Source organism: Photinus pyralis, unplaced genomic scaffold, assembly GCF_008802855.1.
Source record: "Photinus pyralis isolate 1611_PpyrPB1 unplaced genomic scaffold, Ppyr1.3 Ppyr1.4_LG4, whole genome shotgun sequence".
NCBI lineage: Eukaryota > Metazoa > Arthropoda > Insecta > Coleoptera > Lampyridae > Photinus > Photinus pyralis.
This window is the reverse complement of record NW_022170511.1, coordinates 25,407,438-25,476,355: the sequence shown is the minus strand read 5'-3', so window position 1 is coordinate 25,476,355 and position 68,918 is coordinate 25,407,438. Positions and strand designations below refer to the sequence as shown.

The window sequence follows — 68,918 nt, the reverse complement described above, 5'->3', positions numbered from 1 at the left end:
ATGAACACTACTCGTCACAGGAAAACCTAGATGAGTTTCACGGCGAAATCATTTAAGATTTTAAATTAATGTATTATATGGCATAATGGGAAGTCATGTAATTGGACCGGTCATCTTCGATGGAACTTTAACTGCTCATCATTATTTACAAATTCTCCAATAAACTTCCATAAAGGATTTTCTAGACAACGTATGTTTCGCAGAAAGGATTGGTTTATGGTACCTACCAACAATTGAGCTGGCTGCCCAGATCACATTTCACGAATTGTGTACATTGTACATTAAAGACTAAAGTATATGGACGTAACTACTATACTAATAAGTTATACTAATAAATAATAACACAACTGTGCGAAGCCGTTCTAAAGGCGTGTTAATAGTATCAATGGCAACACGTTGCCTAAAGTAAACTGTCTTGAAGTGTGTTTTACTAATAATGGCCAGTATTTTAAACATGTGATGTAATTGTTTTCATTGTTGTGTTGCCTCGAATAGATTTTGTTTTGTTTTTTTTAATTCATCATAGCCTACTTGATTAAAATATAAAAACCGTTGATATAACTGGTATCTTATTTTCAATCCTATGCTATGATAGCTCGTTGAAAAGAGAATCTATCAAATAATCCAAAAATTCAATATGGCGCCTATTTAACTTTAGGAAGTTGGTAAATGTTCCTCAAAGGTAGCCATCTTGAATTTTGTTTTGACATCAATTCTGAATTACGCGTATCAAAGACAGTAACTTTTATATAAAACTTTTTTTTATATCTCTTATACTTTTGATGATATAAGACATTAAAGGAAATGACCAATTTTAGTTTTTTTGAATTTACGTCGAACCTATTCGACATTTCGAATTTTCACAAGGAAATTTTGAACAAGCATCTAAAACTGCAAAACATTGTCCATTTAACCAATTGTCTATCTTTAATAATAAGAAAGTTGCATGCAATCCCACCCGATCTGGGACACACTGTATATCAAAGAGTTTTTGAATTTCCTCCTATATCAGAAAAGTTGAGACATTTTGAACATTTTGTTCGACGTGACTTCGCGCTAATGTGATATTAACGTTAGAACTTTAGAATAGAGAGCAGAAATTATATCAGACATCGTGGCATAACGCTCGAAATGTGTATAGAAAGAACGTAAATCAAGCCCGTTTGTTTGCTATAATTGAGCAATTAAAATGATTTGCTTGCTATTAACCCTATTGCCGTAAAGGCGGACATACGTACGAGTACATTTTCCACCACCAAGTGAAATAAGAAAGTAAATTCTTCAAAATTTATAAAGACATAGATGACTTACCTATTTTAAGTTTCCATGGTTTAGCATTTACGACATATTGTTGTTAAAACCGTAACCCTGTAAAACTAGTTTCGCTTGCTACTTTTTCAGCAACAATAAGGTCGTAAAACAGCATGGAAAGATTATGCAGGTCCCTTAAAATAAGTATTCATCTATCTAATTTTAACGTTTGGATCTTTTACATTTCGCTTTATGAAACAATTTGTATAGAAATCCACCTTTAGAGTGACGGGGTTGTTCCTAAATAAGTCAATTTCCATTTACCACAGACTATAATATAGCAGTGTCTGCCACAAATCTCATGGCGTTTATGTAGGCGATGCTGTGGGTATTTCAAACAGCAATGGATAAGGCCCTATACATTATACAAGACATAAATGATGATACGATTCATGTATTGCTTCATTGTAAGCTTTAAGTGTCAATAATATAAGAGAGATTGTTGATAAAACAGTCTTTATTTTTTCTTTAGGCGATCGATTTCGACTATTACGTTCTCTTTAGGTCTTAGCATCTATTGGATGAAAATATAAACCTATGAATATGTCTATTGTATATTAATGAGGATATAGGTACGTGTTGTGTATGTGAGGTCATGTATAGTCAGTCACTGGTCCAATGACGAGGGCTTCACTTTTAGAATTATCTAGAAAAGGCAATATTCACTAGAAAAAATAAAACAATTAAGATAGGAAAATATTAAACTTTTATGACTTCCACTGTGGAAATTAATAAGGCAGGCGAACCGAAAGGGTGGATGAAGATGATTCGCAAACGTCTTGGCAATCTTCTATTTCCCAAAACCTGCGTCAGTTTTTTGCAATGATTTCAGTGACACATTACAAATCGATGAAACCGGTTTAAAGGATATTTTCCCGGTCACTAACCATCCTAATCGTGAACCTTGTAGTGCAATATTTTTTGTAAGCAGTTATGTCAGTTGGATGGGTTACTGAGAGCGGTTGTCGTCCTAGAATCTTGAAATTTGTTAACTCCGGGTAAAATTTTGAAGATAATAAAGCGTTGGGGGTTGTTACCGTGTTGTGTATGACCAGGAAACTTTCTTTACTGAGTGTAACTTTTTCAATGGCACAGAATTTAATGAATGCAGTCGAAACTACAAGGTTAATTTTACTGATTTTTTCTACATAAAAGGGAAAGTTTCCACACCGTATACTTAAATTCTTAGTAATGTGAAAATGTTATTTCACAATGGCGATGCGTGTATTTTTAGTCTGTCACCCTTAAATTGATCACGTTACTTGATACGCGATAACGAAAGAATGTATATGATGTGTGTACGAGACGAGTATACATATCTCAATTAAAACGGACTGAATTTTACCCTATCGCTGCTATCTTGAAACCTCAAGCAAATAGGGAACAAAACGCATAAGTAGAAATGACACATATTTCGTCTACCCCAATCAACCAGATAAATTCTCTACATCATCACGACTAAAATTTGTCTGGGAAGTCACTCAAAAATCTTGACATTTTTACAGCTTTAAAAATTCTAATTTCTTCATTATTACAATGTTCCTATTTAAATGGACAAATCCTGCATGAACATCTTCCCAAATATGGACTTTGTTACATACTTAAATATTATTGCATTTAAATAGTTTTTTAATAATTAGTTGGTAAAGATTGGCGTTTCTCTAATGGACGTGAAAAATCATGTTTTTTCGAACGTATTTCGCTATCCTAATTCGCTAAATTCAACATAAATTATGAAACTATGTTTACTTACACATAAATAATAATGACAAAATTAGTTTGACAAAAATCGGCTCAATAGTTTTTTTTTTATAAACGTTTAAAGTGGTATGACTAAACTGTTTAACTTCGATAGTAGTAAAACATGTTCTTCTTTATAACATTTTTGGAACAGAATTGTTTTACTAAAGCTCGTTTTACATATCTACTGATAGTTATTTAATCGAAGTCGAAAGTGAAATAACTTTCCGGAAATTTTTAAAGTGACAGATGTGCTTGACATGCTGCAATTCTATTTCACTGTCACGTGAAATTTTGCCAATACCAACCTCAAAAAATATAGGTTAGATGGACGCCTTTCATAACTTATTTAATTTCAGCACCGACAATCGCTAGGATTTCACGAGACAATATTTCGTTCAATAATCCGCCTTTACTTCTGTTAACACAAAAGACCATCAAAATGACACAAAATAATACATTAATTTTAAATGTCCAATCTTAGAGTTGGCAGCCGTACAATTTCAGCTGAAAGTGAAATATTTCACGCCTGTTATTTTCAACAAAAGCACCTATTGCGCATGTCTTTCAGCATGTAAAACGCGCTTAATACCAAATGCAAAAATAATACCCATCTGCAAGGAGCATGGATGGCATCTTGTCGAGGATCGACTTCCGACAACACAGTGAAACTGTATTCGCTGTTACTACAATTCTTCCACCAATCTGAAACCTTTTGGAGATCATTAGCTTAACCTGCATAAACTATATTTCAGTCCAGGCGTAGATGATGTTACCATAGATATAGAGAGAGATTGCTCTATAATCCATGTGTTTATTATGTTATTTACCTTTGACTATTTTCATAAATTCAGAAAATTTGTCGAAATCAATAACTTTATTTTGATGGGCTACTGCTTTGCTTCGCATACTTCGGGTAAATAGTCATCCATTACAAAGAATCTTGTCAGTTTTAAGATTTTGTTGTTTTTGACGAATCTGACAGGTGTATGGATAATTTTATTATACCTATGGCTTTGGAATTTATTTGTGCTGTTGCTGATTAATTCATTGAATAAAAACGCAATTTTAGTGCAAAACGATATACACGTGACCATTCCTTCATTGTCGATTGAGGTGTTGAGCTCTGGAGGATGAATGATCGATTCGCAGGTAGAACATTGCACGTATGTTAAATCTCACAATTTTATGGATTTTCCAGGGGATTTTCTTATTAGTAAATGTAATAGATAGGTACCTACATAATATTGCTCGAACACGTTTTAATTGTGTTAAATCCAATTAGTTAAATTCAAAATGAATCTGTCTGAGCTGACCTTAAGACATTCGTTGAAACGATAACACATGTCCCCAAGAACATGTACGAAGCACATCAAATAATTAAAGCATTAAATTAAAATGTCGTTACGTTCAGCAGCACGGGGGGAGGAAAAAGAGCCGAGTTCAGAAGCGGTCAGATCCAGTCTCCACACGAGGAAGACATAACATTAACACAACATGACATGAGAGCGCCTCATTTGATGAGATCAAAGGAACCGCTGGATGTGTGGGGCGTATTACCTCTCCCGCACTAATCTTGATGCAAACCAACTGTCAGTACTGCTAAACATAACCACCATATGCAACTTGTCAATTTAGGTTAGCGCCTTCATTTTTAATGATAAGTAGTATTAATGTCAACATAATTTTACTCCTAAAATTGTTTATTTACCCACCAACAAAATAAATAATTTCATCTGCGCGATGAAATGGGAGCAGTATTTCAATTTACATACAACTTTACAATGCCAGCTGTTCCTTTTACTACTCCTACTTGAAACGACCATAAATTATAAATATGTGCCTGGAAATTCTCTCCTATCATAAACTGTGCAATCGATTGATCAACAACCACTTCAGGTACACGTTGCACTATCATCCTGTGATCTAAACTGCAGCTGCACATTATCGTTCTCTTGTGACACTTGACAACCAATAACAATAAACATGACCATTTTTACTTCACCGATATAAATTATTTATCAGTTAAAAGGATGTAATAACAAGGACATAATGGCAATAATTTATACTCGTGATGGAAATAAATTAAGTGTGTTACGGAATATATTTAGCAACACTAATATTAACGGCTGACATGGATTGTAATTGAGGGAGTAACTTAAATATGACAGCTGGTCATCAATGGCTGAGTTTATTTCGTCTACGAAAAGACATTGAGGTTATAATTACATATAATGGCCAAATTCCTGAGTACCTATCAGCATGTAACTTTACCATTTATGGCCGTATGAAATAGCAATTTGCATCGAATTTATGGAAAATTAGCTTCAGTGTTCAGTACCATCTGGAAACATTCATTTAATCTTAAATAACTGCATATTCGATTTTAAATCGACAAAATAGACAAAAATAGGTAACTAATATCATTATTAAACAGCAGTGCATTGTTTTGACCTATTTACAACTGCGTGCAGTATTTTTGTGCAATTAAATCCATTTGTAAGCGAATGTCAGATCGGTAGTTTTGGCTGTGAAACGAATGAAAGTAGATACTAGCTTCGTTACGGCCAACGGATCATGGAAGTTAGAAGATGAGGACCGTACCAAAAGGGGCGAATACCTATCTATGTCGACCACACCTGAAGAAAGGGACTCATGGTTATATTTTAACTTATATTTTGATGTGAAAAAACCTGCATTTTTATTTACGGATGCGTTCAACAATCACATTTTGAGTGTCATCTCCCTGTTTTTAAAGATGTTGTATAAACGAATAAACTGTTTCCAACCAATATAGACAACGAGCGACAAACACAGACCGACTGACAGAAAGTCCAAATTACTAAAGCTTAATCAGTTAGTTTCTTAACCATTGGCTACCTATTACTGAAAACAGAATTGGAAAATTCGAAACCGTTCGCGACTTACCATGTACATACACAGACGGACGGACGGGCGGAAGTCATGAGCGAGCTGGGTCACTAGTTAATAAGTTCCATGACTCCAATGCCGTAAAATGTTGGAATCCCCTGTTATGAGTGGCCCACCACATTTCGTAAGACGCCAATTTCACGAAACTTAATCATTTGTATTTCCACGTAAATATGTTATGAATTGTTCTCTTATAAATCATGCTTAGAAATAATCTCAAAAACTAAAGAAACTTAACAAAAGAAACACCTGCGCATTTCATACAAATTAAACGTCTAATTAGGTAAATACAATGTAAATATTGTATGTTTGATAGTAGATAGTATAGTTTGCCAGGATTTTCTTATAGTCTAAGAGCCCGCGACGCAAACCATTACCATTCAAATAGCAACATAAAACGTATACATGAACAAGTATTGGAGGTCTCCATACACGAAACGCTCGGTCTGTCGGACCGCATTTAGCCGGAAGGTAAACAAATTTAATTGTTTATTTGTATATTTCATAAGAAATCATTACTTTTAAGAAAAGCAGGTCATATGTGGTACCAAATTAAAGCTCTTGACGTCAGCTGCACAAATAACTCGGTCTGTCGGCAGGCAAATAGCCGGAAGTCCTTGACAGACCGACATTTAGTCTGCTGCTGGAAGCCGACATTTCAGTTAGTTATAAATTTCCACGGTCACTGTGATCCAAGCATTTTAGTTCTGTACCAAAGAGTATGTCCAGAAACCCTAAATTGTAATTTGAATTTCCCCTCTATCAAAAAATATGTAGATCGCAGGTATGCGCATAAGGTGATATGATACCGTCACGTTGTTTACTTCAATGTAAACAATTTAATAGTGCACATTGTTCATATAATAAAAATAATTGAAATGTAAATTTCTATCATTGACAGGTCAGTAATTGTAATTAGATTAGTTATAATAATGTTTTACGATAACTTACTTCAATGTAAACAATTTTATAGTGCATATTGTTACTAATAAAAATAATTGAAATGTAAATTTCTATCATTGACAGGTTATGGGCCGCAATGTTTTCACTGCTACTTAATTAAATACTGAAAACAACGTCTACGAATATGAGCAATCAATTATTAATAACCGAGAAGTTGGAGGGCTCCTCAAACTATAATAATTGGAGTTTTTCCATGAAATTACTTCTTATTCACAAAGGATTGTGGGAACACGTCACCAAAGAGGATGTCAAACCTGATGAGAAGGCAGCGAATGAACGTGCCATGGCAAAGATTGGGCTACTTGTTAAATCTTCTCTGTACCCATATATCCAACCTTGCAATAATACCAAGGAAGCTTGGGATGTCCTGGCTCAGTGTGATGCGTCAGTTATTTCGAATAACACTGGAGGGTCGCACTCTTGATGAGTATGTAGCACTAGTTCTATCGCTCACGCTACAGCTATCTGCAATGGGCAAACCACTTGACGATGAATTCGTAGCAGTCATTCTACTAAATGGTTTAACTGAAGAATTTGATCCAATGGTAATGGCTCTCGAAAGTTCTTCTGCAAAAATCACTACCGACATAGTGAAGAACAAGGTACTACAAGAAGCGTCTCGCCGCAGTGCATCGAAGTCATGAAAGCCCGGATGGTACGGCATTTTCCACGCGATATGACCAACGCCGCTGTGATATCTGCCACCGTACGAGCCACAGCACTCAGTAACACCGAGGCAAGCGAAAAGGGAAGAAGAATACAGCACAAGCCACGTCAGGGACGTCGTCTGTGCCAGCCAGTTCATCTCCCCGGTATAATCACCCCAACCAGACCAACCAGTCCAATCAGAAGAAGAAGTCAGCCAACAAAGTCGGCAATAGTAACACGCACGTGAGCTTCTTTACTGTTATGGCTGCTAATGTTACTACTACTGATTTTATCTTTGATACTGGCGCTAACATTCATGTTGTATCTAAAAAACATTTATTTACAAATTTTGAATCTCGTACTATGCTAAACATTACTTTGCCTAATAATGAAATAGTCAAATGTCCTGGTAAGGGTGATGTCACTATTCCCATGGGTCCTAATTCTAGTATCACGGTCCATGATGCATATTTTGCTCCTAGTTTCTCAGCTAATCTCATTTCGGTTAGCCAACTTGTAGCAAAAGGACACACTGCCACGTTCACAAGTGATGGCTGCCAGATTCATTCACCAGAAGGTATTGTAGTCGCCACCGCCACTCTTAGAGATGGAATCTACGTACTGGATCGTCCTTCTACTAAGCACATGATACGTCAGGCTACAAATGAGCAGCAATCACAACCTACTGAGACTATACATGCTATTTCAAAGCCTCAGCAGTCAAATGCTCGTGCCAATGCTGTCCAACATTCTCATGATATTTGGCATTCACGCCTAGCTCACCTCAATCATCGTAGTATGAGATTGCTACGCAACGGTCTCGCTACAGGAGTTAACTACCCTAATACTCCACACGACCCTTGTATTCCTTGTATTGAGGGAAAGCAAAAGAGAGTACCTATACATCGCGAGAAAGGTACTAGGGCAACAGAATTACTCGAACTTGTACACACTGATATTGCTATTGTGAATGTGAGTTCACTCAACGGCGCGACGAGCGCAATCCTGTTTGTCGATGATTATAGCCGAAAAACCTTCATTTATTTTATGAAGAAGAAGTCAGAAGCTTTTGCTAAATTCTGCGAATTTCAGGCATTCGTCGAGAACCAAACCGGAAAGCGGATCAAAACTCTTCGCTCCGACAATGGGGCTGAGTACTTCGCCCATGACTTCCAGGATTATCTGAAACAGCATGGAATCAAGCATCAATCCAGTGTGAAGTATCATCCAGAACAGAATGGAGTCGCCGAGGCATGTTGTCGTTTAATTTTTACAAAGGCACGCTGCATGTTGCTTCATGCAAATCTACCAAATGCCTATTGGGCGGAAGCCGCCAGCACGGCTGTGTATATTAAGAACCGCAGTCCGTCGGGAGCTGTTCCGAACAATACACCAGATGGCGTATGGTCTGATACTGTTGTAGATTTATCTCATCTCCGTGTATTCGGATGCCTTGCTTATGAGAGGAAGGATATTAATCGGAAGAAGCTAGAATCCCGATCACAGAAATTGATTTTCGTCGGATATTCTGAGACACAGAAGGGAGGTTATCGCTTAATTGACCCCATCGTCCTAAATCGTTAACTGTAGGCAGAAATGTCGTATTTCTGGAAGACCACTTCTTTCACGCCATTCCAGAGACCGCACCAGTCAACGAAGATCGCAAGAGTCTCGTGTGTGTTCCTCTGACGTCGCCGCCTACCGTTCAGACGCGAAAGGGGGGACATCAAGCTCAGCCCACGCAGACACAGCTGCAGTCACCTGAGCATCGCCCGAGCAACAGTCGAGCAGTTACGCTGCCTGTACGTTCAGAAGCGTCATCAGAATTCGAGGACAACACCGAGGACGAGCAAGAATCGCCCGTCACAATTGCCCTAAGGAAAGCACGTTCTTCAGATAGTCCACTAATCGACTCAAGTGAGTACCTGCCATCTGATGAAGATTCAGAAGACTCAGATGTAGCTGACAAAGATTCTCCTTACAAAACCAGAGGCAACGTCAACCTAGTGACTGAAAGCATCGTGATGGCCTCTATGCTGAATGAGAATGAACCAACCACAGTGAGGAACGCACTCAACCGCCGAGATAGACATCAATGGTATGAATCCATGAAAGCAGAAATCAACGCAATGAATGAAAATGAAGTGTGGAGTCTTGTGGAAAAGCCCAAGGATCAGCAAGTTCTTGGATGTAGATGGGTGTTTAAAATAAAAAGACACTCAGATGGTACCATTGAGAGGTACAAATCACGGCTAGTAGCGCAAGGCTATAATCAGGATACGACATCAATGGAAACCTACTCCCCCGTGATGCGATATAGTACACTCAAACTATTATTCGCTTTGGCCATTGAAAATAATCTGAGCCTGAGTCACTGGGATGTCACCTGTGCTTTCCTACACGGGGAACTGGAATCGCCTGTCTACATGCGGCAACCCGAAACTTTCGAATACGGAACCGATCGAGTGCTTAAATTGCACAAAGCTCTCTACGGTTTGAAGAACGCAGGGCGTCGGTGGTACCAGAAACTTACAGATTTTCTCCTATCAGTAGATTTTAAATCCTCTGATATTGACCCCTGTGTGTTTACTCTTAAGAAAGGAAATAGCTTAGTAGTAATTGGAATTTGGGTTGATGACCTTGTTGTATTAAGTAATGACCAACTTCTTGAAAAATTTGTTAGAATTGAAATAACTAATAAGTTCAAGACAAAGGATCTTGGAAGTGTCAGTCACATTTTAGGTCTAAACGTACAACGGGAAATCAATCAACTTAAAGTAGACCAAGCTCACTACATCCATTCCCTACTTGTAAAATTTCAAATGCAAGACTGCAAGAACATCGCTACACCAATGGAATGTGGCATCAAATTTGAAGAAACCACACCTGATAAGGTTGCTAATGTACCTTACAGACAACTCATTGGATCGCTCATCTGGCTCGCGACATGTACTCGACCAGATATTTCGTTCGCAGTCAACAAGCTTGCAGCCTATAGCAGCAAACCATCCGAAACCCACTGGAAACACGCCAAACGCATCCTGAGATACCTCAAATCTACTATTAACTTGGGACTTATCTTCAGCAAGTCTAAAGACGGCATAATTACAGGCTACGTTGATAGTGACTGGGGTGGTGACTGCTCAGACCGCAAGTCAACTACAGGATTCGTCTTGATGCTCGCCAACACTTCCATTGCTTGGGAATCAAGAAAACAGAAGACTGTGGCATTGTCATCATGTGAAGCCGAATATATGGCAATGGCAGAGATGTCAAAGGAGTGCAAATTTCTTGCCTCTCTCTATGCTTCAATCGTAGGCCAAGTCCCCGTAGTTAAAGTATTCACAGACAGTCAGTCTGCCCTAAAGCTGTCTACCAATCCTATTGTTACCAATCGTTCCAAGCACATTGACATAAAGCATCATTTTGTGAGAGATTGTATACTGAGTGACTTGTACAAATTGGATTATGTACCCTCAGACCAAAATATTGCTGATATTCTTACCAAATCTCTTTCCTCACCCGCACATCTTAAATTGTCATCTGGTTTAGGCTTACACAAATGTATTGTGGTGAATGATGATATGATCAGCTTGGATTCGATCTAGATCTGACCACTGTTGAACACGTTAAGATTTTGTGCATTTTTATTATTATTTTTTTTGCTTAACTGATCGGTGATTAAAATTAAGAGGGGGTGTCAGAACCCTAAATTGTAATTTGAATTTCCCCTCTATCAAATATATGTAGATCCAGGTATGCGCACAAGGTGATACCGTCACGTTGTTTACTTCAATGTGAACAATTTTATAGTGCACATTGTTCAGTAAATAAAAATAATTGAAATGTAAATTTCTATCATTGACACAATTTTGTTTGACAATTTTTCCTGTGGTTGTCGAAAATATTACACTAATTTTGTTTTATTATAAAATGTTAGTCGCTATCGATTTCGGACTTTATTTCTCGTCCATCATCAGGCGATACCTCGGAATGGCTAAACGAATCATGGAATGTAGTGAAAGTATGTATTTACTGAATATTATTTTGAATCTGTATAATTTACGTGACGAATGATAGGCGTGTATGGTAAAATGAGGTTGGAATATTTTTTCATGTATCTCTAAACATGAAGTGGTGGGGGGTATTGAAAGGTTTCCCTAAAGAACACCCTGTATCTTCGAAACGGCTGAGACGATTTAAACAAACTCGGATTAGTTCAAAAGAGCTATTCTTCAGCTACAAATATTATACTATTTGAAGTTTTGTTAGTTTCACATATCACCGCTTGAGGGCTTTTTTCGACAATCCGACAGAAATGGTTAATTTTCTCAAACAAATTAAATGCATTGGTTCGATTTTTTTTCATGAAAAAGTAGCTAAATGACAATCTCGCGAAAACGGCACCTCGAGCATTTACGGCGGCATTAAAAGCTTCCTTTTTTAAATCGATCCACCTTAGGGCCACAAATTATATAATAAAAATAATTCCGGAAAAATTATCTTAAAAAAATAAAATTTTGAGGGTATAAAATTTTCTTTGGCCTAACTAAATTTTAGGTTAGGAACAAGATATCGAGATGCGGTTTTCGCGAGCTTGTTTAGGCATCATTTAGCTACTTTTTCATGAAAAAAAAATGGAACCAGTGCATTTAATTTTTTTGAGAAAATTAACAATTTCTGTCGGAATGTCGAAAAAAGCCCTCAAGCGGCGATATGTGGAACTAACAAAACTTCCAATATTATAATATTTGTAGCCGAAGAATAATTCTTTTCAATTAACACGAGTTTGTTAAAATCGGCTCAGTCGTTTCGAAGATACAGGGTGTTCTTTACGGAAACCATTGAATACCCCCACCACTTCATTTTTAGAGATACAGGAAAAATTGTCAAACAAAAAAGGTTCAGATTGTCGTCGTCTTCAAAGACCGGACATTTTTTTGTTAGGTTAATATAGCGGCATTCACAGAAAAATAACTTTTTAGATTCCAGATTGCAGTTACGCCCCCTAGCGGCCATTTCAGAAACTTAAAAATATTTTCCAGGTTTTTCTCGTGGCCGTTTTAGTAATAAATTTTTTTACCGCAAGCCTACGATGGACAGGTTCCCAGATACAGTACCTCGCATTCTTATTTGGCCACCCTGTACATACTGGGTGGTCCAAAAGTTACTTTCTTACGTAAATCTTTAATAATTTTTGAAAAAAAAAGATAGAAACCAATGAAATAAATTGCAAATGACAGTATATTTCATAGAAGTCCGGAGTTGTCTCCAATTTGCCGTCCGTTCAAAGTCGATAAAAGGTGGCTTTTTATGAATTAAAACATAAATTAATAATTATAATTGAGATAAACTATGGGTGGGTAACTTTTGCATCATGGGATGCCCTATTTAAATTAGTAATAATAAAGGAGACCTATAATTAAAACTTTCATAAAAATACATGATACTTTTTTAAAGGCTACGAGAACTTACGGAGATTGTGGGTTCTCCACCTCACCATTACATTTCTATTTTATATTTATAAATAATTTCTTTTCTTTCATATCTATTTATATTATGCGTAATTTTTTGTTCTATGGACAATATTGCAAGGATTTTGTAGTCTTAAACTCACTGTGGAGCGATATAATTTTTTATTAACTTCTTCTTGGAGAAGCTCCTTTCGCAACTATCAACACTAATAGCAATTTTTAAAAAACTCTTAGAGGAATTACAATGTTGGGTACAGTATTTTCCAATTTATACAGTTTTACAGTAGTGCCGCAACACTCGTAGTGATGCTCAACCCCCCTGGACTCGCCCTTGAAAAAATGATTAGCGTTGCCATGAGCAGATTGCGAATTGCGCAGTGAATGCGGTCTGAGAATCATTCACATTTTTCCTCATGTCTCCAAATATTCAATTAAATTCACTTTGTTATAGTGATATACACTGTGTCCAGGATGAGGATGTCTATCATGGGGATCTCCGAAACCATAGAAGATACGACGATGGTTAAATTAGAGAAAAGATGCGCAAACAGTTATTATCATGCTTTACACAAAACCGGAAAATTCCAATAACTTCCGAAGATATGTCAGAAATTATTTTTTTCATATGTTATCTGAACAGATCCAAACAAATAAAAAACACTTTCTCATTGCCACTTTAGCTCTACAAGACAGCGTTAAGAGATTTTTAATACAACGTTTCGTTTCGGAGAAATCATCATCAACTTTATTTTTTATATGGGCCGTAAAACAGTACACACTGTATTGAGTAGCATTTTTTATTACGAATACAACGATGTACCGCACACAAAAAAAACAAAAGTTGGAAACTGTTGGTTTCAACGGGATGGTGCACTCGAGCACATCGCCTTATTGTGCGAGAATACCTATCGGACATATTTTCCATTTGGTCCATCCAGGTACTTTAAATTTGGCAAAGTTGCGTATTTTGATACTTAACCAAATGCCGAATTGAAACTGAAAAAATTCCGACTATTTTCGGAAATATCCTGAAAAAACCAACTTTTGCAAAATCGTTTTTATTTTTTACTAAAGTTATTTAAAAACATATTTCAAAATAAAATATTATGGCCACTTTTCTCGTTTTTCTTATGGTTTCCGTTTTACTTTTTGTGTTATTTGATAGAGCATTTTTTTATAACCACGGCAGTGATTTTATGCAAATGCATGTTTTAAATTAATAATATGCCATGTGTGTGCTTTTGGATCTGGGCTGATCAACTTGAATAGAGTTCAAATAACCCAATTAATATTTGCATACTTTGCATATTTCAGTGCCCTTGTGCATAAAATATTATCAAGAGCATATTCAAGCATTTTTGATCCCTGTGTAGTTATTTCTAAAGCATTTTTGTCTCTGGCCTATTATAAAATTGCAAAGCAAGAAACTTTTGCGCTTTCCTGTTCATAAGTCGACGCCACGGGTTTTGTGCATCTTAGTGAGTCATAAAGTTTTTCTTTGGAGTTTTACGAAGCAGTACCTACTTGGTAGCATTTTCCTTCTCGTTGGTATCAAAGGGTAGTGTAAGTTGAAATTAATTAGTTTTTAGTTATATTTTGTGCATTATTTTTTTTTGAAAATTATACTATGAAGTTGTTGCAACCTGTTGTTTTAAATACCAAAATTTGTGGAAAAATTGTGCATTTTAAAAGAACATGATGCATATTTGGTGCATAATTATCACTATTTTTGTGCATATATATGCGCATATTTCTACATGTTGAAGTGCATATTATTCCTTGCCTTGTTTATAACTAAAAAATGTAAACATCACTATTTTTTAAATATTGTTAAAATACCTTCTTTTTTTGCCTGGCAAACTTTGTCTTGGGTAGTGTATTTTCGTAGTGTCTTGCGTTTATACGAATTAATAGCGCGTTGAATAATGTCCATAATAATGCCACAACATGTTTGACAATGGGGGTGGGGTAAAAGCATGTTTACCCTTCATGGTATTGTAATGAGGTCTCATTAAAAGGAATTGGTTTATACAAACTATAACTTTCCTCCGCGACTCCTTTTCGAAATCAGTTGGTGAGAAAGGAGGAGGGGGGGGGGGGGGGTCTAAACTGGTTTTATCATTCATGGTACTCTAATAAAAGGTCGCAACGAAAAGCGATTGGAACTTTTGTAAAAAAACAGACTATGTGGCTCAATGGTAGAGAGATGAACTACATAGCAGCAGATCAGGCGTTCGAACCTGGACTGAGGTAAGAATTTTTCATCTGTGATAAATTTCCTCAGATTCTTCCTACATGAATCCCGTACATTTTGAATGTTTGCCAGGCGGCCTTCACATGTTTCTCTGTAAAACATCCCCCCCCCCCCCCAATCATCTAACATTAAGGTAACCATCGATAAATATAGCATGCCAACCCAATTATTTATTTATTATTTTTTGATTTGTGCACAATTTAAACTTGTTAAGTGTTTCGGGTATAGTTTTTGCAATCTCTTCTCGAATATTGTTTCTGCGCTCCTCTAGAGTCCGCCCTTTATTAATGTAGCCTTCTCAAATAGCCCCACAGGAAGATGACAGTTTTGGGGATCGCGATCATATTCACCTTTTGTTCAAATTATTCCGATTTTTAAAATTGTTCAGATCCCTTAATTTCTACAACATTTTTTGGACCTTTCGAATACTTCGGATTTTGGATTCCTCTGATCTTGCAGAATCTTTAGATTGCTCGAATCTTACGATTCTAAAATTTTGGCACATCCACCAAATTCTTCATATTTGTGACTTTTTGGCAAAATAAAAAAGACGTACACCAGGATAAAGTATAAAAATAAGAGATTCTTTTAGTCGCAAATGGGCTCATTCTCTGAGAACAAGTGTCATGTCAAAATTAATGAATGTCGTCTGCCAAATGGTATTACAAAAAATTCTAATCCGAGGAATTGGGCCAAAATCTACATATGAATCTAAATTTTTAACTCTAATACTCCTGGGATAAAGGTCGCTCGAAATAATAAACAATTAAGACGTTGCTTAGGCTTAGAGAAACGACCACCGATTTACAGTGACGTGTTGGTTTTTTCACAGCTTGATTATGACGTCTTCCGTCTGTTGCCAAATATGTGTTTAGAGCTATACAAAAAGGACTGCGACTTATGCAATACGTTAATATTATAATTACACATTTAACCTCTAATTATCGCTACTAAACCCAAACATTCTGGCAACTGGTAAAGATAACGGAAGTATAAAGATCGTGATTCACGTGATTGACACGTGAGACGTCATCTCGACAACACAGCAAGTCCATTCTGACGTAACGGTGTAAACAAGATAGAAAAAAAAACGTTGCGAATTCTTTGAATGATACTAAAACAACAGTTCGTTATTTTAAGATGACCTACACTTGAGATAAATATGTAGATTATTAAGCACTGTTTAGTTTATAATTCAAATTCCAAAGTACACCTTTACACCGAAATCTGGAACTTTTTTGTCTTATAGTTATCCTTGTTCCAAGTAATTAGGATAGTGTACATACGAAAATGTTAGATAGATAATTTCTATGCCACCTGTGAGCGTAAAGTGAACTCGTTCATATCATCCAGTGGCGTAACCTCAGGGCCCCGCCCCGTATTGAACCATTTGAATTTCTAATGACAACCATCTTACAGATAATATAAATTAAAGTTCACTAGAAATACACTCCAGAAGATTCAGATTTTTTTAACAAAGATAACACCCTTATATCCATCTTCTGACGTTACTCGACTCAGACCCAGACCCAGACACCATAAAAAATAAGAAAATTCCAATTACATGGCACTAGGGCTCTGAACAAACATTAGGGCTTAAGATCTAATTTGATTTATTATTACATTTAGTGGATCGTGGAAAATTGATACACGTATTCTTAAGGATATAAGAAAGGTCTCTATTGTTTTTCGGCTACGTAGACGAACGGGCCAAAAAGTTACAGCCCAAACCTCCAAAAAAGAGTTTCTTCTTTTGTAATTCTTGTCACAAAGAACATATGAATGCCATTCCTTAAACCCCAGGTAACTACGCACATGAATAAACAAAATTGCGCATGCGCAACCCAACTTTTGTATTTGTGCAATCCCAATTTTTTTATCTGTTAAGATATTTAAATAGAAAAAATGCTTGTTCACGTAGCCATTGAGATCAAACTGAGCTTCAGCGTAAACGTCAAGCGTTAAGCAATTTACGTATCATTTATCAATAGGTACACATCAAAATCGTCATATAAACGATCGCATTTTTCATTGTCGCATACAAAGTACAAGAGTGAAGGAAAGTACGGATCATTCAAATAAACGTAATCTTATCAAATCGCGATGTTTTCAAAAAAGGTCACTATATGACATCTCTTCTAAGAAGTTCCTTTTTTATCTTCTTTATCCTCAAGTATACACATTTTGATTACGCCAGGGCAAATTACCTACACTTAAAAAAAACAGGCACCGAGTAATATCTCTGGGAATTGAGATAATAGCGATAAGACAACCAGTACAGTACAAAGAAAGATAAACTCTTAAAAACACTCACCTCAATGTTGGTTGCATTTCTGATATGATAAAGTTGCGTAACTGAACATGTATTGCAAAAATATTTCCTGTTTTGAAAAATGGTCTAACATACAGGTAATTTAGACATAAAAGGCTGATGAGACTCGAATCAGAACTTTTTTTCTTTTTTGGTTGTCGATTTCAGGCCCCGCCCCGTTACAAGGTATGTTAAGGTCCATAGTGATCCGATGGTGCCACATCATCTAACACTGAAATATAGGCCTGATGATGACAAAAATTGTCGAAATTGGTAGCCAAAAAAGAAAATAATTATTTATTGTTGTTTTTACTATTGGTACTTACTCACCAAGCACCAACAACAACACAAAAAATGGAGCAATTCCAGGAATTATATTTATTAAACAAAATTGGGCAACCATTGTTCATAATGATTGATTGTAACCCCAAGGAAATAATTTAAAGGTTCGTATAAATTTATACAATTATTAATGATGTAAAAAAATTACGCCAATAAAATGACGTCACCAAGTACAATTAAAATTATGTAATTTATAAATTGTTAGAGAACTTCGACCTTAGAAATTCAATACCATCAAGTCATTAATCTATTGCAATTGGCGGGTTCTTTTTGAGAGCTATATAAGATTAGGTAAATCTTCGACAATTAACACTCATGAATCATGCTATCTTATCTTCTACCTACGAAAAATGTCAGATGTTCTTAAATTTTCAGCATATCTTTATGCGCGAGTATATTTTACGTTTATTACCTAATAATTAACATTGGACGCCATTATGACAATAATAGGCAATTTCACATCACGGAGTTTATTCAACTTGATAGTTACGTAAAATTCGCTTGGGAAATGTCCGTTTTTAACTATAAATATTGTTTATATTCGGGAAAACCAGCCGGACTATTCAAAATTGCCAGTAATCGTTCTTCTCCATTAGCTGCACCTATGCTTCTTATTCATCCTTCTCCCAAGCTCCCATTGGTACATATTTTTTGGTTCTTTGATTCCTAATAAATGTTAAAAATTTAAGTAAGAAAAAAGCCTTTTTATTAAATTTTTAACATTTTCGTGTAGTAGGCGTTGAAAAAATGTCAAATTGATTCATTGATGGTTCCTTTAAAATTAAATGATCATATTGTGCCATATATTGTTGTATACTCAATACAGTATGTACTTTTTTTCCGGCACATATAAAAATATGAAGTTGATGATCGTTTCTCAAAGACGAAACGTCGCCGTGAAAATCATGCAGAGCTTAAAATCTGCCTATGAGGAAGTGTTATTTGTTTTTTGATATCTTTTCTAACAAGATCAGAAAAAAATAAAAAGGAATATGGTTAATTTCGGTTTTTTTAATATCTTCGAAACTGATCGTTACTAAGCTTTAAAATACGCAACTTTTTTTCTAATTTAACCGACAGTGTATTTCTTATGGTTTCCGATTTCCCCATGCCGTTCATTCTTATCTTGGACACACTGTATACAGTGTGCGCTACTTATTATGGGAACTGCTGGTTTCAACAGGATGGTGCACTCGCGCACAACGGCATAATCGTGCGAGAACACCTATCGGGCTATTTCCGGGAAAATGAAAAATATATTCTCGCATAATTAGGGCGATGTGCACGGGTGCACCATCCTGTTGAAACCAACAGTTTAAGTTTTATTTAAAGGCGATGATTTGTATACATTCGTAATTTTTATTTCTGTAAAAAACCTGAAAACCCTTTATTAGGAAGGTGAATATTGGGACAATACGGATATTGGATTGGTAGTCCCAAGCCGCGTCGCGTAAGTCATCACCCTGTATACATCATGATACGGATAATTTCTAGGAAAACAACTTCCACCAGATTGTAAGTAACGAATTCTTACTACCTTTATTCCTTACATTTGAATAAATTATTTTCTTATCGATATCACAAATTATATGCTCTAATTGTTAACATGTGTAACACACTCGGCCTTACACGGCTAATTTAATTAACGATGGCAATTTTAGATAAAGACCCAAACTATAGGTAGGTATGTATAGCTTTAACGGGAAAGCAAACAACCGGCAGTAAAATGATAATCATAAAAATGTCAATCAATTTATGGGTGGTTTTTGATTAGAAATAAAAACTGCTTGTGTTGCCGGGCAAGATAACGGATAACAGGACCGACTTTTTAAACACCCTTCCCCATTGCTACAAAATTCCATTTAGGGAAATGGTGACCGAGTGACTTCGGAACACAAAGTTAACCCTCTACCAAGTGTCAACGGCCTCCTTGCAGGGCGGGTTAGTGAGCAGAGGAAGAAGCGCCTTGTTGACTCGGAGGTGAGAAATTGACCCCTTGACCCCAAAGTCGGAGAAATTTACAAAGACTACCCGCATCGATATGGGGAAGATCCTATGTACATCTAGAAAAAAACACCCTGTAAGCTATTTTTTTAATGTTTTATGGTAGATGTATTTATTTGACTTTTACTTAACCCAGGATAAAAGATATAAAGCCTGGAATCAAAATTTAAGTAATCATTTTGCTTGCAAATGCCCAATTTTTCTTAAAAATCGAATTATCTTTAAAACTACTAGCTTTTCGGATATTAACCATATAATAAAAAAGACGTACAATTACACGTAGAATTCAAAAATGCATTCAAATACAGGGGGTTCTATTTAAAAAAATGTACTATATGGGCGCCCTACTTTGTGGGCACACCCTGTATAATTACAAATATTTTTAAAATGTGGAGAATATCTCTATCGAAGAATCTTCTGCAAGGCATTAATCGAGGCATTAATTTACTCCGCGCAATCGTTAACTCACCCTGTACAGTGTGTCGGCCTCGAGGTCGGCCTATTCTAGCTCGTAGCTCATAAATAATATTTAAAAACTATAGATGGTTGATGATAGGATTTTTTTTAATGTACTGGGTGTCCTATTTTTACGGTGTAAGTAAATAACTTTTTTTTTAACAAAGCACTGACGCTGGCCTTTGAGTGTCTGGGGAGGAATTGTTGGGGCGATGGGGAAGGTCCACAATTGTTTAATCGTAATCTCAATGGAGCTATGTTTCTTGCAAAATGACTTACCCGGACTATTAGCTGATGTATCCTCAATACGCAACAAATAGTGCGTGGCTACAACAGGATGGGGCTCCTGCACATTTTCGGTAGATGTAAGCGCATATCATAATGAAGCATTTTCCAACCAGTGGATTGGAAGAAATGCACTCACCGGGTGGCCTCCCAGGTAGTATTGTAAAATCCCCGCAATTTATTTATCGTTGGGCATATTCAAGATCTTTTGAGAATATTCGAGAATTTTCGGTAATAATCATCTTCTACAAAATATACTATTATGCTATACTAATTAAATTACAATACACCAAAGACCGAATCAATCATTGTTTGTTGAAAACAATACTGCACATCTGAGTTTTTAATTGTTTATTTAACGTACATAAAAAAGAAAAATTGCATGGTCTCTTCAAAAATAAGAACGAAAACTCAAAAACTTCACAAAAACCTAAAACATACACGAAGATGCAGAAAATTCCATGGTGCGGATCGTAAAATTTAATAATAAATAAATAAATATTCAATAATAGTAATGAAAGAACTTTCCCGAGAAGAACTACTGTCGGTCTGTCTGTCTGCCTGTACTCTCATTTCTGGGTAAAATGCTGAACCGATTGGAATCAAATTTGGTTCACATAAAACACAGAGCCAAAAAGCTTTTAGCAATATTGTCAAAAAATCAAAAAGATGATACCGTCGAACATAAAGGAGAACAGATGACATCCAAACAAATAAAAATATACAGGGTTTCTATTTTAAATAAGTTATTTATTGACACCGTAAAAGTGAGACACCCTGTACATTCAAAAATAATTTATATAGATGCGCAACCATCTATGACGTTTGCAGACAAGGTTTTTTTAAATATTTTTTACGAGGTATGAGTATGAGCTAGGAACAACCGACGCAAAGTTGCAGGACCCTGTAGATCAATTGTTGTAGTTTTTAGCGCATTTCCACAAAAATAAAAAAAATGCGCTATTGTGGCCACTTTGTCCGTCCGTCCGTCCGGCCGGCTGTCCGTCCGTCCGTCTAGTTTTGCGACGCTACTAGTTCTTTATCTTAAGAGCTATTGTTCTACTTTTTTCGCTATTTGGTTCGTTATGGTGTCGAGGCTTGCACCAAGGAAGGAATTTTTTCTGCATTTATTGCTAAAAAGTTATTGCAAAAAAACCAACAAACCGTTTTTTACATGTTCCATAATTTTACACTTTTGCCGTTTATTAACCATCCTAGAGATCATTTATAATTTTATATCCTTGTCTGTCGTCTGTCTGTTGGTCTGTCCGTCTGTTCCTTTGCCTGTCTGTCCCTCTATCTGTCCGTGTGAACGATAATTTTGTTTAGAAATGTCCGATCGCTTTTACATCTCCGTTAGTTATGAACTGAATTGCATGAAATTCAATATGGGCATAGCCTTAGCCATATAATACGCAATGCCAAAAGTTGAGTCGAATCGATTCAAAATTCACAGTGCCTTTTTCGCATCTCGACCATTTATAAACCGAATTGCAAACTTTTTTTCTTATAAAAGTATTTGAATGTAATTTGATACATACGCACTTGGAATAAAGGAAAATCAAACGCCAATTTCAAAATTTGGTTTTGCGCATGCGCAGTGCCAACTTTTTTATTTATGGAAGAATTTAAATGAAATTTGATCTTAGACCATATAGTACATGGACTGCTAATTGTAACTAAAATATGGTCAAGGACATCGCCTGGGTATGTGAGTTTCAGGGTAAACGAGTCTGTCCGAAGTTGTCCGATGAGACACGATTTGAGACTGTCAACCTATAAATTAACAAACGTCAATTAATTAATCGCGTAGATATCCCAAAAAAAGCAAACTTATTCTTATTTGTGGAGTGGACGTATAGCAAATAATGAAGAGTATTTAAAGCTTCCCGTACTACGCGGTTACTATAAAGATGCTCTTTAAGCGATCCTAGTGGTGTTTACACGACTTTAATTTACCCTGAGATTCACATACCCACGACTATAGTGCCCTCTATCCGTGACCATCCATTTTGTATTGAAAGCCTAGGGCGAATAGCAGTCCATGTACTATATGGTCTAAGAATTTGATACATAGGCGCTTGGAATAAAGAAAAATCTAGCGCCAGTTTAAAAATTTTATTTTGTCCATGCGCAGTGCCAACTTTTTTTTATCTATAGAAGCATTTAAGTGAAATTTGATACTTTGGCGCTTGGAACAAAGGAAAATCTAACATTAGTTTCAAAATTTAGGTTTGCGCATGCACAGTTCCAACTTTCTTATTTAGAAAAGCATTGAAATAAAATTCTTCTTATAAACTGAAATTGAAATAGCATGTCAAAAATGGATTGCTCATGTGCAACGCTATCTTTCATATTTGTGGCCCCATTTTTACGATTTTAACAGAAGTTGCATCTTACAAATGGGAAATGAATGCAAGTGGAAATGCGCTTTATGTAAATCGTTTACGATTACTTTTTAACTTGTTAAGTGCACTTGGCTGTCGTAGTAAAAAGTAGATTCAAATCAAAGTAAACTAGTTGAACTTGCAAGTTTAAAATATGTACCGTGTGCCCATTTTGGTTGAGACTGCAGTGTAACTCAGCAGGTTTTAAAGATAGAGACTTGCGATTTTCGCGACCCTGTTCCGCTTTTTTGTGAAACTTTTAATACCACAACCAGATTCAATCTCTCCGTTTCTTTCTGAGATACAGGGTGAATACGAAAAGTTTGACTTTTTGAGATGTTATCAAATCTTACTGCCCATGTAAGATAAAAAAAGGAAACAACTGTTTGCATTAGATATTTTTACGTTGAATCAAGTGGCGTAGTAAAAAAATTTTTACTCCCCCCCTCCCCCATATCTGAAATTTAACCCAAAATTGGTATTTTTAAATGCTGCACTCTGTACATCTTAGCGTAAATTTTTTACATTATTTTTCCTGATTTAATTTTGTATACCTAGATGTATAGTTTTGTTAATTTAGCCAGGAACCAAAAATAAAAACCTTATTTTTACGGTTTTTAAATAGTAGGCCATGGATTTATCGAGATTTTGTTTTGTTTATTGTATTGCAGCCGATACAAATCAATAAAAATGACTGACGATAGAAACGGCCATTTCAAAATTTTGAAAAATATGATATTTGTAATTATTTATATAAAAAAATATAGGTTATGACTTACGATACATCAATGTAATCCTAATCAGGAAAACGAATGAAAAAAATTGACGTTAAGATATATAGGGTGTTGCATTTAAAAAATACCAACATTGGCCCGAATGTCATAAATGGTCGTCCAAAAAACTACGACACTGGATTCTACATAAAAATATCTAAAATAGGCAGTTTTTACCTTTTTTCTATCTTACATGGTTGGAAGATATGATAACAGCCCAAAAAAAGTCAAAATTTTGAGTAGTAGCTAGAGTGATTCTATTTGTGGTACTAAGTCTCACAAAAAAATGGCACAGAGTCGCCAAAACCACATGCCTCTAATCCCTATCATTAAAAACAGCTGAAATTGACATACACTGCAGTTTCACCAAAATGGGACATACGGTACATTCGTATCCGTCCTATGTAGTCCTTAGTTTGCGGCATTTTATATATGGGCATAGACGGAAAAAGTGTAAATTCGCCTCTGTGCACAAGAGAACAAAAGATGTGGTTTGGGATGGAAATCTAAAGGAAACTGGGAAGTCACGAGAAATAAAGGTGAAGTCTTCAGAAAATGATGTGGACATGAGTCATCGTGGGACATTTGACCCTTTTATTTTTTCACTTAATTTCTAGTCTATTAACCCCCCCCCCCCTCATCGGTTTGTTATAAAAAAATGAAGGTGGTTTACCTACGGGGTACAGGAGGTTGTGAACCTTGGAAGAATTTTGGACATATCTTGATGTTATTAACTTTCTAAATATTTGTATATGGCCACAGGTAGTTCATTCATTATTTGATACATAGCAAAAGTAACAGATTCCTCGTTTCGCGGTTCCAAGGAAGACCGCGTTGGAGAAAACAGCTTTCATTGGTCCACGAGCTTCCATTTGAATCCGACTCTGCCCTGTGTACATTTGAGATAACAATTCACGCAAAAGTCGCTCATACGAATCGAGTGGGGTGGTGGTCCGTATTTAGTGGATTATGTAGGTCGATGCACGATAGTCGATACGTTCCACTCTTTATGTATTGATCTTCCGATTACAGCAGCAAAACGCCGCCGAGCGAGACTCGATTAATTTAGAACGTAAGATGCATGGTCACGGCTTCGGTTTCCCCTTGAAAGTTCATTTACTCGAATAGAAATGGCTTTCGAGCAATCGATTCACTATAATAAATTTCCTTGGCAACCACTAGTGCGCCTTATTTCAGTTACAACGGTTTTTACATTCCCCGGTGGCATAGTTTTAATTAAATGGATTTAAATTACTTGCTTTAATTTCTAATAAAAACCAAAAAAAAGGAGACCATACCGAGTGGGCCGCCGTGTACCTACCTACCTGCACTTCCTAAACATTCTTATTACCATAGCTAACGATTTCCTGATAATGCATTTTACTAAATTAGATTTATAACATGCTATAGGTACATTATTTATAAGGGAGAAAGAAAACTATTCGTTATATGGTAGCAAAGACTACCCTCGCTCTTTGGTGGTAGAAATAAGTAATAATTATTTGTTTGATCCCCGTTGACAAAATTTTTTCCGCAACATGTTTTACTAATTATCCCAGAGTAAGTGAATGTCCATCCTCTTCAAAAGTAGGTAGTAAGTATATAATCCCCAAGTACCTACCCAAATTACCCAAAAAGTTTTATGATATTATTCGTGAAGTGAAAACACGCAATGCAAATAATACAAAAAATAGAATTTCGTAGTGTGAATCAAACTACATGCAACGCAGGGTTGAAACAAACTTAGATCAGGGCGTCGGGGAGGGGGGCGAGAATGAGAACGAGAAGGATCTTTCATTTTGCTTCGCTCTGCTCGGCTCACACTACATTGATCGTATGACGTCACGAACCCGGCCTGGTAGCCAGCCAACACGCAAGTACACTCAACTGCATCGCCGGCAATTTAAAAGTCCGGAGGTGTACAGTTACTCTAAAAAACTTCTCATTGATTATTTTACTTTTACACATTTTATAGAGGACTTATGATGGTTCTGTTACAACTACGAAATAATATTTGGAAAGCCTTGCCGGCCCTGATGCTGCCTGCGTTCCTGGTTCTCAGTGATGTCACGTATACTCTCTAGACCTTCTTCAACGTCGCATTTAAAAATGGAAAATTTCTCGAGCTATTTCTGTAATGATGAAAGTTGACCTTGTGTTCGAGGAAATAGATACTCGTTTCACATTATATTTAAGGAATATGACATCCACTAACAGGTTGTATTATTCATAACGTTCGTCACTTGTTATGTGTACACCATTAAATAATCTACTGATCAAATAGAAGTATCAATCTATCTTTCAAGTTTATACATACTACCAGTGGCGTAGCGGGGGGAGGGGGGGGGCAGTCACGAGTGGTATTTTATTAGGGGTGGTACCTTCTAATAATATCCCGGGGCGCTTTTGGAAATAAACCGATACAACGAAATATCGAAGGATCCTCAGTATTACAATAACTTTTAACGATAATTTATTTTAATGTTACAAAATACATCAAATTCATGTCTTGGCCATTGAGATAATGCTTTTAATCTTGTTTTGATCAAAATCCATGTGGTCGCCAAAAATAGATCAAATTCATGTTTTGATCATTGAGATAATGCTCTTGGTCTTTTTCCCAACGTTCTTGGTGCATAAATAAACGATTTTGACATGTTTTGATCAAAATTCATGTGGTCGCCAAAAATAGATCAAATTCATGTTTTGGTCATTGAGATGATGCTCTTAGTCTTTTTCCCAACGATGTTGGTGCATAAATAACGATTTTGACATGTTTTGATCAAAATCCATGTGGTCGCCAGAAATGCATCAAATTTATGTCTTGAGCATTGAGATAATGCCCCTAGTCTTTTTCTCGACGATCTTGGTGCATAAATAACGATTTTGATTATTTTGATCAAAACCCATATGGCAATAATTTAACATTTTTGAATCACACACATGCGGTTATCAAATGTGCACGTGATGTACTCTTGCTGCATCAAGATAATGCGTTTGAAACCTTTTAAAACTCTAAATTCATGTATAAAGTGTAATTTTTGCTACATTTTGCTCTAAAACTTTCGACCTATACCACAGAGAAGAGTTATATTAAAGTATTACACATCTAAGAGTCATAGGGAATAATCTAGCGGAAGTCCCAACCCGATACATGACCTAGGGAATGAAATATGTTGATTTCTATTATATTGAGCCCGTAGTTTTTCCTGTTCCCGATTCACTCGAAGTCCTATAACTTTTGTTCCTATTGAACCAGCTTCCTGAAAATCAATAGCGGCCGTCCTTAATGTCCAAAGAACCCGTACACCAAATTTCAACTCAATCGGCCACTTTTAAAAAGAGTTAGAGCGCACACGGACGGACGGACGGACGGACGACAATACAAAACTATAAAGGATCTGAGGATCCTTAATAACTAAAAGGAAACGATAGAACAAATCTAATATTATTATTATATTATTATTATTAGGATCTCGAAATCCCTTATACACGGTGTCCATTTTTCGAGTGCCACTACGGGGATCTCACTTATCTTAAGAGATAGAAAGTTGGTTAAATGGGGGCAAAGTTGCAAATTTCCGTGCTGAATAAGAATCTGAAAAGAAATTTGAAATATCTTCATTACTTTTGAAGATACGACAAAAAAAATTTCTGCTTTTCGTTTTTAATTTTTTTATAATAAACTAGTCGCAGTAGACATTTCTAATTAGCACATTATTCGGACACTTTAATGGAGATTTATGGCATCCTGTTTTTAATTACGTTCAAGATGACGGAGAAACACGTGGCAACTTTAGTTTTTCTTATGGGCGCCATATTGAATTTTGACATTTTGGGATTACGTCTTTTTTTCTCTGTACAACGATATATCACACATAGTGGTTCAGTATCACATTTTTCCTAAAAATACAATTTTTCATTTTTTGAGAAGAGTGCTTTGGAAAAACAAAACGTTCTTTTGTTGTCAACAAAAGTTTGACAGTTTGATCCATCTGTCTGGTTGCAGCGTTGTCAGAGAAGTAGAAATTCGATTTTCATCTCAACCGCTTGCAGAATTGCCTGCTTATATTCATAGGGTCTATCACCATATTGCTGTCTTCTTTTAAAAGAACCATATTCGCCCAAGTATTTATGCAGCAAAGAAAAATACCTCAAACTAGGTTGTTGCCCCTCTGGATAACGCAGTATGTTGCAGCAGTCATGTGGGCATTTCGATGAGAACCGAAGTGTAGTAAATTTGGATCATATCTCTTTGATCTGCACTTGAAAAAGGCATTTTCGCAATACAGCTAGCATAAACCTAAATGACACTACATGAAATAAGTCAACCATTTGTTCACAACAAAAGAACGTTTTGTTTTTCCAAAGCACTCTTCTCAAAAAATTAAAAATTGTATTTTTAGGAAAAATGTGATACTGAACCACCATGAGTGATATATCGTTGTAAAGAGAAAAAAGACGTAATCTCAAAATGTGAAAATTCAAAATGGCGCCCATAAGAAAAACTAAAGTTGCCACGTGTTTCTCCGTCATCTGGAGAGTGATTAAAAACAAGATGCCATATTTGAAATCTCCATTAAAAAGTGTCCGAATAATGTGTCTACTACGATTAGTTTATCATAAAAAAAATAAAAACGAAAATCAGAAATTTTTGTTTTTTTGAGATATCTTCAAAATTATTGAAGATATTTGAAATGTCTTTTCAGATTCTTGTTCAGCACGAAAATTGGCAACTTTGCCCCCATTTAATCAACTTTCTATCTCTTAAGATAAGTGAGATCCCCATAGTGGCACAAAAAATTGACACCGTGTATAATATTTTTTGACAAAAAAAATGGTTACCGGTTCAAACCGGGTTTTTCATGCAGGTGAAATCCCGGGGGTTGAAACGGGTGGAAAGTGGTATTTTGCAATTTGTGACAAAACTATTATTTTTAGGCGAAAATGTTCAATATAAAAGTGACAGAGAATAAAAAACGACTTTTGTATCTGCACTATTTTCACGTAACCTCCAATTTTTCTAGAAACATCGGAAAAACTGTTTTTTTAGTTTTTTGCGAGAAAAAGTCATAGGGGTTTAAAATTTGGAGGAGACATAGCTTGTTTAATGATAAAAAGAGACAATTTTTTGGGCCCGTAAAGTTGAACTGTTACCGAGATCTCACGATTTCTGAAAAAAAAACACCACTTTTTCAAGGGGGGTGCGCGGGGTAGCGAAATTTTCGGGAAGACATATTTTAATAAAGAAAAATAAAAAATATTATTCTAGTTATTCAAAAAATTCGAGAATAACAACATTATTTAAATGCGAAGTCTTTTATTTAATTGTTTATTTTACCACTGATAACGCATGTAAGTTTTGGAATGAATTTATCAGTTTTTGCAACCGGTCAGGTACGAATATTTAAATTGTTTTTACAGCCGCTGAAAGCTCTCTTGCCAGAGAAGAAGAAGGCAAATATTATACGCTATTATTCGCAAGTTTTGTTTTCTATGGTAAATTTAAAGCTGCAATTGCACTTACATTCCGAGAGATAACGGTTCCGTCTGGAAAATCAAGGCAGTATAATATTAGTACACAATTAATTTTAATGAGTTGCAGTGAACGTTATCAGATGTAGTCGGGATAGGTGTCGCTGGATGCGCTCTAATTTTTTCAGATGTTTGCGAGTTGTCCCATAATTTTTCCGATATCAGAGAAATGAGTAATTAATTCAAAACAATAATAAATGGGCTTTTTATTCCAGTGCATAAACAAGATCTCGATCCATGCTTTCGAGAATCTGATGCAGATTTGCCTGCGTTTGCAATAAATACGGACACACTAAAATTTCCATTCGGCGAGACACAGTCACGGGGCGATCTGTTTTCCGTATTTGTAAGTTGAAGCTACCTGTTCCAGGGGAGGATTATATCAATCGTAACTTAAAGAAATTGTTGATTTGTATAAACTATTGGTCGATTAGTTTTAGGAATTTGTATAAGCATTTTATTTAACGTAATCATTATATTCCTAAAGGAACCAACCTATGAACATCAATTGCATGAAACAGATTTGTATCGCATTTTATTAATAATAATCGGATCCAAGCAAAGGGCTTTGGGTTATTTTTTCATTAGTTGCGAATTTGCATTTAATCGAGTACCTCTCAGGCTTACAATGGACCTGCGCACAATATTTGAACGGAACCACTGAATTCAAATTTATAATGGAGTTAATCTAATATTACAGTTTATACAGACATCTTTCTTTGTTTCCATTTTCGTAATCGCATTGAGTGACATGGATGGACTGACACACCCTGCATATTGTATGACACATTTTGTAAAAATCGATATGCGAAGGAAAATAGACCTGTTATAATATAGTGTGTCAGATAACGTACCGATTTACGTAACATTAAGCGTCGTTTAGATTGCCAAATGAAAAGTGATAATAAGTTCGTTGATAAGCCAAGAGCGTATAGTAAGGAACAGCAGCCAGTCTAAAGTCGAAGCACATATCGGTTATCAGTACATGTTGTATAGTCATGGCAGACTTAAAAAGCGAGTCTGACTCGGAGTTATTCAACGGCCTAAATATAACTGATAAGAATATGTACACAATTTTGATAAAGTGTATTACATAGTGTACGTATAATTAGAATTTTTTATCTTATTTACGCGGTAGACTGTAATAGTATCAACCGCTACCAAGAAGCTCCAAATGAACGTCGTATTTGTTTCACGGATAAATATTTACATAAGATTACTTCGGACTCGATAATGACGCAAAACGTTATAGGAATGTCGACTTTCAATAAACTAAACTCAATTGAATACGCCCGACAGGTTACTTTGCTTATTTCGGTTCGATTGTAACAATTTTTCCAAAAAAAATCTAAAATTTTGATAAAACCTTCCCTCCTGTAAGTATGACCAAGATTTTTGGGCCAATGACTTCATACACTTTCCACCGAGATATTTGTTAAAAAAATCACCAAGACCAGGATTTATTTTAAAGGACAATGGGGGTTTACAGTATAGTTGAATTCCGCAGTTCTAATTTAATAAGCGTGTACCTGAAACCATAAAACATTTTTTTGGACAGTAAAAGTTTATTTAAAAGTAGAGGCTGATTAGCAAAAAAAATAATGAACATGTGCGGTTTTAAAGGTTTATTCAAAACGATATGATTGTGGCGGGCTCTGTGACGTAATAAGCCCGACCAATCAGCTCCTAAAACCATTCAGATGACATAACGACTTGGCAATATTGCAGGAGAATGGCATTTATAACTTGCGTCATCTGTCACAGGCACTTGTCACTTTCGTGCTAGATGCAGTTAAACATCCCTCTCAAAACGTCAAATGTGACAAACGTCAGACCCTCGCGTAAGGTTGCCAGCTCACTTCTACGTGATTGGTTGTAGGTTTGTGACGTATTTAGTCTGAAGCGTTTCAAATTCGGACTAAAAACACAGCTTTTCAATAATTTATTTTGGGTTTAGTTTACTCGCAAATAAAAATTGAGGGCACACGGGTCTTTTTATTTTTAATGTACTTTGTGGATCAGAAATAAAAAATGAAGGCGGGATGACCCCATTGCTCATGATATTACGTAGTTTTTAATAGTTGTTTTCGGCAATTTTATGGAAGAATTGTGCCGCCACTGGTCTCCCGCATGATTGATATTTATTATACAGGGTGTCCAACGACGAAAAGAAGACCTCGGAATATTTTGAAAATTTGACAGTAGACTGATGTCCAAAATATTTTCAATGTGGCGGTTACACATATAAATTTCATTCCATAATCTTAGAATGACGTTTGACAACGCAGTGATGAAGAAAAAAGATAACGTTATTTAGAAATAGTAAAAGATAGTAAGAGAGGCATTTCTGCTATAACAGCCTGTACTGCATCTGGAGAGTTGAACGCGCGATAGTCTGTCTGTGTTAAATTAGCGGCGCATTAAAATGATATCAGTTATCATTTATATTTTGTTGGCACATACGTTCTAACCGATAAAAAGTTTCCTTGATTATAGTTTCACAAGAATTCGTTTTTTTTTATATTGCAGCTGAGTTATTAATATTTGATATTCATTGGTGATAGTATTTGCTATCTTTAACACACTCGTTTGGAGGTCCAATGTACGTGCAACGCCTGAATGACGGCGAAGTGGTCATTAATCAAAACAATTCTTATCTTTGTTTTTTAGACCTCTATATTCTGTTTACGTAGCGATAGTCTAAATTAAACTTTAACCTCTTTGGTAATTCCAATAATTATCCTTACATACTTAATTTGAGTGTGGGCTATTTGCCTTAATCGTGTGATTTTTAGCACCTGTAACTTTTGGTCCCACTTTTGGGGAATATTTTTGCTGTAACTGACCAAACTGAGTCTTCGTTTGGGCAGGAGTTACCGTAGTTGTTTAAAAATAAAACTGACTTAAAGGACCCACACACTATGCAATTTTTCACGACAAATTGGTACTGCAGATTGGACAAACAATCTGTGCAACCAGTTGGTTAGTAGTTTAGCCATACACACGAAAGATGTGAACATCAACTACACCCAACGAACGACAACCCCACACACTATGCAATTATCGTGTCGACGGTCGAAGCTACTTGGGTTGTGCAACTTGTCGTACGACATGTGTGGATCCTTTAAGTCAGTTTTATTTTTAAACTACTACGGTAACTCCTGCCCAAACGAAGATTCAGTTCTGGTCAGTTACAGCAAAAATATTCCCCAACAAAGGAGCACGGACATTATCGTATTCACGACCAGCGAGACTACGGGTGAGCCGGGGTGTCGGAGATCACACACGTCGGACAATGATCATCATTGGAAACGGCGATACGCCTCCGATGACAGTACTCCGTGCGAGGAGAGGATGCGGACTACCGCGCGTCCGAGGACATAAATTTATTGTTACCATTTCTGGATGTTAGGGATTAAAGCGTAAGTATTGCGGACGTGTCCCACAACCGCTGCCATTCACCCAGGACCAAAGTCCTTATGTGACGCTTGCCGCCCGAAAATGAAGGGAAGCCGTTGATAGAAATGTGCAGGTTCCGGTGGTTGTAGGACAATTGGCGCCCGGGGTAATTCGCTCTCGAACAATTCGCTCTCTGAACAATGCGTTCTTGGAAAATTCGCCCCCAGGACATGTCGCTCTCGGAAAAACGCACGTTGAAATTAAATGGTTTATGAAATATTGATAAATTAAATTAATCAGTAAGATGTTGTCGGGAGGCCCCACACATAAATGCGCCATTTTGGTGAATTTCGCTAAAAACCTAGCACAGCAAGGTCAGCAGCACACAATCAAACATATTGCATAATTAGGTGCTAATTAAGTGCCCTTTCCCCGAATTAAATGCTCCTTTTTTTAAAAAAATTATTACATGTTCTGCCAGGTTCATATGAACTCAGCAGAAGACTACCTTTAAAACCCAAGAAAATGAAAAGTGAACTAACTATAATTAGGTGCTAATTAGGTACTAATTAAGTGCCCTATTCCCGAATTAAATGCTCCTTTTTTAAAAAAATTATTGCATGTTCTGCCATCAGGTTCATATGAACTCAGCAGAACACTAACTTTAAAACCCAAGAAAATGAAAAGTGAACTAACTATAATTAGGTGCACCTTTCATGCTTCTAGGTGACCAACGAACTAGACCTTAAGTTGTGTATGAGGCATCCCACCTTTATCGGGACGTCTTGATAATTATAGTAAAAATGTCTTTGTTTTCACTTTTCAGGTAGCAATTATAGTTTAAGTTAATGATCATTTTTAGGCGATGGGTCACTCTGAATTAGTGATTACCAGTGGCGTAACTATGTATTTTTAGAAGCGGTGTCGGATCAGGTTTTGGCACCCTACCATATTTTGGCGCCTTATTAGTTAACATTGAGCTCTAATTAATAAAACACTGTCCATTTTTGAGAGAAACTTTACACGAAATTTTAAAAGCACTGCACCCTTTCGAATTTACACACAAATTTTGCATACTTACATTTTAAAAAGATGCTTTCACTCAATGAAGAATAGAAGTACATTTATTTATAATGTTTTCAATTCTCGCGTCAAATTTAGCTATGCCATGGGGCACAAGTCGTAGAAATGATTGCGTGCAAATGCTGGTCACACTAATACAGACTTTGTATAGATCACAAATAAAGTATTATTATTATTAATTTAAATTTGCAGCCTTTTCCTACCGCTGTAACTTTGTTCTACAAGGGCCATCCAGAAAGTAACAGACGTTTTGAAATAAAAAATTAAGAAAGTGTAAGAAACAACTTTTATTATATACATTTGGAAGCTACTATTTTTCAACACATTCGCCATTCATATTGAGGCACTCATAGCGTGGTACAAGTTTTTTATTCAAACTTTGTATACATCCGCCGTCTGTGGGGGCGTCAGAAGTGGGTACCGACAAAGGGAGTGTGGTAGCCCTCGACAAGATCTTACTAACGGTGGAATCCAAACTTCAAACGCGAATTCCGGGCGAACGGAATGTCGGAGGTGGGTACCGTCAAAGGGAATACGGTAGCCCCCGACAAAATCTTATTGATTGTGGAGTTAAAACTGGCTAATAAAAGTACTGATCTGCCACACAAAAATGCGTTGAAATCCCTTAGATCTACCACGAAGACTTTTTTTCATTTTTTAACAATGTTCGGTTCATCCTAAAGGAGCGTAAATTTAGTTTTAATTATATTTCAGTGTACCCTGTATTCGACTTTAGCAAAGTATGAGAATTTAACTGCCGTTCTTGTCTTTTATGACTGGCCTATACGGTACACCACGCACTGCCCATCCCGACTTAGTGCCCTCGGTGCTTCAGCGCCTCCTCCTGCCTTCAGGGCGCGATGCCGCGGCACCTTTGCCACCTACCTAGTTACGCCACTGGTGATTACATCATTTACTTAGAAAATGTACGGTTTTTGAAGATGCACGGGCACACAAATCACAGATGAGAAACAATTAAAATTATCTTAACAGGCCGTAGTAATGTAGTACTAGTACGGTACGCATTACAAATAAATTAACAGTTATATCTACCTACTATACGAATAATCTATAAATACTAAGTTACGTAACTACTGATAACGAATTAAAAAAAATTTAGGTTATCTATAATCGTTATCAAACCTTTCTACCAATATTTGTTACTATTTGATTTGTGAATGTTTATTAACGCCACAGATATAAATAGCATTGCCTAATTTTTTTGGCTTGCTCGAGTATACTGATATTTTATAAAGACAATATGGTAAGAAATCGCAAATAAATAATAAATTTTTGTATGCAATATACACTGTGTCCAAGATCAGGATGTCTATCATGAGGATCTCGGAAACCATAGACGATGCGACTATGTTCACATTAGGGGAAAATTGCGCAATTAAACGGTTATTATCATGCTGTAAAGAAAACCAGGAAATTCCGATTACTTCCGAAGATATGCCAGAAAAACCGAAATTTGCCGATTTTTTTCTACTGTTATTTGCCACTATTGATCTATAAGTACAGGGTGAGTCAACGATTTCGCGGAGTAACTTAATGCCTTGAAGATACGATTTTTCGATAGAGTGCGTTTGTATTATGATATGGTTGACTATTCCCCACACTTTAAAAATATTTGGAATTATACAGAGTGCGCACAAAGTAGGGCGCCAAAATGGTACATTTTTTTAAAATAAAACATTTAAAAAATAGCTTACAGGGTGTTTTTTCCTAGATCCAAAGTTACAAAACTTCATATTAAAAGATCTCACTTTTTTAAAATGGAACACCCTCTATATTTTTCTGTTATCTTTTAGCTCCTCCAAAAACCTTTAACTTTTGATAAACGTCCTATACCTATCTCTGATAGTTTTCGAAATATCTTGGTTTTCCTGGGTTTTATATTCTAATGCTAATCTTAAATAAGTTATGTGTAATTTACATAATAGTGAGGTGACCATGCAAAAAAAGGCAATTTAAATCATATTTATTAATTCATTTTTCTAATAGTTCATTTAAGTCTATAAAAACTGGAGAACCCTTATAGTTAAGTGGCCAAATCGAAAAACGACTCTGTTTCTTAGTTCTAACGGCATTTTATGAGCCATTTTGGCCACATGGTTTTTTAGATGTAAAAAAAAGTGCTGAATCCGATTCTGGATGTTGCCAGGCCGAATTTTGCACTAGTTCACAAATACAACACGATGGCGCCACTATCTGTAGTATTGTGTACTATTTAGTATTAAATTGTTTTCTATAATTTATTACTTATATATACGTAAGAGTTGGTTAATTAACTTCATAGCTAGTTAGAAAAATGTAGGAAAATATATCCTGTGGTGATCTATAGGGTGTCCCAAAAAAGCTGTGAATTAATTAAATTAGTGTTTTACATTTTCCTCGGCAAATTTTGTTTGTTATTAAATTTTGTGCTTTTTAATAACCGTTGGTAAGTATTTAGGTTCTTTCCAACTATATATATAAATAAAAATTGCGTATTTTTTCCAATGAATTCAAATCTGATATGGAACACCCTGTGTATTATTACATAATATGACAGGTTATTAAATTCTTTATAAAACTATAGCAAAAATATTTTAAATAACCAACATTTTCAAATGATTGACGATCTCCTAGGACGTAGAGAGTTTATAATTTTGCGGTGCCGGTGCCTGTCCATCTGTCCCGAGATCTGTTCATTAGCACGATACCTCGAAAACGAATAGACCGCCGATTATGATGAAATTTTGCATTTGGATTCTTTATCAGAGTTATAGGTCGGAGTTCGTGAATTGGCAATGTACGTAGAAAAATAAAGAAGGCCCTTTTGACATCTCCGTTAGTTAACTACCGAATTGCATCAAATTCAATATGAATATGGGCATAGTCAAGGGCATAGTTTTAGCCATATAATACGCAATGCCAAAAGTTGGGCCTAATCAATACATTCACAGTGCCCTTTTTGAATTGCAAACTTTGTTATTTTTGAAAGTATTTAAATAAAATTTGATACATAGGCACTTGGAATAAAAGCAAATCTAACACCAGGTTCAAAATTTGGTTTTTCACATGCTAGGTGGTTTACACCTCGGTTCCCGTCGACACAGTGCGGTGGCGCCACTTGCTACACTCAAATTGTTTATTTACCGCCCGCCAAGATACAGACTTTATTTACAAAAAATATGATTTCATTTTTTGGGGTAATGTTTAGAAGGAACTTATCTAAAAAACTGTCAGTTTACTTTTTCCATAAATCTTCTTGATCGAGAGTAAAACAATAAAACAGGTTAGCGCAATAATCTGTGCAAAATATCTAATCTTTAAACAGCCGGTATTCAGTTGCTATAAACTTAAAAAAAAAATAGTCCGAACATTTTATAGATAAAGGTCTAAATTTATAAAATATAAAATTTTATTTTTCAAAAACAACTTGCGTTTTTTAGGCGGGCGCTCTTATGGAAATTTACATTGGGTGCAGTGGGTACAGAAGGGCGTAGAGTTGCATCTTCTCATGATGCTGTTGCCGGGGACATTTTGTACCATACATATTGTCTCGCAAATGCGATCAGAGACACTGAAAAATCGAATGGTCAGACTAGTCCTCCTAAAAACTTGGCTTTAAATAAATTATGCTATGAACTAAAAGTGCACAAATATCAACAAGTGTCTTGGCGACTGCTTCAATCGTAAAAAAAATGAGCAGAATGATGAAGAAATTTAAGTTCCGTTAAAATTTTTGAATGAAATATAGGTAATACATTTGCCGTCAGAATTATCTCTATATGTTACCGAGGGTAAACCGCAACCCAAATTTTGTACACTGATTTCCTATAAATATTAGATTTCCTCTGAGTTCCTTCGAGTTCTTCAGAGTTCATTTGATTTCTTCGGAGTTTCCCTGATTTCCTCCGAGTTCCTCCAACTTCCACGAAATACCTCTGATTTCCTTGGAGTTCCCTCGATTTTCTTTTGGAGTTCCTGTGAGTTCCTCTGATTTTTTAAAGTTTTTTAATTATTTCATTGTTATTCCGTTGATTTAACAATTTCCTGGTAAGTAAAACCCGAGGTAAAACCATAAAAAAAATATAAAAGTGTCAAGTGTCAAGTTAAAAAGTAATCGTAAACGATTTACATAAAGCGCATTTCCACTTGCATTCATTTCCCATTTGTAAGATGCAACTTCTGTTAAAATCGTAAAAATCCGGCCACAAATATGAAAGATAGCGTTGCACATGGGCAATCCATTGTTGACGTGCTACTTCAATTTCAGTTTATGAGAAGAATTTCATTTCAATGCTTTTCTAAATAAGAAAGTTGGAACTGCGCATGCGCAAACCTAAATTTTAAAACTAATTTACTATAACTAACTAATAAACTAAGATTTTCCTTTGTTCCAAGCGCCTAAGTATCAAATTTCACTTAAATAGTTCCATAGATAAAAAAGTTGGCACGGCGCATGCGCAAAATAAAATTTTGAAACTGGCGCTAGATTTTCCTTTATTCCAAGTGCCTATGTATCACATTTCATTTAAATTCTTCCATAAATAAAAAAGTTGGCACTGCGCATGCGCAAAACCAAATTTTGAAACTGGCGTTTGATTTTCCTTTATCCCAAGTGCCTATGTATCAAATTTCGTTTAAATTCTTCCATAAATAAAAAAGTTGGCACTGCGCATGCGCAAAACCAAATTTTGAAATTGGCGTTTGATTTTCCTTTATTCCAAGTGCCTATGTATCAAATTTCATTCAAATACTTTTATAAGTAAAAAAGTTTGCAATTCGGTTTATAAATGGTCGAGATGCGAAAAGGGCACTGTGAATTTTGAATCGATTCGATTCAACTTTTGGCATTGCGTATTATATGGCTAAATCTATGCCCATATTGAATTTCATGCAATTCAGTTCATAACTCACGGAGATGTAAAAGCGATCGAACATTTCTAAACAAAGTTATCGTTCACACGGACAGATAGATGGACAGACAGACAAAGGAACAGACGGAGAGACCAACCGGCAGGCGACAGATAGCAATGCAAAATTATAAACGATCTCTAGGATCGTTAATAAACGGCAAAAGTGTAAAATTATGGAACATGTAAAAAACGGTTTTTTGTTTTTTTTACAATAACTTTTTTTGTAAGCGGTACAGAAAAAATTCCTTCCTTGGTACAAGACTCGACACCATAACGAACCAAATAGCGAAAAAAGTAGAACAATAGCTCTTAAGATAAAGAACTAGTAGCGTCGCAAAGTTAGCGGACGGACGGACGGATAAAGACACGACCTTAGACGAAACACTATTTTATATTTTAATAGACCTATTTGCAATGAGAAAAACTCATTATTAAATGAGAAAAATACCATAAACAAATAAAAAAATTAGTTAAGACCAAATTAAATAATAAAATGCAGCACGAGTTCCTTTGATTTCTTTAGAGTTCCCTTGATTTCCTCGGAGTTCCTGTGATTTCCTTGGAATTCCTCCTGAATACACATGGAATTCCTTGGAATTCTTAGCTTTCCTAGGAGTTCCTCCGGAATTCCTATGATTTCCCATAGATTTCCTCAAACGTGTACACTGATTTCCCATCGCGGTTTACCCCTCGATTGTTACCGTGTTGTCTGTATAATGCACCCAATATATAAGTTGTGCAATTTTCTGTGCCTCCTGTATGTTTTTTTTAACACCTCAATCCGAAAAACTATGTAAAATGCGTCTGGCATAAAGCCGCCATATTGGCCGCCATTTTGAAATTGACCAAAAATCAGCTTGGCAACATCCGAATTCGGGTTCAGCAGACATTTTTACCCTTGTAAACGCACGTTTCCAAAATGGCTCATTAAATGCCGTTAGACTTGCGATTTATTAACTATGGCCACCCAACTATTAGGTCAAGTGATCTAGAAAAACTGTACCCTTGGTAAAAATACTCTTACAAGATTTCTTTATCAGGCGGGTAAGGAAATAAGAATGCTGCATAATTTAGAAGAATTAAGCTTTCCCAACCTCTGTGAGAATTAATAAAGAAATAAATTTCCTATAACGTTGGTCAATGTGTTTATTAGCGAAAAACTATTTTTATCTTGCATATTATGATCACGCAGCGTTTCATCTCTTATGTTATTTTCTTCGTTGCACGGTTTTTGATGCTCACAAAGTGAAACTGAAACTGAATGAATACCTAATGTAATTCATTTAAAATCTTCTCAGGATTTGAATTGTTTAAATTAATTTCAATTGTGTAAGAAGTAAGAAACGTCACGCATGGTAAATTCCCAGTCTGAAAAATCTAATGTAGAACTATTGTTTCCCAGCGGAGGCAGACATGGTTTGCGCCATTGACTTCCCAAATTTACATCTACATACCTTCCCGGTCTGTAGTTACACTCGAAGAGAGCGAAACGATCATTTCAAAGGAAGAAGTTATGCACTGAATTCCATGCACGCGCGCAAATATAATTTTTTTTTGAAAACGGGAAAAACTCGTTTTGCGGATAATGCGGCGTGCTACTTAATGACAGGAATTAGTTTTATTTTAATTTTAGCATACACCCATTCAAAAGAATATCGTGACTGGAACAGCAAGCGAGTTGCAAATCTGACATACAATATAAGCGGGTAAGAAGTAAAGCTAAAAGGCTAAGAGGTAAGGTATGCCTATGCATGTCATCACGCAAATGTGCGTGACCATAAACGTGTAGACCGGTAGTCATGCGTTGAATGCCACAAACGGCCATGCCGTGACCACCTCAAATTACATGCACACAGCACAGCATACAATATGTAAAAAGTAAAACTGTTAACATTTTTCAGCATAGAATCATCGTCATCATGTCGTCTCTCTGTCAGCAGCTCTTCTTTTCATCATACCTGCCAAAGTTTATTCCGAGGTTTATTCTTCTGCACATCATATTCTTATCACGTCAACTTAATCGATTTTCAATTTAATTTTTCGAACTATTTTTCTGAGCTAAAGTAAAACCAATGACCTCTCCACAGCAACTTTTAACGATCTTTAAGGTGGCGTTGTTAATTTTTTAATCCACCGTTTCGTCTTTGCGGAACCATCATCACCTTCATTTTTTAAAACACGGCCTCTGACATTCCGATATCATATTCTTAAAGCCCTTTTTATTCTGAATTAAATGATCGTTATGGTTTCTTTCGGGTTTCATTAAGAAAATTCCTATTACGGACCTGACTTTTTTTTAAATAAATAATATGGTAGGAAGCTAAACGGTTTAAATCATCTACATACTTAATAGCAATGCAATGTGTGAATTGATACAACAATTTAATAGAAAAAAAAAAAATCCTTAGAATCGAGGGTGGGAAGATGCCATCTGCAGTGTTTAGAAAATAATGGAAATATTTTCGAACATATGCCCTAAATTTAGATGTATTATTCAATTTCATTTCTTTTTGTATTTTAATTCTTATATTTTATGTTAATTTCATTTGATTTCATGTTTTTTTTTATTAAATAGGTAGATAATATAAACCGTAATGTCTCCTAGCTAATTATTTAATTAAAAAAAATCGTTGTACAGGTCTGTAATAGGAATTTTCTTAATTAAGCACAAAAAAAGTTAAACCGCAATTAAATTTAAGAATTTGATATTGGTTTAAATTAAACAATTAACGTCGCCTTAAAACTCGCCTTAAAAAGCATTAAAGGTTGCTGTGGAGAAGTGACATTGTTCTTCCAATGAGACGCTGTACGCTACGTAGATCTTTATTAGAATCTCTTTAGCACTTTTTCAAAATGAGAAAGTTACTATTAAATGAATTTTTAGGACGCTTTTCTTTATTCCATAAAATGACGCTGTTTTGCTCATTTTGTGAAAGGTTACATTTTTAAAACATATTAAATTCTTTCCAAATTTTGCATAAATTGAAGAAAAACTATGCCACCCCATTTAAAATAACGTAGTGTGAATCAACAAAATACAAAACACATTACTTGAAATGGCACTATACAGGGTGACACTTTTAAAACTTTCAATGGGCGATATCGTTTTTTATATTAGAGGTATCACAAAATGGCCAAAACCGTTTCGGTAGAATCGAGGGGGAACCAAAATGGTCATATAAAGAAGGAACCAACTTCAACCTCGTACCCCCCGCCACCCCCATGCCTAAATTTTGAATTGTGACGTATCACTTGTGATACATCATTGGAAAGCTCTTAAAAAATGCTTTTCAGAAATACCATACACTGGTACATTTAAACTGCCCATTCACAATTTATTACACTAAAATTTGAACTCCGCAAATAAACAACTTTTATTTAATAAAATGTTCAAAATGTTCACCGTTTTGTTCTAAACAATACCACAAACGGTTTTCAAATTCATTTCTAACATTTTTAAACACTTCCTTGGAAAGTGAACTACACTCCCTGACTATCCGGTAGCGAAGATCATTTATGGAAGCTGGTTCAGTTTTGTACACAACCGATTTTAAATGACCCCAAAGAAAGAAATCCAATGGTGTCAGATCTGGAGATCGTGCTGGCCATTCTATAGGACCTCTTCGTCCTATCCACTGTCCCGGAAATTTCTCATCTAAAAATTCACGAACAGCCATAGAGTAATGAGGAGGAGCCCCATCTTGTTGAAAATGTATGAAATCTTCAATCAAATTCATGTTTCCGTCAATTGGATTTATTTGATTCTCTATTTCATGAGTGATGAGAGGCTCGACGGTATTTTGTAGCATGTTTAGGTAAGTATCTCCAGTTAAATTTCCTTCGATAAACAGAGGACCAATAATGCTATCACCTAAGATACCTGCCCAGACGTTAATTTTTTGGGGCCGTTGAGTATGCCCCTCGCGAAAAAGATGAGGATTTTTATCGTCCCAATACCGGCAGTTATGTTTGTTCACATTTCCATTTAAAAAGAATGTACATTCATCACTAAAACAAATGTTTTTCACCAGTTCCGGATTATTTTGAATATTCTCGGTCATTATTTCACAAAATTGGATTCTTCGATCGGAGTCGTCTTCGGTTAGTTCCTGTACAATCTGCATCTTATAAGGGTAGAATTTGTGCACCTTAAGAGTTCGTCGTACAGTTTCTCGCGAAAGTCCGGTCATAGTCGCTGCTTTTCGAATAGATGATGTTGGGTTTGCACCAAAATGACCTAAAACTTCAATCTGAGTAGCTTCATCCATTATTCTTGGTCCGTCTCTTTTCTTATTTTCCACTGACCCAGTTTCTTCAAATTTAGTCACTAACATTGCAACATAAGTGTGACTGACACGTCGTTCTGGGTGTCGGGCATTAAAAACAGCTGCTGTTCTAAATGCAGATCGCGCTTCAGAACCATAGATGAAAATAATTTCAACTCTTTCGGCTAACGTGTACACCATTATGCAATCTTTAGTTAAATTCAAAATTTGTAATTTTCTTGCCAAGAAATACTAAAAACGAGACTAAAATAATAATAACCGATCAACAAATAAAGCAATAGAAAATTATTATTTACTAAAAATTGCTGTCATTGTTTTTCCAAAGCATCACTAGATCTAAGAAATTTTTTTTATTTCAAACACTGACAAATTCATCAAATACTCAAATTACTCATTTTTATTACATAAATTGTGAATGGGCAGTTTAAATGCACCAGTGTATGGTATTTCTGAAAAGCATTTTTTAAGAGCTTTCCAATGATGTATCACAAGTGATACGTCACAATTCAAAATTTAGGCATGGGGGTGGCGGGGGGTACGAGGTTGAAGTTGGTTCCTTCTTTATACGACCATTTTGCTTCCCCCTCGATTCTAACGAAACGGTTTTGGCCATTTTGTGATACCTCTAATATAAAAAACGATATCGCCCATTGAAAGTTTTAAAAGTGTCACCCTGTATATAATATACAGTGATATTTATTAAGAAGTAGACATAGGGATTTATGTGTATTGTTTTTCCCTGTGTCTACTTTTAAATGACAAAATATCTTCTGAAGGGCGCCTAATTTTATGCAACCAAAGTAACTTCTTAGAACAAATAAAGATCTGGCGGTCATATTAATTAATTTAAATATTGTTGATTCGGCTTCACAGAAAATAGATTCCTTACGCAGTTACGCTCCTTAAACTGTTACCGGCACTATATCAATTGACAATATCAACTTTTTCTTCAGATGAAACATCGCACACGAACGAAAATATAAATACGGAAGCTAAAGCAAAAATATTCAAAAAAATAAATCTGTCTCGTGTAATAGATATACTCGTAGGTGCCCCATTAGCGCATAAAGAAATGTTTTTTTCCTAATCATAAATTCTCAATTATACACCGATTTCGTCTGGGAAACGGGAAAACACTTGAATAGATACACAGGAACTACGAGGGCGGTCGCGAACCTAAATTGCCGAATTCATGGGAGCAATGGCGCGATTTCGAAAAATCGAAACTGCCGATTTTGTTATTATTTTTACCACCCGCACGTTAGGGAGGTATTGCATCGGGATAAAAAATGATCCCCCCCCCCACTTTTTCTGACGGAAATGCACGTTTTTAAGCGCCAAGAATCAAACAAAATCTCGATGATGTCGGTCAGTCTGTCGATACTCTAATTTTCGGCTAAACGGCTGACCCGATTGGAATCAAATTTGGTACACATATTCTTAGACATAAAAGGGCAGAATCGCGCAGGATGTTATTTGAGAACGAAAAAAATAAAAAAACTGCTATTTTTTGAGCTCTACAAGATACCGTTGTAAGAGTTTCAATACAAATTAAAAAAGTACACACTGTATTGAGTAGCATTTTTTATTACGCATACAACGATGTACGGCACACATAAGAATACAAAACTCGGTAATTGTTCGTTTCAACAGGATGGTGCACCCGCGCACAATTTGCTTATCGTGCGAGAATACCTATCGTACAAATTTTCTGCGCAATGGAAAATATGTCCAATAAGTATTCTCGCACGATTAGAGCGTTCTGCGCTGGTGCACCAGCCTGTTGATACTTTCATTTCGTAATAAAATAGCTACTTAATATGGTATATGTCGAGGTATATGTACTTTTTTCTTTCTCGGAAACGAAGCGTTGTATTGAAAATCTTTCAAAAGTGTCTTGTAGAGCTCAAAAAGTGGCAATAAGAAAGTGTTGGGGGCAAAGTTGCCCTTTTTTGTAGGTAAAAAAACGCATTTCAAATTTTTGAGAAATCTTTAAAAATATCAAATTTCTTTTTACATTCTCCCTAGCTTAATTAAACGGTCGGAAATGGGCGTTCCCCGTTCGCACGTTTTTTCTGAATATGTTATCAGAATTTCCATAACACGCTAGATGTAGAAGCTACATACTACTACTTTCTTATTTCTTATGGACGCCATATTGGATTTTCAGCAAAATAATGAATTTTAACTCTAATACCTTTATATAAATTGGGTGGTGACTTGACTTGCGTCACGCATCATAGGGATTTCAATGTAAAATTCATAACATGCCATTATTGGCTCCCCAAATTATTTTAGAGCAAAAATGTATTAAGGTTTTTTGTAGAAAAAAATTTTTTACGTCAATCAACCGTATTAGTTTTCAATTTTTTGCATAATAAAGACCGAAAATTGGAAAAATAAAACCCCTACCTTTTTCAATAATCTGTGATGCCATGGAATTTTCTAAAACAAAAACTACGCCAATATCCGTCATGCCATGGAATGTCTGCTATAAAACAAATGAAATTCTATCAAAAAGTATTATATTTAGAACAGCGAATTCAACATAAAGAAAGACCAAATTACTAAAAACGGTTTCCTAATATAACAATTTACAATAAATGTTCGAATACCATTAACTGCAATACAGTAACAAGTCGATCATAAAATCCATTGCGAACTGCCGCTAATTGATAACTGGATATCTTTTTGTTTTAGAAAATTCCATGGCAACGCAGATTGTTGAAAAAGATGCGGGTTTTATTTTTCCAATTTTCCGTCTTTATATGAAAAAAAACTGAAAACTAATACGGTTGATTGGCGTAAAAAATGTTTTCCTACAAAAAACATTTTTGCTCTAAAATAATTTGGAGAGCCAATAATCGCATATTATGAATTTTACATTGAAATCCCTATGATGCGTTACGCAAGTCACCACCCTGTATATTATATGTCTAATAAGAAACATACGTAGAATAGTGTTCAAATAAAGCCATACAAAAATATTTCCATTTAGGTCAGACTTATCATTTTAGTGTCACTATCGTTTTAGGGCAATTCCATTCAATGAACGTAAATGAAAACGGTATAACGAACATAATTTTGCGGGAGTTGTATCAATCATCCAAATGGAATAGATTTAGAATTAGGGTAAGGTCAGTGGAAAAAAGAAATTACTTAACGCGTTATGCATCTGCGAAAAAGAAACTTCCTACTTATACGATATTTTCAAAATGGCGATCAACCGGATCAATACAGACACTACGCCAGGGATTATTGATTAAGTCGTAGCAGAACCTGTCCGCTGTATCTGGGTATAAACGTCAAAAACTCATTCATAATACAAGATTGCATTTCGAATATGTTATTGAACGTGTATTAGTTAACAATGTAAACCATCATATTAGTAGAAGCCTGCAAAACACCGTAACAAAAATACGACAACGCCGAACCATTGAATAAAAACACTATTTTTTATTCAATGGCCGAACGCAATTATCAAACACAAACCTAGCAACATGAATTAATAGACGACCCATCACCTTCACTGCAATGTTTGATACAAAAATTTGAGGTGCGCATCAAAATATGGGACATCGTACGCATACTATTACGCCAAAATCACGTGCTCGCGATGAATACAGAAACGCAACAGGAAGACGGACAAACGGACGGACGAAAATGAGCAGCACAAGAGGGATCTTATGTGACTGTGTTTTGCAACTTGCAAGGTTTCAGTCGTACAACAAAAGATTTATGGCAAAAAACCGCATTTGAAATTTTTGAATAATCTTTGGAGAGATATCAAAGAAAAACTGAAAATGTCAAATTTCGTCTTCATGTTTCCTAGCTGAAAGGGACGGTTCGCGTTAGCACCTTCTCTGGGCACTTTTTTTTGGAGAATCTGAATCTATCACCTGTCCATCGGAGAGACTTGCGTTCGGCCAATCGGAAAACTTAAACTTTTTTATTACAGGCAACTTTTGATTCTCCATAAAAAAAGTCTCTTGAGTTTTTTTGATATAATGTATACTTTACGAAATATTTAATAAATTCGAAAAAAATCAAGATGGCGGCCATTTTTTTCCAAGTTCCACCAATGCGACAAAGTGCGATTTTTGAGGGGTTAATAAGGACCCTATTGGGTACTCATTTCCGCAGAGATCACTTTGTTACTAATTTTTTCTACCTTAACCACCTATTTTGACTAGCCTAATATAGAAAGTACCGCAATCATCCGCCATTTTTGGGCAAATTTGCTGACAACTTAAAAAAATTTACAAATAAAATCTGAATAGCTGTCATTTTTTATAATCTAATTTCATTGTATGTACTGTCATGTTTTATAAAAATATATACAGATATCTCCAAACAGGTGGAACAATCCCTAACATTAAAGTTACTAGAATCTGGTAACTTCCGCCATTTTTGGGCAGAAATCATGCGTTCTCTCTCTAACACACGAGCCCAATGGATTGTGGTACTTTCTATATTTAGTGACTTTACTTGAATCTAAAAAAGTGATGTTTCTGTGAATTCCGCTATATTAACCTAACCAAAAAATACCTGGTCTTTAATGGATTTACATATAACTATTTTACCTTTCAAAAAATTTCGCATGCGTCGGACTTTAGGATTGATTAAATATTTTAGTATTTGTAATCATGTAACATTTCGCCCAAGTTTTTATGTAGGAAAGACAAAGAAAAATACCTCAAGGTGTGTCGTTGCCGCTTTGGATAACGCTGCAGCACCTATGCGGGCATTTCGATGCGAAGTGTATAGTAAATTTTAATCATATCTCTTTGTTCTGCGCTTGAAAAACTGAAAAAGGCATTTCCGTTAGAAACTTCTCTGTCGTGTGAGATCACTCAGGGAAATAAAACGGTTGTCGGAATAAATATTTTTCCAAAGGTTAATAATAAAAAATTTGCCTCCTGTGAGGTTTGAACTCACGACCCCTGGTTTACGAGACCAGTGCTCTACCACTGAGCTAAAGAGGCTTACGACTTCGGACGATTATGAATCAATAATATGCCTGAACGTTATTATATATTTAATAACATAAGACAAAAGAAACCCTCCAATTTTGTATATAAAAATTTGTATACAGGGTAGTACATAATATATAACTGACTAAATTAGGTTATGAATGCGAATTATACACTCCCATTTATGTGTGGTAGGTACCAGTGGCGTAATACACTATCCTCGCAAAAATTAAACCTGCTGCAGCCCGTCTATTATGTAAATTTAAAGGAAAACAAGTCATTCAAGTAAAGAACAATGTAGTTTTGTAAAGTCATAAAAAGACGATAGGTTTTTTAAAAAATGCGGAAAGAAGGCCTTCGACAAAAAGGAAGATATTGCCCTCCCTCGATATTGCCAATGCCGAGGTGAATGGAATTGATACCTACTTATGGTTATTTCGTCATTTTGTTATTTTTGAATTCTGTTTCGCAAAGCGTATGCGTACTTTGCTTAAAATTTACGTTTACAAACTATAATTATGTAAAATAGAATTCTTACCTTTTGATCTTAGGACTGTTAGGGGCGTCTCGGAGTACTAAAGCTGATCCGTTGACATCTGAAAAGAATTACAGGGTTTCTTAAATAATAATAACAAAAAGGAAAAAAACAAGTAAACAATTTTAAAAATAATTCTGCGTCCTGTTATTCTAGCACTACCATTTTACATTAAGACAACGTTGCATGGTCGGATTGAATCGGCTTTTCAGTGTCAAAATGAAAATAATTTAAAATTAACAATATTGGACAATTCCAATGTATTCACTGACCATGATTATAATTATTAAATAAACAAATTGAAATTCATACTATGCACAGTGAGAATTCCCACAAAATACGTTTATTTTAAACTACTTAACTGTCGATATTTTTTTATTTATTTACCGTCTTCGAGGTAAAAGATAACGTAAATTTAATTACGTCGTTTATTTATAACAGTAATTACAATTTATCACTCACAATTTATATCATAACAAGAACGCATCGCAATAGGAACTGAACTCGAAACACAATTCCATTTTGTAGAATGTTCTCGAGTTCTCAAACACGATTTAGAATATTCTCGCACAAACACGTAGCATTTGGCGCCTCGATGTCTATCGAGATTCCTGGAATGTTCGCTACAGTAATAATACACATTCACGAAAAAATTCAACTTCGAGCATCAGTACCAATCATTTTCAACAGTTAATTCAAAATAATTTCCTTTCTCGCATGTAGGTACGCGGTACTGTCAGTAAATCGCCTTCTGAACAGCACAAATTTTGTATTTGTAAAATAAAATGGTAAATTCTGAGCTAAATTAAGTAAATTATTCTCGAAATTACTAATACTTGTATTATTGTATAATAATTTTTGAAGTGGGCAATTCCCTTCCAAATTGAATCATTTGGCCCCTTGTTCTATTTAAAAATTTGTGGAATATTGCAACAGAGGTTAAAGTAGCAAGAATTATTTTTGCATAAAAATTGCCCCCCCCCCCTCCATATAAAATCGACTGCTTTTTGATTTTTGTTATTTATTTTTTTAGGTGGGGGACAGTCGACTATGATCGAGCTGCCTGTTTTTTGTATGATCTTACCGGTCACTTCCCTTTCGGTTCCATCCAACTGCACCGTCTTCGATTCGTATTCGGAATGGTAATCATCATACCCACCACTTGGTTCCCTTTGCACACACTGTTCAAAATTTCGCGTACTTTGGAATAACCAAATTTCGTTCTTTAGATCACTGACGGTTTTCCTCATATAATTTTCATTGCAAATAATTTCGCGTTTTAGATCTTCCAAGTAGGAATCGTGTGCAATGGCAGATTGCGTTTTTTGTACTTTAAGAGTCGAAGTTGAGGTTTGAGTTGACTTTGTTTCTTTAATTACGTTCTTCATTTTGTATTTGCAACTGATAGTTACCTGCCTGATTCTTTTACAATCGTTTGGCTTGAAATTGTCGCATTTTGTTGCCCCAAGCGTTGTTTCTTTGGGGCTTTTCCCACTTTGTTCATTGGAAGGTTTACACCGGATATTTGTCAGTGAGTTTTTTGGTCTCCTTTCTTTGTACCTGAACTGTGGTATACACTGGACATCCTCATCATCTGTACTAATATCGAAATAGGGGAGCTCCTTGTCAGAGGAGCTCGGGTTTGAAAATTGAGTGTTCGGTTCAAAATGTTTGATAATTTTTACCTCCGATTGTTTGCTCCTTTTATTCGGTAAAAGGTCTTTTTCGCAGCGCTTTGCTCTCCTTTCCGCAAAGTTCATGCTTGTAAACAAACAGAAAATTTGAGGTTAGGCACAATTACATTTGGTCGGTCCGGTTCGAAGTGTTTATTCTTTGATTCGCGAATCGGCCAATACATATCTCCTTGCTTGCCACTTTAGTTAACATTAATTAACAATAAAAAATATTAAAAACGAACAATTTAAAACAGAGCTAATGAAACGACACGAAAAATTTGACACAACTAGCGCCGACAAACGATTCTAGTACTAACTAAATGGTTCTTTAGAGCAAGAGGCACTGTATTACCAACATATACAGTGTGTCCCCGGAATGATCACTATACGTGTAAATAAAACAAATGAATAATTATTATTACCTGTCGATCGATCGCCTAAAAGAAAACTTTAATACAACATTTGCTATGGCTAGCACAGATACCGTCCGCACACGTGGTCGATTCTGCCGTTTTACGTCGTGTACCAAATTTGATTCCAATCGGTTCAGCGGTTTATCTGGAAATGAGAGTTTGATACACTTGCACGTGCGCGATTCTGCCCGGAAGCTTTTCACTCTTCCCTTTATGTCTAAGAATATGAAGAAGCAGTGAGAGTACAGACTATGAGGCGCCATTTGTGTCAAAATAAAACCTGTGAAATATATATCAATATTTGAGAAATATAAAACATTTAAGCAGATATGTATAAAATTCCATTAGATATATGTAAATTTTCTTTGTATATTTAAACATATAATTGATTATACATATAAGAAACAGCAGTGGTATATATATAAAGTTGAAACTAGAATATTATATAAAGTCAAGTTCCTAGAGCGGCCGTATAGTGGCGCTCCGTGAACTAAAGGACGCGTACGTCGTGTTGTATCTGTTACCTTTATATTACTACACTACACTTTGTGTTGTTTTTAACAAGTACAAGGTGGTAGGATATTTGTGTATGACAGCTGACAACATAAAATGAAATGGGTGTGTCATATGATCACCGATGTACGTTGCCTTACGTCAATGTGCGCCACCATGCGGCCACTTGACGAACGCGACTTTATATTACGTTTTATTTAATTATATATATATATATATATATATGTTTCCTGCTTCCTTTTGTATATATATGTATATATATATATTAATAAATAGATTTAATATAGCTATGAAAGAAATCTGTCCATATCTAACCAAATTTGATGCATATCTGCCTAAAAATGTTATACATCTGAATTATCTACATATATTTCGCAGGTTTTATTTTGACACAAATGGCGCCTCAATAACAGACGGACCGACAGAACAACAGACAGATATCACGACAATTGTGATCGGATTTTGTGCTTCAAACGTGTACAAAAAGTGGGGGATCATTTTATACCCCAGTATAATACCTCCCTTACTAATGTGCGGGTGCTAAAATTGTTTGAGTCTTATTCTTTTTACCACTCCCTCGTTATAAGGGAGGTATTGCATTGGGGTAAAAAATGGTAAAAAGGGCCCACCAATTTCTTACGAATTTCCGAACGCAACCCAGATTCAAATCAAACATACCCACGTGACACGGTGTCAATTTAACCTCAATAATTATTCTATTTTCTATCACGTTATAATTTGTTGAATTAAAAATATGAGTGTGTTACCACCAGGCACGGGAATTGACAATTTAGATACCGAACAAATCAAAACTGTAAGTTAATTACAACCCAAAACTTTTATTGACTATTTATTTCAGTTTAAAGACTTTTTGATATCGTATAACAAATTAACAGAGTTGTGTTTCAAAGACTGTGTAAATGACTTTACCAGCAGAACAGTTAAACCTCAAGAGGTAGGTAACGAGTAACTAACAAGCGTCGTAACGAGTATCCGTTATATTTTAGGACAAATGTTCCTTAAATTGTTTAGAAAAGTTTTTGAAAGCGAATCAGAGGATATCACAAAGGTTCCAAGAGTTCCAAATGGTAGCGAATGAAAATGCGTTAGCAGCGGCACAAAAATTGGGCCAAAAAGTTTAACATTTTATTGTAACTAGTCACACGTAGGAAGTGAATGTTTCTTAAACTAAATTAAATTTAATTCATATATTAGCAGCATTTGTTTCGCTTCTCTTGGTTCATGTTACTTAGGCAGATGGAACCGGGAATTTTTGGATTGTGGTAGTTGCAAAGTGTGCTCTTAATCAAAACTTGTATTGCTTCATCTGTAAAGAAACTGATATTACTCAAGTTCGCTGCATATCTGCCGAGCTATATGTACCAATATTTGTGTTTTCCTTGGCAGATGTTATAAACCACGCTTGAATATTATGTTGTATGCAGAACTGTGAAATGTGTGCTGGTATTATAGGTAAACAAATGTCTCCTTTATTTGCTAGTAAAATTATAGGTAGCGGCTGTCCATTTGGCAGTTCAACCTTTCCACGTAAGTCGAGAAGCCACTAAAAGTGGAACAAAAAACATGAATGATAGATAAAGGTTTACCAACTTTTTCCACTGAGGTGAAAGTTTCCGGTCTTGTTAGGTCAAATACAATGGCAGCTGCTGATCTGCAATCACATGAATTTTGTTTACACCGTGGTGTAAAATGTCTTGATGTGCTTTTGTTTCATTAACCTGTACCTCATATTACAATTAGCAATGAGAATAACTATATTATAGTGATCTTCTATAATAGTCGAGATAATACATAAAAACATTTACATCAATCATCACAGATAGCCGCCCACTGCAAAACTGGTTGCCTGTGAGTTGTACACAAATTATATTTTCATCTCTATATCTAGCCCATGCGAAGAAAAAGACATAAATTTTGTAGTGGGCGGCTACCTGCAACTGTTATTATACTAAACGACATAGTCTGAAACCAAAAGCTTCATGGGTATACTAGCTTGGTACAAGTACACTTATTGTATGAAGCAGTGAGTGAGGAAAAAAGGCGCCATTGCGTAAAGCATTTACAGCCCCTCCTCCACATACAGAAAAAATCTTGTGTAGGTATTTAAAAAATGTGTGCCATTTACCATATTCAAAATTTGTAGGTACCCCAGTATAGCAAAAAATTCACCAAAAATCTATTTGATATGAGAAAAGGACGAAGGTCATAAGGAAAAAGAAATAAACATACGCATATCTATAGTAAACGCTGGTTAAAGATCCGAACCGTTCGTGTCCAGAAATATCCCACATTTGAAGAGTAATCCTGGTATTATCGTCCCATACAAACGTCTTTATGGCGAAATCTGCTCCAATTGTTACTTTGTAGAGAGACGAGTAAACACCTGAAATTTAACTGTGGTAAATATCATAAATTAATCTACCTATTTTTAAAACGATAGGTATTTTCTATTTGCCTTTATTTTGATTATTATTTATATCTACATAATTATGAAGAGGTAACATTTTGAGTAATGAACAACTCCTTTCTCATATGTTTTTTAAGCCAATATATTAAATTACAACTGTGGAACTGATGTAAATAAATTTGCAGAGTGCACTAATGTTCTGGATTTATAAATCTATAGATTTATATATAAATAAAAATGGATCACCGAAATGTATGTACAGTTATAACTTCAGAACAACTGTACCAAATTAGATAATTCCATTTTTATTGTGTTTGTTATTACTAGGGCAAGGTTTGTATAAAAAATAATTTTCAAAAAATTGTACGGAATCAATTTTTCTCTTTTCCATCATTTTAAATCGCAATGTAACTAATAGATGGCGCCAAAGCGAGATCTACTACTAAAGTCAGTTGCACCGTCAAAGTTAAGCATAACTTAAATACCATAGCAACGATTGTCTCAATAATCGTTACCATAGATTTTAAGTTGGACTTAACTTTAAGCAAGGCTTAATTTTGTTGGTGCAACTGGGCATAAGGGCACCGTCAAAATTAAGTATTCCTTAAAGTTAAGCATAACTTAAATACCATAGCAACGATTGTCTCAATAATCGTTGCCATAGATTTTAAGTTCGACTTAACTTTAAGCAAGGCTTAATTTTGTTGGTGCAACTGGGGCTAAATATAGAAAGTACCGCAATCCATTGGGCTCGTGTGTTAGAGAGAGAACGCATGATTTTTGCCCAAAAATGGCGGAAGTTACCAGGTTCTAGTAACTTTAATGTTAGGGATTGTTCCACCTGTTTGGAGATATCTGTCTATATTTCATATATATAAGAGTATATATGATATATTTTTATAAAACATGACAGTACTATGAAGTTAGGTTATAAAAAATGACAGCTATTCAGATTTTATTTGTCAATTTTTTTAAGTTGGCAGCAAATTTGCCCAAAAATGGCGGATGATTGCGGTACTTTCTATATCTAGTGACTTTAATCTACTACGGCTCTAAAAGAATCCATACCGTCGACTTCAGGCGAGGGGGAAAAATAGACTCAAACGTATCAACGTATGCCCGCGAAGGTTTTTGATGTAGTAAACGTGAGCGGGGTGAGGCGACGGAGCTGCTGAAACCGTGTTTATGATCCGGAAGTGGGACATTGTCTGGTAGTATATAATACATTGATACCATAATGTAATCTGAAGATGATTTTTTTTTAAATTTGCCAAAATGATCGAAGATGAAAGTTCGGCATGACGAAGAAAATCGCTCGAGCGGTTTCTTCTTCGTTTTCATGTTTTTCCGTATAGGCAAAACGCACTATGGAGGGCCAGTTATTTTTCGGTCCGTAGCGGGAGGTAGGAGAGGGCGCGCAGTGCACACGTGAGGTAATTTTTAGGTAAAGTCATCAGTTTGAACGTTTGTAGCGGGCGAAGGGGGGGAGAAACCGTGCACTAGCACGTCCAAGTGGGTTTTTGGGAGAGTTAAACTGATTTTTCCTAGGAAGCGGGGAGCTGCCACGTCGAAACGAAGAGGGGGGGTGGGTATCTAGTTACGGTTTTTGGTGTGGATGGATCGAGAAGGTACGAGTGATGATTGTACTTTATTAATAAACTTTTTTACTCTAAAAGACACGAGGGAACATGTCGTCCGTAATTTTCTCGAAAACATGGAAAGACCCCTTTGGGGGTAACCGTGAAGTCGAATTTTTTTAAATTTTTGCGAGGGATATATGCACGGTTAAAAAGTGGGTGCGTATGTATAGGTGGATTATCCATTTTGCAATGGACCCCTCCGCCGAGATGGATAGAATTTTGACCTTCAGGTCGCTTATAAAGGATGGAAAATCTAATGATTTTCGAACAAACGCGTTACTTTCGACGCGGGGAGAATTAACATTTTCGAAGTCTCCCCCTCCCTCATCCTTGATATTCCCAAAAAGACCAGAGCTTCGCTTACAAAAACTTGGTTTTATTTATGACAATGGCAATCTATAAATAATTTATTTGTGCAATGTAGCTAAATGGTAATTTTCTATTGTGTTCACTCTCTGTGACAATTTACTTATTAATGATATCGAATGGGATCATCTTTAGATACAATGTACTTTTGGAACACAGCTGATACGAACTTTACAGCCACAATATTGATTTATAAACAAAAGAATGCTAGGAATGCGTTCAATAAATTGATTTTTCTAGGAATTTCGAATATGCGCTGCTGGTGACAGCAAATTGGTATACAACTTTGCAATCTTTCAAAGAAATTAAAAGTTCATACCTTCAGTGCAACGTTTGATGATAGCCGTTTTTCCTAAAAAATCTTAAAGTAGAAAGTAAAAGTGATAAATAATTTACGTACCGACACCAAAATCTCCAATTACGACTACTTTAAGTAAAATTTCCTTGGTATCATATAGTGGAATTAGGTTCTTTTGCTCTTGAAACATGCTCATGATTATAAAAAAACGACGGGATTTTTAAATGTTGACAAAAAATACGAATTTCAGTGCGGCACGACAGAGGTATAAGCGTACAATTTGAAGCATTTTTCGTAAACACTGAAATATGTGGCGGTAAAATATTGGCGCCATCTATAATCGACAACAATGACTGAGGCCTGGACGAGTTCCTTGGTCCAGCCTGCATACATCCATCGCGTCACAATATTATGGAAATCCCTCTCGACAGTTTTTGAGAAATTCACTTTCGTCTGACAATTTTCGAGATACTTAGCCAGATCTTTATTTATTTAAAAAATATTTTTTTTGTTGCATAAAATTAGGCGCCCTTCAGAAGAGATGTCATTTAAGACAGAGAAAAACAATACATACACCTAAATCCCTATGTCTACTTCTTAATAAATATCACTGTACGAGTATATGTCTCGTTCTGATTTTACCTTTGCTATTTGCGAGTGGTCTCTCACGCTACACCATGATCGAGATATTGGGTTGTGGTTGGTTTCTTTAGAATACCATGAAAGATAAAACGAATTCCCAACCCTCTCCCCCTCCGACCGAAAAAATTATGGTTGCTAGAAACCAATAATTTTATGAGACCTATTAGAATGTCATAAAGGGTAGAACGTGGTGTATAACACACTCCCTCCCCCCAATTTCAAAAGTTTTACTTGGCACCCCACTGTACCTACCCACATAGCAGAATACATTGATAATAATAATAATAATAATATATTTTAGTGCATAGACCAACAAAACGTATGTATAGCACAAGTCAATTAACAAACTAACAATTAGGTAACAATTAAAGATTAAAAAATTCACTAGTGGTGTAAAATGGGTTAAGAATCAGGTACTTTAACAGGTTTTGTTTGAACAGTTTTAGAGTGTCACAGCCTTTAAGTAGTGAGGTAGCTTGTTATACATTTGTACTCCAAGAACCATGGAGAGTTCGCGGTTAATTGTCTTTTAAAAGTGGGGATTTGAAAAGGTCATTATCACGTAAATTATAGCTATGTGTGTCCTTGTTCCTAATCAGTTATGAGAAAAAGTGAAGATTAATTTACAATTTTCAAAAATTAATAAACTAGGAACGCGTTAAGATTGCCAGATCTTTAAAGAGACCTCTGCACGAATGAAATTTTGACACCTTTGCAATTGTTCTTATAATGCGCTTTTAGGCAATGAAAATAGCATGCGAGTGAGTAGACGAACCCCATAGACATATCCATATGTAGGATGGACTCCCCAAGCGAGTGGTATATATTAACGAGTTGATTTAGAGTTAAGACGCGTCTGAAATTCTAATTAGGTATTAACCGAACTCAATCTAGCTGCGAGTTTGGAGCAGTGTACGTTCCAGCTTAAGTGGTAGTCAAAATGTAGACCCAAAAATTTAGTGGTGGAAACATCTTGGCAGAGTTGTGTCCTCTATTTGTAGAGCGACAGGGTTAATGGTTTTTGTGGGTGATGAAAGACGAACATAATTGTTTTGCTTGCATTTAGAACAAGTGAAGCTTCCTTGAACCAAACACTAAGCTTATACAAGTAATTATTGCACAAGTTTGTGAGTAATTTCTCGTCCTTTTATGAGGACACCAGCAATGACGTGTCATCCGCATATAAGAAATGGTACTTCTGTCCCGAGGAAAGTGGGTAGAGCATTTAATATACAGCAGAAACAGCGTTGGTCAAGTAACCGATCCCTGCGGGACCCCAACATTTGTAACTTTATTCTGAGATTTAAATATTTGCTTTGGTGCCGTTTACTAGCCGGTATAGAACAACTGTTCCCTGTTGTAAAGGAAAGAAGAGATCCAGCTGAGTCCAACACCTCTGATGCCATATTCTCCTAATTTTTAAGAAGCAGCTTGTCAATGTGCGTACGCAATCAAAGACCCTTGTAAGGTCACAGAAGATCCCTATTGGACATTCTCCGTTGTCAATGAATTTAATTAGCTTACAATAAAAATTTTGTAGAGCGTCTGTTGTTGAGCATTTCGGTGAAAACAAAACTGTTGTTTCGACATTAGTTTGTGTTTTGTAATGAAGTTTGAGGCGTTCAAGGAAAACAATATTCAAATATTTTAGAGAAAGTGGAGCTGAGGGCTATAGGACGATAATTGTGTAGACACTTATGATCTCCTTTTTTATAAATAGGGATAACGTTATTAATTTTAACATTTTTGGAAATTCTCCCATGCTAAATGACAGATTTATGGTGTCACACTATGCGTTTTTACGCTCCCGCTAAAACGGATGCGGTTTGACAGGATGAGATCTACTTGTCACACTATTCCGGTTTAACGGGATGCGTTTTGCTATATTTTGCAGTCTAAGTAGTGTCATGTCTCAATTTATTGTTAAAGATGGTTTGGTGCGCTTGAGGCGGAGGGGCTATTGCGAAAGCAGATTATATTGTCAATATTAGATTGATCCTTTTAATTCAGGACGAGAATCTAATAATAGGTTCGCGAAGTTTTTATGAAAAAATTCGAATGAACAAGAAAAATTTTTTGTATATTACCGAATGTCCAAAAATTCAATTTCTACCCATGATTTCTCCCTACAGCTTTTATCTACATACTCTTTAGATTGTTTTTTCCCACAGTGCAGTTTTTGCATGCACGCACTCGATGAAATAACCGACATCAAACATTGTAAACCTAACAAGACACCCGGTTGCAACGCTCAGTGTGACAACTGATGACAACCAACGTGCAACAACACGTGGTTCATGTCATTGGGGTTGTCATGTCATCCTGCGCAGCGGCAGCAGGATGCGGTTGCATCCGGTTGGTGCGGCGAAAACGCATATATGTGACTAGTACCATTTAATAACGTGTGATATTATCATCCCGTCAAACAGGAGCGTTTTAGCAGGAGCGGTAAAAACGCATAGTGTGACACCACACTAAGGTACCTATGTCAGTGGGGATATTTTGATGGTAAAATTTGTTTTTTAAGTACTGGTGGTATCCCCTCCGGGCCGGTTGAGTGTTTATTTTTTAATTTGGAAATTATATTTATTTATTTATTTATTTATTTAACCAGAAACCATGACAGTTTATTTATTTAACCAGAAACCATACAGAATAAAAATTCCAATTACATGGCACTGGGGCTCTGAACAAATATTAGGACTAGGATCTAATTTTATTTATTATTGAATTTCGGGGATCGTGAAAAAAGTCGATATCATTAACTGAGGATAACTTATTTAAAGCGATCAAGATCTTAATAAGTGGGGAAGTTGTGTTGTTAACTACAAAAATAGTATTATTTTGCCTTAGCTTAACAAATGGTACCTTAAGCTTAATTTCTTGAAGTAATTCGGAAGAGTATAACAAGTTGTGTAAAATTTTGAAGACAAAAATTGTGGAGGCAATGTACCGTCGGGTTTCTAACCTCGTTATATCTAAGCCGAAAGTACTATTTAAGTAATTAAGCTGGGTACCGTAAGAGATCAAATGTGGATAATTTTGGGTTGACCTAAAAAACATTACTCGGATGAACTTTTTCTGCACTTTTTCAATCATGTCTGAGTATTTGAGAGTTTGAGGAGACCAGATACATGCAGCATACTCCAGCTTGGATCTAATAAACGCATTATATAAGGTTAGCATTGTCTGTATATTCATGAAATTGAGTGTATGCCTGATAACGAAACCAAGAAGTTTGTAACACTCATTTGTTAGGTATTCAATGTGTAAGTTAAAGTTAAGGTTGGTATTGAAAAACACGCCCAGGTCCTTAACGGAGGTGACTCGTAGTAATACCTTTCCATTCATCTTATAGTCAAAAAGTAAGGGATTTTTCGATCTAGTAAAAGTAAGGACTTTACACTTATTGATATTTAGTTTTAGTTTATTTTTGATACACCACTTAATTACTGAGTTAATGTCCTCTTGAATATTTAAACAGTCACTTGGGGATTGGACTTTATTAAAAAGTTTTAGGTCGTCCGCAAATTAGTAGTGCTTTTCGAGTTTGCGACGACGTATAAGGACTAATAAGTTCACTAGTGGTAAATGGAAGCGAAACAAATGTATGGGGATTATTGTTCATTTTTGGGATGTAATGTCGGTTTCCGCACATGCACATTCTAGGTGGGATTTTGTATATCAATAGAATGTGGAATAGCATGTCCGATGTATGTGCAAGGGATGTAAGTTTTGGCGGACTTCACATAATACATACTGTACACGGTGTCCATTTTTCGAGTGCCCATTATGGGGATCTCGCTTACCTTAAGTTAAGGGATAGAAAGTTGGTTAAATGGGGGCAAAGTTGCGAATTTCCCTGCTAAATAACCTTCTGAAAAGAAATTGAAAAAATCATCAATAGTTTTGAAAATATCGCAAAAAAACGAAACTTTCTGATTTTCGTTTTTAATTTTTTCATGATAAACTAGTCGTACTAGACATTTCTAATTAACACATTATATTCGAACACTTTTCAATGGAGATTTCGAATGTGGCATCTCGTTTATTTAACTTTTAAGATGACAGAGAAACACGTGGCAACTTACTTTTTCTTATGGGCGCCATTTTTAATTTTGAGATTTTCAGATTACGTCTTTTTTCCTCCTTACGACGATATATCACACATGGTGGTTCAGTATCACATTTTTCCTAAAATACAATTTTTTATTTTTTGGGAAGAGTGCTTTGGAAAAACAAAACGTTCTTTTATTGTGAACCAAAGTTTGACAGTTTGATGCATACCTACCTATGTCCGGTTGCAGCGTTGGCATCAGGGAGCTAGATGTGTTGAGAAAATTCGATTTTCATGTGAACAGAATTGAACCTTCGTTTTGCAAGAGAATTATAATTCAAACATAAGAATAAATAATATTTTAGCAATAAAACAAGCTCAAACGTAAATGACACTGCTTGAAATAAGGCAACATTTTGTTCACAACAAAAGAACGTTTTGTTTTTGCATAGCACTCTTCGCATAAAATGAAAATTGTATTTTTAGAAAAAATGTGATACTGAACCACCATGTGTGATTATATCGTTGTAAACAGAAAAAAAGACCTAATCTCAAAATGTCAAAATCCAAAATGGCGCCCATAAAAAAACTAAAGTTGCCACGTGTTCCTCCGTTATCTTGAAAGTTATTAAAAACGGGATGCCATATTCGAAATCTCAATTAAAAAGTGTCTGAATAATGTGTTAATTAGAAATGTCTAGTACAATTTGTTTACCATGAAAAAGTTAAAAATGAAAATCAGAAATTTTCGATTTTTTGCCATATTTTCAAAACTATTGAAGATATTATAAATTTCTTTTTAGATTATTATTCAGCACGAAAATTCGCAACTATGCCCTAATTTAATCAAGTTTCTATCTCTTAAGATAAGCGAGATTCCCATAGTGGCACTCGAAAAATGGACACAGTGTATACGTTTTCGATGTGTTATGTACATGCATCAGACATGCTTTGTAAATTGGTATACTAGCAAGTGGATATACTGTGATACCATAATTCCTCTTCTCAAAATTGACACTTTTTTAAATTTACTTGTTTGGGGGCCTTGACTTTTTATGAAATTTTTTATTCTAATTTATTCTTTTTTATTAGTACCGATTGTTCTAGGGGTTTTCTGTTAACAAATATAGGACTTTGTGTCATCATAAAAAATAATGCATTTTATTAATTTTTATTTTTTCAAAATTTACAAATATTTGCGCTATGGGTACACAAATGAAGTGTAGTAGTGTGTTACCAGTGTTACATAGGTTTTAGAAAAATAGGTATATACACAAAATTGTTATCATAACAATAACATAAACAATTTTAGTTGCGAATCTAGCACACTTAAAAATTCAGCTTCCCTTTCTGAGCCTTCTTAATTTTAGCTTTTAATTTTTCTAAATTTACGCTTGTATCGGATGCAGAAGCTTTGGTCGTAGACTGTTCCTTAGGAGGTACAAAAGCTTGATTTCTTTTCTCTTCCCTAAGTTTCGTAGCAATCATTTGCTTCTCAGTCATTGCCTTCTGTTGCTTTATTCTTCTCTGTTGGGCGCTCAAGAAATATTCACCACTTTCCAGCATTTTATCAATCTACAATGAAATAATTCTGTTAAATAAACGTTTAATTCAATTAGTACCATTTTTACCTTGCTTTCCATTTGACGAGGCGGAAACGGTGTATACGGTCCTTTTTCTCGTTTCTTCTTCGGCTGTTTACGCTTGCTGATATTTTGATTGACAAATTTAGGTAAAAACCGCTCCCAATTTTCATTCTTTAACTTCGGATCTTTGGCCAGTTCTCTTTTGATCATTAACGCTTTAATGTTGTATATGGGATGTACGTTCTTCATAGTGTCTTCAACGATCTTTCTAACTTGTTGCAGACCTTTATACGGTCCCAAAGCAGAAACCGTCTGCCCCTGGACCAAGACATAGCAGTTTGTTAGAAGTTCAATTGACTTTAATGTACAGCCGTTAGGACCGATTAAACGCAGTCTGCGCTTAATAAATTTATCCTTGTTTGTCGTTATTTTACCAATTTTGATAATATCGCAACCAACGTCGTCTTCAAGGACTCGTTTGGCCTGCTCAAACGGAACACTACGGGACATTAATTTAATCATATCCCTGGCTTTAATAATGATATACGGATCCCAAGTCTTTCGTGTCGTCCTTACCGTCATACTGCCTTCGACTACGTCCAATTCGGCTTTAATGAAATGTTCGCCTAGTGTTTTTTCAACAAGCGGCCAGATTTGTCGTAAGTACTGCTCTCTATATTGTGGAAATAGGGTGGCAAATGAACTTTCTTCCAGTAGTCCATGTGGGTTGTGTTCCGCTTTAAATTTGGGTAGTTTCATTTGCCAAGCATTTTCAAGTGGTGCCGTATGGGACGGTTTTTCTAATTCGACATCAGATTCGGTCATATTTATAATTTGGGTTTGAAATTAGCACACTTTTTGAATCTTGCTGAGACTTCACTTACAAAAAACAATACATACCTAACCTCACAATTCGCGAAAATTCATACCCTCAAAAATCAGAGCTGAGGCAACGAATACACTATCATTATAGAGCGGCACATACACTATGTCTGGTATAGCCTCGGGTATAGCCTAGCCGTGTAGGAGACAAAACACTTATTTTAATTAATATCTAAAAAATGTACGTCAATTATGTTCTAGATTACGATCGCCCTTTTGATTCTGTAGTCTCCATCGTTGCAATAATCACCGTATATGTAGCTTCCGTAATTTCTGTATACTTTTTGGAATAACCATAGGGGCTGTAGTTGAGGCAGCCCATGTGGCTTCTGTTGCTCCTGTTCTTTTGCCCTTAATGTAACCCCTAACTTCTGTTGCCTCTGTAGCTCCTGTAATTTATGTAGCTCTTCAGCAGCTTCAAGGGTTCCTTTAGTTTTTATGTGAGTACAGTTTGTACTGTAGCTATTGTAGCAGCTGCTGCTTTTCTAGTTTTTTGTTTGTTTGTGTAGTTGGTGCAATGTATTCTCCTAACTAACTCCAGCTCTTGAAAACCCTACAATATTTGTTTTTAATATTGGTGAATTTTTTGACCTTGGTTATTTTGCTGTTTTTTGTTTGTAATGTTTATCTCCCTTTTTAAACCTTTGTTGTCTTCAGGATTTAGATTTTGGATTTTTTGAAATATTTGGAATATGTCCTGCGCTTTTTTGTGGCTTTCTTAATCTGTAATTTTGTATCGCTTATTCACAATAAAGACAAGGTAATGCAAAACACTATTTACCTATCGCTTTGTTTGGTCATTCTTTATCTTTAAAATTCTGGATTTTTTGAAATTTGTATGTTTGTAAATTTTTTTTTGCAATTAACCTTTCGGTTAGAGTACTACCAGATTAATGCAAAACACCCCGAAAACCCCCCCTTGGCTACGCCCATGGTATCGACCCTATTGTTACAGTTGCGTGGGTCTTTCTTTTTTAATTTTCTTTCCAATTGTTTGAATTTGTATTCTGCCTTCGCAATCCTTGCAACCATCGGACACATTGGAAACGACAACCATAGCAGATACGCCCATGGTCAAATTAGAAAAAAGATGCGCAATTAAAGAGCTAGTATCATGCTCAAAACCAGAAAATTCCTATTTGCGAAGATGCCATAAAAATTTACCGATTTCGTTTTTATTTTTTTTTTGTAATTTTTTTTACACAGATACAAAAAACACTGTCTCAATGGGAAAAATCATTATGAACTTCATTTTTTATAGGTATGGCTCGTAAATAAAGTACATACTGTATTGAGTAGCACTTTTAGCGCATTTTTGAAACAAGTTGTAAATCAGCATATGCATGATTAAAGCGCATTTTTGGTAATACAGATCAGTGTTTTATTAGCGAAGTTTAAAATTATCCATCTCACGAGTAATTTTGGCTGCGTTAAATAATTAATTTTATTTAATTTCAATTGAGGGTACGTCTTCATTTTGTAAAACAAATCACAAAGTAAATAATAAGTTTTTATACTGGTAGCGCTATCTAACGGTAAAATTATACCACCTCCTAAAACCATATCGGAATTATTTTCTTAAATTATCGATCTCATGAGTAACCTAACTCAAAATAGACTAGAGCCTGCACATCTACACTATAGCAGAAAGCTTTTAGTGAAAATTTGAAGTCTCTAGCTTTTGTAGTTGCTGAGATCTCACCGGGACAGCCGGCCAGCCAGCCATAACGAATATAATAGCGTATTTTTTTCAAAAATGCGCTAAAAAATACGCTAGTATATTCGTTATGGCTGGTTGTCTGACTGGCTGGTTGGGATCTGAGATCTAAAATACTGATCTGTATTACGAAAAATGCGCTTTCATCATTGTACCTATATATGCTGATTTACAAATTGTTTATGACGAATACAAGTACAACGATATAGGGGTACACCCTGGGGTACACAAAACAAAAGTTGGAAATTGTTGGTTTCAACAGGATGGTGCACCTGTGCATAACACCCTGATCGTGCGAGAATACCTATCGGGCAAATTTTCCATTTTCCAGGAATCTGGGTAAGTCTTTAAATCAGTTGTTATCAGAACGACAAGTGCAACAGGGGGAATATTTTCTTTGTCTTGTTGGCGCGTAAAATGTAGGTTGTATTTGTATTTTTTTCTGTAAAACCAGTGCCGGATGCGTTCCGTTACCAGGACATCTCTGATCGTAACACTATCAAAGGAGATGTGCGAGAATAGATGGAATAATGAAATTATAGATCGTCTCACGTAAAAAAGGAATCGGGAGAAAGTAGTGTAACCTCCCACTAAGTTTATTGTTCATCTCAATGTCGCTGTGCTTTGAATAAAGATAGGTATAAAACTGGTAATTATTGGGGCCGTTGGAACCACCCTCTAGACTCCCAATGAATGAGCGAAGTGTTTATAACCGCATAGATGTTTATAATTTGAATGGTCAACTGTATTTATACAGTTGACATTCTATGCGGTTATAACTTCTCTTATATATATGTTATAAACACTTCGCTCATTCATTGGGAGTCTAGAGGGTGGTTCCAACGGCCCGAATAATTACCAGTTTTATACCTATCTTTATTCAAAGCACAGCGACATTGAGATGAACAATAAACTTAGTGGGAGGTTACACTACTTTCTCCCGATTCCTTTTTTACGTGAGACGATCTATAACTAAGCACCATATCGACAGTATCCGCGAATTTCCTTCGGCTATACCGATCACGGTCGAGTACGGTACGATCGTCACCTGATACGACGCGGTTTGAACGAATCATCGTAATTTTGTACCTATTCTACGAAAACACTCGTGAAAGTATAAACATTTGCAATGTTATTACATTTGCATTATTGTTACTAATTTGCTTGTCAAGAGCAATGGTTGTGATGATCAAACACGATTTTAAAATGAACGGTGTTTGAAAAGGCCCCGAAAGACCAAGGTTAGTTCCGAAAAACCTCCACGTAGCTGTGACGTCACTACGAATGTTGGCGCTAGCTGTAGTGTTGCTTACAATTAATCCAGTGCAGGAAAAAAGCCTGGAATAAGTAATATTGTATTGTGCCGGGGTGTAATAATAGATCGTGAACCTAATAAGTTGTTTATAAACGTCTCGACAGGGAATATACGAAAAAAGTGTGGTTATAACTCCGATGTGGTATCAAGAGTGTCCCTTTGACGTCCTGCTTATAATATTGTTGTGAAGACCATTTTAATGTAAGTACATAATTTACTTTTACTTTCAATCAGTTATCGACGAAAATCCATCGATATACCTACCTATAAAACTGTAATTGTAATTCAGAAAATGGTTTACTTCCAACTCAATGTTGGGCATATCCGTGACCTTACTGTGTACACATTTTTCTCTCTTTTCGCTTCCATATATCCAACAGCACCATCATCATAGTTTTCACGTTGACATCTGTAAGTAGGGGCGCCATTTGAGGGGGACAGGAGAGGGTGGTCCCCCCTTCCCCCCGCAATAATTCGAAAAAAGAATCAAAATACGCAGGTACTTATAGTAAAAATGTAATGTATATGCCGCATGAACCGTATCATGTTTAGCATAACAAATGCCTATGTAAATGAACCTAGGTATAGTAAGGTACATAGTACATACACTCGTGGTCAAAACTTTCATGTAATATTAAATATACCATAGGCCTGCATCGCTTAGCGCTGCCCGCCCTACCCCCCCCCCCCCCCCACGGTAAGGTGAAATGGAACCCCTGTCTGTAACAATGTTTATTAGATACACTATACAGATAAAAATTGACGTTATGCTTCATTTGAACCATAACAGATGTCAGACCTAATGGGCTTTGACTCCACTCGTTACAGCTGAATTGTAGTACTCGCGTTTCGGGAAAAAGGCGGGGACGAATAATGGCAACCTTTGGCAGACTACGAACCGCCCACCGCCCTTTTACGAGCCCGACAGAACTCATTTTTACCAGGACCAGGAATCCGAATCAAACAAAATCTCGATGATGTCGATCTGTCTGTACTGTACTCGTAGGTCTGTACTCTCAATTTCGGCTAGACAGCTGAACTGATTGGTACCAAATTTGGTACACATATTACATGTTATGCAGATGTCGCTGTGAGTAGTATTTTATAAAAGATAACTTTTATTTATTTTATTTATTGTGTTTCTAAATATTCTTTACTTTTTACACTTATTGAGAACAAGGGATTTTTAATATTGTTTATTTTACCATCAATGTTTTTTTGTATTTATAGGAAACATAGCGCTGTTTTTGTAGCATGTTTCTTCAGTATTTAAAAGTTCGTTCTCACTGTACTGTAGTAATAGCCCGGTCATCTCCTCTCTTCTTTTTATGACGCCACACACGCGCGAGATTTGAATTTTTAAATTTCCGGATGTCGGCAATTTTGTCGCGGTAAATTTGAATTTGTGCGGGTGATTTGAATTCCAATTGTGGCTCCGCCTAGTGGGGGGATTTGTTGGCGTTACTAGAATCGCTAATATAGTTTTCTGTAATTAGCATCTATGTAGCTCGGCATCTAGTGACTGACTCATGAAATAGTGGTGTCGTAGTGGTAAATTCGAAAATAAATGTATAGGGAATTGCGAAAGTATACATGGTGAAATGGTGTTACGGTGCCAATGTTTCGGTGGCGTCTATTTTTATTTAGATCAGAGGTCCTAATTGGTCGGTCATTTTGTTCTGGCGTCTCCGTATGTCATGATAACCCGCTAACATTTGAAATTTGTTATAATATGGTAAATTTGAATTTTTGCGGGGATTTGAATTTTAAATATACAAGGTGTAATGAGGGTTATATACAGGGTATTTGTGATGGGCGTTTTTGTACCGGTGCCAATAGGTTAACACGTCGGCCATTTTGTTTCGATGATACCAAATTGAATTGTGTGTGTCGGTATATTTGAAATTAAATATACAGGGCGTAATGATAATTATACACTTACGGATAGCCAAAAGCAAGTATCACTTTGAAATAGGTTACCAATCCAATTGGAGCCAAGACGTCTTTCGTATAAGTAAAGTTATAAGGCGACGGCCGCCTGTTACTAGATTAGTTGATTTAAAAGACGACGAGACGGAGGGTGCCTTCTGCGAGGAGGAAATACAGTTGGTTATTACCATTGACGAGGATACAGACGATACAGTATCACAGATCACATCTCGTTTGAAAAATTTCGTTTTCAACACTCGTTACGTAATATACTATTTTAGCACTCTCGTTCAGTGCTGAATTTTTAAGTCCATAATTTCGTGATATTCAGAGACAATATAGCTTTTCTCTCGAGACTACCGGATATAGGCGCATATAATGTCAATAAAAAAGGGCCTTAAAATGCAAATCTACATTCATTTCTGGGATCTGAAGTAATGGTTGCAATTTGAAATACTGAAGTCTTTGACATTTTCTTATTGCTAATTTTGAAAAATGGCAGCAGTTCTGAAAACTTTTTCAAGACGTTAGAAAGTAATAGAATCTAGCCTGTTTCATTTTAATAAAAAACAAGATGGCGCCTACTTTACTGAAGCGTCACCATTTCGAAATTATTGTCTTTCAATTCGCAATGGTCGATTATGGTTTTTAACCAAATTTTAATCCAAGTTTCTATTTCAACTACAAGTTTAAAAACTTTTAACGAACCGGTTACGCGAATCTCCCTGTATAGAGATCGCGGCCCTGGTTTTGCGAAGGGCCTTTCTAAACTCAAAATAGTACAAACACGTGCAACGATTGCTTTTGTAATCTCTGCACGGTGCGGCCCTGTCTTTTAGATATTAAATGGTATTAA

At 35.8% G+C, this 68,918-nt stretch overlaps 4 protein-coding genes and 1 non-coding gene across 6 annotated transcripts; 1 reads left to right on the top strand and 4 right to left on the bottom strand.

The window, feature by feature from the left end:
- Positions 1-11,529: 11,529 nt before the first annotated feature.
- On the bottom strand, positions 11,530-50,573 carry LOC116169034. Its single transcript, XM_031485065.1, has 3 exons — positions 49,685-50,573; positions 48,604-48,661; positions 11,530-11,590 (listed from the first exon to the last, which is right to left on the bottom strand). The coding sequence occupies exons 1-3, from the start codon at positions 50,358-50,360 to the stop codon at positions 11,530-11,532; spliced, it is 795 nt and encodes a 264-aa protein (XP_031340925.1). The 5' UTR covers positions 50,361-50,573.
- Positions 48,006-48,077, bottom strand: Trnat-cgu. The gene has a single exon. It is a non-coding gene; the product is annotated as a tRNA-Thr (tRNA).
- Positions 50,574-51,770: 1,197 nt separating the features above from the next.
- LOC116168707 (mitochondrial import inner membrane translocase subunit Tim9) lies at positions 51,771-52,419 on the top strand. Its single transcript, XM_031484657.1, has 3 exons — positions 51,771-52,016; positions 52,062-52,157; positions 52,210-52,419. Exons 1-3 carry the CDS (start codon positions 51,957-51,959, stop codon positions 52,342-52,344), a joined length of 291 nt encoding a protein of 96 aa, XP_031340517.1. The 5' UTR covers positions 51,771-51,956; the 3' UTR covers positions 52,345-52,419.
- On the bottom strand, positions 52,327-56,130 carry LOC116169033 (ras-related protein Rab-32-like). Its single transcript, XM_031485064.1, has 6 exons — positions 56,037-56,130; positions 55,956-55,988; positions 53,453-53,606; positions 52,814-52,874; positions 52,586-52,766; positions 52,327-52,529 (listed from the first exon to the last, which is right to left on the bottom strand). The coding sequence occupies exons 1-6, from the start codon at positions 56,128-56,130 to the stop codon at positions 52,414-52,416; spliced, it is 639 nt and encodes a 212-aa protein (XP_031340924.1). The 3' UTR covers positions 52,327-52,413.
- A 5,658-nt stretch (positions 56,131-61,788) lies between these two features.
- Positions 61,789-63,160, bottom strand: LOC116169519 (KRR1 small subunit processome component homolog). Of its 2 annotated transcripts, XM_031485633.1 has the most exons (3): positions 62,796-63,160; positions 62,265-62,702; positions 61,789-62,208 (listed from the first exon to the last, which is right to left on the bottom strand). In XM_031485633.1, exons 1-3 carry the CDS (start codon positions 63,042-63,044, stop codon positions 61,963-61,965), a joined length of 933 nt encoding a protein of 310 aa, XP_031341493.1. In that variant the 5' UTR covers positions 63,045-63,160; the 3' UTR covers positions 61,789-61,962. The 2 variants fall into 2 exon arrangements, with proteins under 2 accessions (XP_031341493.1, XP_031341492.1); XM_031485632.1 differs by having other exon boundaries at positions 62,265-63,158.
- Between the last annotated feature and the right edge of the window lie 5,758 nt (positions 63,161-68,918).

What these genes read in the sequence shown, in the direction of transcription:
- LOC116168707 (XM_031484657.1), top strand. Translation starts at nt 51,957, where the DNA reads ATGAGTGTGTTACCACCAGGCACGGGAATTGACAATTTAGATACCGAA. An exon ending in ATACCGAACAAATCAAAACT is followed by an intron (nt 52,017 to 52,061) that starts GTAAGTTAATTA and finishes TATTTATTTCAG; the next exon opens with TTTAAAGACTTTTTGATATC. An exon ending in GAACAGTTAAACCTCAAGAG is followed by an intron (nt 52,158 to 52,209) that starts GTAGGTAACGAG and finishes GTTATATTTTAG; the next exon opens with GACAAATGTTCCTTAAATTG.
- LOC116169519 (XM_031485632.1), bottom strand. Translation starts at nt 63,044, where the DNA reads ATGACCGAATCTGATGTCGAATTAGAAAAACCGTCCCATACGGCACCA. An exon ending in CTCGTCAAATGGAAAGCAAG is followed by an intron (nt 62,209 to 62,264) that starts GTAAAAATGGTA and finishes ATTTCATTGTAG; the next exon opens with ATTGATAAAATGCTGGAAAG.
- LOC116169033 (XM_031485064.1), bottom strand. Translation starts at nt 56,130, where the DNA reads ATGAGCATGTTTCAAGAGCAAAAGAACCTAATTCCACTATATGATACC. An exon ending in CATCAAACGTTGCACTGAAG is followed by an intron (nt 53,607 to 55,955) that starts GTATGAACTTTT and finishes GTTAAATTTCAG; the next exon opens with GTGTTTACTCGTCTCTCTAC. An exon ending in CTTTCACCTCAGTGGAAAAA is followed by an intron (nt 52,767 to 52,813) that starts GTTGGTAAACCT and finishes TTCCACTTTTAG; the next exon opens with TGGCTTCTCGACTTACGTGG.
- LOC116169034 (XM_031485065.1), bottom strand. Translation starts at nt 50,360, where the DNA reads ATGAACTTTGCGGAAAGGAGAGCAAAGCGCTGCGAAAAAGACCTTTTA. An exon ending in AACCGAAAGGGAAGTGACCG is followed by an intron (nt 48,662 to 49,684) that starts GTAAGATCATAC and finishes AATTCTTTTCAG; the next exon opens with ATGTCAACGGATCAGCTTTA. An exon ending in AACAGTCCTAAGATCAAAAG is followed by an intron (nt 11,591 to 48,603) that starts GTAAGAATTCTA and finishes TGATTCGTTTAG; the next exon opens with CCATTCCGAGGTATCGCCTG.